The sequence below is a fragment of the Scyliorhinus torazame genome, chromosome 12, assembly GCF_047496885.1.
Source record: "Scyliorhinus torazame isolate Kashiwa2021f chromosome 12, sScyTor2.1, whole genome shotgun sequence".
Taxonomy (NCBI): domain Eukaryota; kingdom Metazoa; phylum Chordata; class Chondrichthyes; order Carcharhiniformes; family Scyliorhinidae; genus Scyliorhinus; species Scyliorhinus torazame.
This window is the reverse complement of record NC_092718.1, coordinates 79,327,802-79,388,749: the sequence shown is the minus strand read 5'-3', so window position 1 is coordinate 79,388,749 and position 60,948 is coordinate 79,327,802. Positions and strand designations below refer to the sequence as shown.

At 49.0% G+C, this 60,948-nt stretch overlaps 1 protein-coding gene across 1 annotated transcript; it reads left to right on the top strand.

Annotated features, from left to right (window-relative positions):
• The first annotated feature begins 10,267 nt into the window (after positions 1–10,267).
• LOC140387060 (myelin-associated glycoprotein-like) lies at positions 10,268–46,100 on the top strand. The gene is given in 10 exon segments (XM_072470072.1): positions 10,268–10,478; positions 12,050–12,343; positions 15,593–15,874; positions 23,791–24,066; positions 26,389–26,682; positions 44,011–44,107; positions 44,535–44,616; positions 45,261–45,335; positions 45,337–45,397; positions 45,400–46,100. Coding segments are annotated over 10 exon segments (1,764 nt in total). The 3' UTR covers positions 45,492–46,100.
• Positions 46,101–60,948: the final 14,848 nt, after the last annotated feature.

Genomic DNA, 60,948 nt, shown 5'->3' with positions numbered 1-60,948 from the left:
ATTTGTAATCGGTAATGGATTGGATTAGATTGGATTTGTTTATTGTCACGTGTACCGAGGTACAGTGAAAAGTATTTTTCTGCGAGCAGCTCAACAGATTATTAAGTACATGGGAAGAAAAGGCAATAAAAGAAAATATATAACAGGACAACACAAGGTATACAGTGTAACTACATAAGCATTGGCATCGGATGAAGCATACAGGGGTGTAGTATTAATGATGTCAGTCCATAAGAGGGTCATTTCGGAGTCTGGTGACAGTAGGGAAGAAGCTGTTTTTGAGTCTGTTCGTGCGTGTTCTCAGACTTCTGTATCTCCTGCCCAATGGAAGAAGTTGGAAGAGTGAGTAAGCCGGGTGGGAGGGGTCTTTGATTATGCTGCCCGCTTTCCCCTGGCAGTGGGAGGTGTAGATGGAGTCAATGGATGGGAGGCAGGTTTGTGTGATGGACTGGGCAGTGTTCATAACTCTCTGAAGTTTCTTGCGGTCCTGGGCTGAGCAGTTGCCATACCAGGCTGTGATGCAGCCAGATAGGATGCTTTCTATGGTGCATCTGTAAAAGTTGGTAAGGGTTAATGTGGACATGCCGAATTTCCTTAGTTTCCTGAGGAAGCATCGGTGCTTTTGTGCTTTCTTGGTGGTAGCGTCGACGTGGGTGGACCAGGACAGATGTTTGGAGATGTGCACCCCTAGGAATTTGAAACTGCTAACCATCTCCACCTCGGTCCCGTTGATGCTGACAGGGGTGTGTACAGTACTTTGCTTCCTGAAGTCAATGACCAGCTCTTTAGTTTTGCTGGCATTGAGGGAGAGATTGTTGTCGCTACACCACTCCACTAGGTTCTCTATCTCCCTCCTGTATTCTGACTCATCGTTATTCAAGATCCGGTCCACTATGGTCGTATCGTCAGCAAATTTATAGATGGAGTTGGAACCAAATTTTGCCACGCAGTCGTGTGTGTACAGGGAGTAGAGTAGGGGGCTAAGTACACAGCCTTGCGGGGCCCCGTTATTGAGCACTATTGTGGAGGAGGTGTTGTTGTTCATTCTTACTGATTGTGGTCTATTGGTCAGAAAATCCAGGATCCAGTTGCAGATGGGGAGCCAAGTCCTAGGTTTTGGAGCACTGATATGAGCTTGGCTGGGATTATGGTGTTGAAGGCAGAGCTGTAGTCAATAAATAGGAGATTGATGTAGGAGCCCTTGCCGAGATGCTCTCGGGATGAGTGTAGGGCCAGGGAAATGGCATCTGCCGTGGACCGGTTGCGACAGTATGCGAACTGCAGTGGACCAAGGCATTCTGAGAGTGTGGAGGTGATGCGCTTCATGATCAACCTCTCGAAGCACTTCATTGTGACTGAAGTCAGGGCCACCGGACGGTAGTCATTGAGGTGGGGGGGGGGGGGGGTTGAATTATGGGTGTGTGGGACCGGGTTGGTGCCAGGGGCACAGTGCTGCCTACTCACCCTGACCACCCTGAGGAGGTCATTCAGTTTTTTCCGGTACTGCTGGCTGGTCCGGACAGTTTTGCTGATGGCGTAGACCATCTCTGCCACCTGCGCCCAGGCACGGCAGACAGTGGCGGCTGGCGCAGATTACAGAGATAATTTAATAATAATCTTTATTGTCACATGTAGGCTTACATTGCAATGAAGTTACTGTGAAAAGCCCCTAGTCACCACATTCCAGCGCCTGTTTGGGTACACGGAGAAAGAATTCAGAATGTCCAAATTACCTAACAGCACGTCTTTCGGGGCTTGTGGGAGGAAACCGGAGCACCTGGAGGATCCCCATGGAGTCAAGGGGAGAACGTGCAGACTCCCACAGACAGCGACCCAGCCGGGAATCGAACCTGGGATCCTGGCGCTGGGAAGCCACAATGCTATCAACTGTGCTACCGTGCTGCCCATCATAGGGATGGTTGTTGCGGCTGGGGACATTGCAGAGATAGGGAGGTTCTGGGAATGGAAGAGGGGACAGGGGTTGAAGAGGTGTTTGAAATGGTGTTCCTAAAATTCCGAAAGAACCAGTGACAGATAGCAGGTTAATTGGACTTTAAACACTTTTAGAACTTGTTAATTAATATCTAAAACTCAATGATCCTGTGGAAAATATGAGTCTCTGACAACTCAGTGATGTGAGTGTGGCTAACTTCTCAATGTGACCGTTACTTTACGTTTACCTCACCTGTACATCGATGAATGTAACAACCTCTTACCGAGATATCAAAGTCAGTAACTTCCTCCTCTCACTTCCCCACCTTCTCGTCTCGCCAGTGAACTCACAGAAGTTCAGCTCCAGCCAAGACTTGGACAACCCGAAGTGAACCCACTGTTTTATATCATCCTGAGTTTGGGTTGCTGATGGTTCCAACGCTCTCTCGACAGTGATGACAGGGTAGGTGACAAACCCACAGTTTATCTTCAGTTGATTGTGCAAAATAGAGTGGATAAGGAGAAAGTGTTTCCCAGCGTCAGGAGGCTCGGTAACCAGAGGGGACACAGATTGAAGAGAAACGGGAAAAGAACAAGAGGGGGAGGAGATGAGGAGAATTTTTATTTCACACACAGCAAGTTGTTGTTATCTGGAAGGTGCTGCCTGAAAGGGCGATGGAAGCAGATTCAACAGGAACTTTCAAAAGGGGCAATTGGAGACTACTGGAAGGGGAAAATATAGCCGGAAAATGCTGGAAAGAGCGGGAGGGGGAGAGTTGAGACTTGCTGAATAGATCTTTCAAAGAGCTGGCACTGGTTGGATGGGCCGAATGGCCTTCTCTGGTGCTGTAAGATTCTATGGTTTTATGAACTGAAGGCCCTTCATATTGCCGATAATCGTTTTACTGTTGTTTTCTCTGTCTCTCAGTCTGTTTCTGTTTCTATCTCTCTCCATCTTTCTCTCATGTCTCTGTCACCATCTCTTCTTTACCGTCTCTTTCTCTTTCTCTCCATGGTTCAATACCAGCTGGAGAACTGTGTCCAACTCTGGGCGTTTCACACGATAGGAAGGATGTTAGGGCCTTGGAGAGGGTACGGAGCAGATTTACTGGAATGGTTCCCAGGGATGAGGGACCTCAGTTAATGTGGAGAGACTGGGAGAAGCTGGGATTGTTTCCCTGACAGCAGAGAATGTTCAGGAGGAGATTGAATTGAGACGTTCAAAATGATGAGGGGTTTGGACAGAGTCAATAATGAGTTTCCAGTGGCAGGAGGCTCAGTAACCAGACAGAAATAGGGAAGGAGGGAGTGAGAGAGGGAAGAACAGGGAAAATGATTGGAAGAGAAGGAGCAGGAGACTGGGAAAGAGGGAGTGAAAGAGATATAGACACATTGAGGAGCAAAAAGAGAGTCAGAAAGAGAAAAGAACCAGAGATGGAGAGAGGGAGAAGGAGTGACAGAGAGAGAAGCAGAGATCAGTATTGAGAAATGTTGAGAAAGAGACAGAAAGAGGGAAGATGGTGGGAGAGAGAAAGCAAGAGAAGGATGTGAAGAGAGAGAAGGTAAGGGGAGCACAAGACAAAGGAAGAAAGACTGAAAGAAAAGGGCAGAAATCGAAGAGAACAGAATGTGCAGGTGAGGTGACCAAGACTGAAACTGTTGTGGCTGTACAATAGTGAAAATAGTTTCCAGTTACTAACCGCACACTGACACAGTGAGTAAGATCATCAGAATAACAGCTGCTGATTTAAATCAGGAGTCAGTTAAGAGAAGTTGAGAAGAAAAGTTTTCTTCACAAGCTGGTCAAATAGAGAAACAAGCTCTGATAATTATCAAATTTCACTCTTCACTGTGCTGATAGCTTTGGATTGTGACTTTGAGAATTTTTCCATGGTTATAGAAAGTTATCTAGAACCTCAGCTAAAACATTCTCCAATGGTGCAGCACTACTTCAGTACTGACCCTCCGACAGTGCAGCACTCCCTTAGTACTGACCCTCTGACAGTGCAGCACTCCCACAGTACTGACCCTCTGACAGTGCAGCACTCCAAAAGTACTGACCCTCCGACAGTGCAGCGCTCCCTCAGTGCTCACCAATCAATAATGCAGCGCTGCATTAAGACTGACCCTCTGACAGTGCAGTGTACCCTCAGTACTGACCTTCCGACAGTGCAGTGCCCCCTCAGTACTGATCCTTCGACAGTGAACCATTCACTCAGCACTGACACTCCGACAGTGCAGCACTCCCTCAATCCTCACCAACCAACAGTGCAACGCTCTAGGTACTGACCCTCCGACAGTGCTTCACCCCCTCAGTACTGACTCTCTGACAGTGAGGCACTCTCTCAGTACTAACCCTCTGACAGTGCAGCACTCCTTCAGTACTGACCCTCCAGAATGCAGCGCTCCCTCAATAATAACCGTCCAACAGTGCAGCGCTCCCTCAGTAATGACCCTCCAACAATGCAGCACTCCCTCAGTACTGAACCTCTGACAGTGCAGCGCTCTCTCAGTAATGACCCTCTGACAGTGCTGTACTCGCTCAGTACTGACCCTACGACAGTGCAGCGCTCCCTCAGTACTGACTCTACGACAGTGCTGCAGTCCCTCTGTATTGACTTTCCGACAGTGTTGTGATCCTTCAGCAAAAACACTGAGTGTTGAACAGTTTAAAATCCCCGGAGTGGTGCCTCAGTCCCATGACCTTCTGCATCAGCGATAAGAATAGATGTAAAACTCTCTGACCAATGGTCCAAGCTCCTTGCCAATATAGGTCCACCTTTGAGCAGAAATATCATCGCAGGGACAGGACACAAACAACTCAAAACACCAGCTGTTTGCTAACTTTGCCCCACCCCCATTTTGACTCACAGTGACAGAACAACATTTTAAAATTAAATACACAGAGCTAGCAACACAGGAAGAGTTCATTCAGCCCAAGAAGAGCGTGCCGGCAGTTAATCCATAGGCGAGCAGTCAGATAGGTGCTAGGTAAGTAACATAATGATTGGAATTCACTTCCATGACCAATATTGTCCTTTGTTTATGTTGTGACTTTATGAATGCAGATTCTAATGATTGATCCCTTGAAAGATTTTTACTTATTATTTAGAACTGGTTGTGAGTTTCAAGTCTTTCGTACAGTACATCTTTCTAGTTCAAGGGCCGAAGGAAATGTTGAGACATGAGATTTAGGACATCCTTTGGTGGTGAAAGGACCTCCCCGAACAGGCGGTGGAATGTGGCGACTGGGGGCTTTTTCACAGGAACTTCATTGAAACCTACTTGTGACAATAAACGATTATTATTATTAAATGCAAGTCCTCCTTCATTGCTCTTCTTCCTGAATGCAGAGCACCTATCATCCCACACACAATCAAATTAGTCTGTGAAGACATCGTCTAAAAGCAGTTCTGATCTCTTGAGAGCTGTCGGACAAGAGGTGAGGTCTCATTAACTCCTTTCTCTTTCAGAGCCTGAGAGTGAGAAGCTGACGAAATATCAGAGAGTGGACAATGATCGGGAAATCTTACTTCCTCCTGTCTCTTCTCCAAGGTAATACCATCGTCAGTTCAGACATATTTATGGATAATAGTCTTTGTAAAGGATCATTCTTATTGAGCTCTGATTGGGAACCAATTCAGCAGTGACCCAGTGAACACATTCACACCAAGTCCCATTAACCCATCACCCCTGTGCTATCTGATGTACACTGACTCCCTGAGTGACAGCAGGATTGACATCGACTCCACCAGAAACAATGGTGGAAGCAGATTCAATCAGCACTTTCAAAAGGGGAATTATTAAATATTTTTTGGGAAAACATTTTCGAGGCTATGGGGTTGGGGGATGTGGGAATAATTAGACAGATCTTTCAAAGAACCAGCACAGACACGATGGATCGAATGGCCTCCCTCTCTGTATGATCCCATCATTTGGTGTTTTTAGTTTTTGATCAGCAACGCTTCAGATTCCTGCGGAAGTCATGGATGTTTGAGAAGAACAGGGAACAAGAGGTTTCTGGTGTCAGCATTTCGTGTGGGGCCCAGTTCAATTGCAAGCAGAACACAGTGAGACCATCTGTGAAGGTCACGAACCCAACACAGAGACACCTTCACCACACGCACAGCTCAGGCTAGAGGCACTTTGCTTGTGTGTCTCAGAGTCTGCTGGAGTGGGGTCAATGCTGAGCTTGGGGAGTCTTCAATGCTGCATCGGAATCAACAATACAACAATGTGGGGTTTGGATCAGAGATAATTCCTTGGACAATGAAGATCCAAAGAGATTCCTGAGACAATGGGCATCTAAAGAAATTCCTTTGACAGCAAGGATCTAACGAGATTGTGAGCTGCATGGTAGCACAGTGGTTAGCACTGTTGCTTCTCAGTGGCAGTGTCCCCAAGTTCCATTCCCGGCTTGGATCCCTGTCTGTGTGGAGTCTGCACGTTGACCCAGTGTCTGCGTGGGTTTGCTCCGGTTTCCTCCCACGGGCTGTTAGGTAATTTGGACATTCTGAATTTTCCCTCAGTGTACCCGAACAGGCGCCAGAGTGTGGCGACTAGGGGATTTTCACAGTAACTTCATTGCAGTGTTAATGTAAGCCGACTTGTGACAATAATAAAGATTATCATTAGTGTTCCTCAGGCAATGAGAATCCAAATAAATTCCTCATGCAAAGAGATTCCATAGGCAATGAGGATCCAATGAAATTCCTCAGATGATGAGGATCCAAAGAAATTCCTCTGACAGCAAGGATCTAATGAGATTCTTTATACAATGGGGATCAAAAGAGATTCCTCAGACAATGAGGATCCAGAGAGATTCCTTAGACAGCAAGGATCCAAAGAGATTCCTTATACAATCGGGATCCAACGAGGTTCCTTAGACAGTGGGGATACAAATATATTCCTTATACAATGAGGATCCAAAGAGATTCCTTCAACAATGAGAATCCAAAGAGATTTCGTAGACAATGAGGATCCAAAGCAATTCCCCAGACAATGAGATGCTGACAGATTCCCCAGACAAAAATGATTCAAAGAGATTCCTCTGACAACAATGATCCGAAGAGTTTCCTTATTCCACAGTCACCTCATTGCAGTGTTAATGTAAGCCTACTTGTGACAATAAAGATTATTATTAAAGATTATTATTGTACAATTGGGATCCAATGAGATTCCTTAGACATTGAGGATCCAAAGATATTCCTTGTACAATGAGAATCCAAAGATATTCCTCATTCAAAGAGGATCCAATGAGATTCCTTTGATAACAAGGATCCAAAGAAATTCCTTATACAATGGTGATCAAAAGAGAATACATTGAAAATGAGGATCTAAAGATATTCCTCAGACAATGAGGATCCAAAGAGGCCCTGAGACAGAAAGGATCAAATTAGATTCCTTGCTAAATGACGATTCAAGAAGATTCTTCAGACAATACTGACCCAAATAGATTCCTCAGACAATGAGGACCAAAGAGACTCCATAAAAATGGGGGGGAAAGAGATTCCTTTGACAATGACAACCCAAATAGATTCATCAGACAATGAGGACCAAGGATGTTGCACAGACAATGGGGACCAAAAAGATTCCTTCGACACTGAGAATCCAACGAGATTCATCGGACATTGAGGATCCAAAGATATTTCTCATTCAAAGATATTCATTAGAAATTGAGGATCCAAAGATATTCTTCAGACAATGAGTATCCAAAGAGATTCCTCATTCAATGAGGATCAAAATAGATTCCTCAGGCAATGATGATCCAAAGAGATTCCTTATATAATGAGGATCCAAAGATATTCCTTCAACAATGAGGATCCAAAAAGATTCCTCATTCAATGAGGATCCAAAGAGATTACTTATACAATGGGGATCCAAAGAGATTCCTTATCCCGTTGGTTTCAAACTGGGGAATCACGTCTTTCCAACTGATCATCGGATGGATGAACCTGCCGGGCAAGAAGGAAACAAATACCGGAGAAACAGGAAAAATGGAATAAATGATAAACCATTCACCTTGTACAAACTAACGGGAGTTAGTGTTAACCACACACCAGGAGCTGACAAAATGTCCCGCCCCCCCAAAAAAACGTTTGCGCTTCTTTGAGGTGGCGGGCCCCTCAGCCATGAGGGTTTGCAGTAGCAGCCTGCCTCAGATTGAATTGTAGTGGGAGGGGATTGGGGGTGGGTGGTTGCTGCTCTGATACTCGGGACATTCAGTTTGGACACATGCAGTGGACTTGTTACACTGTCAGCTCTGCCTGACCTGCTGAGCAGGTCCAACATCTGGTGATGTTAATCTCTCACTGGCGAAATCATTGGAAATGGGTCAGTTTGCAACTTGACAGAGTAAATACTGAGTGAATGTTTCCCTCCGAGAACTATCTCGTACTATGGGGCAAATTTTGAAAATAATGTTTTGAAAGCATTTTAAAATCTCCCACTTAGGCGGGAGATGGGGAGGAAAGTTTTCTCTCAGAGGGTGGTTAGTCTATGGAATCCCTCCCCGAACAGCAGTGGAGGCTGCGGCTCACTGAATATATTCAGCACTGAGTTAGATTTTTGATCTACAGGAGGGTTGTGGGGTTGGGAGGGAGGTGCAGATAGGACAGTGGAGTTGAGATCACAATCATAGAAGCAATGTGCTTATTGAATGGCAGAACACGTTCGATGGACTTAATGGCCTGCTCCTGCTGCTATTTCATATGATCTTGGCTGACTGAAACCTTACCCCATTTCACAATCGTGTAAACCTCTTGCACACTGAGAAATTGGGTGCAGTTCACACAGTGTGGTAGTATGTATTGGGGGTCATGTGGGACTGGAAGCCCTAATGTCATTGGCTGACAGATCCCGGGTCCTGGTTGGCCGTTGACCTCATACTCCGCCCTGAAGGCGAAGTATAAGAATGCGGTGCCTTCCCCCGCAGGCCAGTTTACTATCGGGCTGCTGGGGAACAGACACGCTTAATAAAGCCTCATCGACTTCACTCTAATCGTCTCACGGAGTCTTTGTGCGCCACACACAGGTCCGTCAAATATTCCCCAGATTGTCACATTTGTGTGAGATCTCTTTCATTATCTCAATGAAAAGAGAAACTCGTCTGTTTCAACAAACATACCTCCTTTAAATTAAGATTGAATCCTGCTTTGAGCCTGTTAAACAAATGGGGTGAGATTTCTGTTCTTTCTGATTGGGCCAATAGCTGTTTGCACCGGATGTGAGCTGGGGATCTGATTGGGTGTGTATTCTATCAACAGGATGTGTGGAAAGTGAAACATCAATAAATGCTCGCAACGTATTGTGCACATCACCGTCGTGTTTTGTTTTGTCAATCACTTCATGTCCATGTTTTTGTCTTCAATGATTTTCTGAGCTCTCAGAGGCTGCGGTTTCAACACTCTGCAACACGACTCTGTCGTGGTCTGAGCAAAGTGTCGAGGATGGTCTCATGACCAAAGGCTGTTCACCATTTCGTACCTGTACCGAATCTTGTTGCCAAGATGTTTGACCAATGCCGAACATAATTTTGTGTTTTTATAATGATATAAATGCACCAGTCACTCATAAGGGGTTGTGTAAATATGTTGTGAGTTCAACTATTTAGACTGAGCACATGAGAACAGATGAACATGGATAGAAAGCTTCAAGATACCAGCAGCAGAGCTGTGTGTGCTGTGTTCTGTTCACAGGCCAAAATGATACTGAGACTGGATTACATGACACACTTCCTCTCTATTGATGTCATGCTGCTATCCCTGAAAGGTGTATTAAAATAGGAACTGCTATCTGAGACAGTGAGGATCCGGGAAGATGAGGCTAATCTGTATTTCACGATGGTAATAATGATGTGCGTGCTGAGGGCTCCTAATCCATTTTCCTGCCTTGTAAATCACACTGAATGTATTTCAATTGGTGTGTCTCATGGACATTGTGTTGGGTGAAACTGGCTTCACTAAACAGCATCCTGAGGACCATGAGCTAACGTAGAATGAACTTGTCCAGGTTGTGACCAGGATTCTCTTCCATCTGTTGTGAAACATTGAAGAGTTCCTTATGTATCCTGTAGATGGTCCACACTGCAGCCACTGGGCACCAATGGTGAAGGGAGTGGATATCGAGTCTAGTGAATCTACAATCCATTCAGTGTTAAATATTGATGTTTGTCTCCACAGTTGTGCTGTCACAAGAGTGGAAATGTGACACTCCAGGAGAGGTAACAGCACAGGAAGGTTTGTGTGCACAGATTCCATGTCATTACAGTTATCCATCACATTTGGCAAACCAACCCCGAGTCGGAATCTGGTATAATAACGATGAATGGGGAACAATGTTGAGCATATTTCACTCCAAGGATCATAATCAAGAATTGTCACAGTTCCGCCATCGGACCCGCCTGTCTGGAGATCTTCACAACGGTGATTGTTCCCTGATTATAAACAACATCAGAAGCCAAGATGCAGGACCTTATTATTTCAGAATAGAATTTGACAACAGGAATAGCTACAGCTATTATCCTGTAACCCAGCTTCACATTTCTGGTAAGTGCTATGTTATATAATTCCTCAACAATTCACATTGTGAATTCACCCAATCAATGAACAAAAAGGAACGCATGCACAGTGTCCATTATAAATGTTGACATAGGTGCTTATACTGGGGAAAGATGCCTTGAAATGTGAATACAGATTGAACAGGCTGACATCCAAGAAAAGAGAAAATAATGGTATGAAAACCGCAACATTGTTTTTTTTCTGTATTTGCAGCTAGTAAATGCTTCAATATTGGTTCAATATGTTCCAGGAAGCTTTTCATGCCATCACTGAAGTGGGCTGTTGCAATATGTCTTAAAGGGATAACAGCATGACACATTTCCGTCCGAGTGGTGTCATGCTGCAGTCGTCTTCTAATGTAGTCCATGGGCTGCATGCTCCATTAGCGTGATCCTCCGTTTTGCCGGCAGCGCACTCACGCCCGCGGATTTCCTAACAGCGCAGGGATGCCCACAATGGGGAAACTCCATTGGCCGGCTGACGGGACGGAGGATCCCACTGCCGGTGGGGGCGCGCTGCACAAGAAAACGGGTGCGGCAGAACAGAAAAAATCTCGGCCCACATCTTTTGGTTATTTTTTTGTTCATTTTTTTTTACTCTCTCTCTCTCTGTCGCTTTTGATCCGGCCCACATCCTGGTCACTTACCCTTCCTGACTGAGCTAAAACAATACTGGCCATATCGATGCACAGTCCCACTCACTGAACCGACAGGTGATGCGCTGCAATCTCTCCATGGGGGAATCTGTCTGTTCACTAAGCTCTTTATTTGAGTATATCTATGTCGTCAAAGCTTGATAACGATTCCTCACCAGTGATTGTCAATTCAATGGTCTTGAAGTGAAAGTACATTAAGCTGAGTGACGGACAGTTAGTTAAGTATTCCTGACGATTCTTAGTCTCACCTCAAACCCAGCTCCTAGCCAGTGTTTATAATCTCACTACTTTTGCAATTTCACCAAAATGTTGCATAGCTTTACTAGAAAATAATTCTTAAAGGGAATTTTGAGAGAGATTTCAACATCTCAGAGAGAATCAGAGAAGCTCCTTCCAGCTTCTGAACCCAAAGCGAAACTGAAAACAACCTACAATTACTGGGGTGAGGTAAACATGCCAGAGAAATCAGAACCAATCACCATGAGGTATCGGCAAAGCCCAGCATTCTGAGCCAGCACATTGGCCCACCAGCCAAGTCCATCGCTCTGAATCATCACTGATGTCAGACAAATCGCTCTGGAATCTGCTGGTTGGAATTACAGACAGTTTCATGCACCCAGCTTTGCCTAAGGTTCACAAGTCAATCTTTAGTTTAAACCAACACAGGCTTCTGCATGAATTGAAGGCAAAGTCCACATTAAAGGGACAGCGCATTAATCGTCCATGGGCAAAGACTACAATGGTAAAAATAAAAGAAATAAAAGCAATGGGAAAATAGAGAACAAAACAGTGAAGTTTTGATATCATCCTTGTAAAAGGGCTTTCTCTTGTGGGAATGTGATTTCTATTTGAATTGATGCTTCACATTATATTTATCTAAAAGGATCTGTTCTGTGTGTGTTAGATTTCACAGATAAACCCAGGATATTCCCTGCTGAAGTTATTGCAGGAAAGCCTGTGGACATAAGCTGCACCTTCGACACAACGTGCAATGGAACAGCACCTGTCTTAACCTGGGACACTCCCACTGATGTATCTGGATCAATCTCAAACACAGTAACTCAGCATGGCGTTACTCTGACCTATACTTCTGTTCTGACACTGACCGCATCACTCAAACACCACGGACAAACTCTCACCTGTAGAGTGAGATATCCATCTGTTTCATCGGAGCGGACCCTCATACTAACTGTGCAATGTAAGTAAGGCTATCTTTCAATCTACATCATCCTTAATGGCCTAGATTTTGTACAGCAAGACACCATAAACAATATTCTTTTTTTTTTTTAATTTAGAATACCCAATTCATTTTTTCCAATTAAGGGGCAATTTAGCGTGGCCAATCCACCTACCCTGCACATCTTTGGGTTGTGGGGGCAAAACCCACGCAGACACGGGGAGAATGTGCAAACTCCACACGGACAGTGACCCGGAGCCGGCATTGAACCTGGGATCTCGGCGCCATGACATAAACAATATTCTACTCAGCAAAGGATCATTTATCTTTTACTGACAAAGAATCACCATTGACAATACAGCAATCCCTAAATGCAGCGATCCCTCTGTGCTGACCATCCAATGGTGCAGCATTCCCTCAGTATTTATCCTCCAACGGCGTAGCATTCCCTCAGTACTGAACCACCGATAGTGCAGCATTCCCTCAGGACTGACCCTCTGACAGTGCAGCATCGCTCAGTACTGACCCTCCAACAGTACAGCACTCCCTCAGTATTGACCCTCTGACAGTGTAGCACACCCTCTGAACAGAAGAGTCTGTCTGGATTGCATACTTTATTTTAATTTTATTTTTTTAACCTTAGAGTACCCAATCCATTTTTTCCAATTAAGGGGCAATTTAACATGGCCAATCCACCTAACCTGTACATCTTTGGGTTGTCGGGGTGAAACCCAGTCAAACACGAGGAGAATGTGCAAACTCCACATGGACAATGACCCAGAGCCGGGCTTCGAATCCGGGTCCTCAGCGCCACAGGCCGCAGTGCTAACAACTGGACCACGCACCGCCCTTGGATTGTGTACTTTATGGTGAAGGAACCGACATTTAGAACACACCTTTCACATTCTCAGGGCCTCTGAAAGTGCTTCGTCATCAATGTAAATTAATTTATCTTGATTTGTTTTTAGACGCACCCCTGAATCTCTGTATTACTTCTCTTAATACAAAGGCTTCAATATCACACACACACACAAACAGGCGGCAAACACACACATCCACTCTCAGAAATGCACTCACATACACAGGCAGGCAAACACATACCCAGACTCAGAAATGCACTCACATACACAGGCAGGCAAACACACACCCAGACTCAGAAATGCACTCACATACACGGGCAGGCAAACACACACACCCAGACTCAGAAATGCACTCACATACACAGGCAGGCAAACACACACACCCAGACTCAGAAATGCACTCACATATACAGGCAGGCGAACACACACACCCAGACTCAGAAATGCACTCACATACACAGGCAGGCAAACACACACATCCACTCTCAGAAATGCACTCACATGCACAGGCAGGCAAACACACACACCCAGACTCAGAAATGCACTCACGTATACAGGCAGGCAAACACACATACCCAGACTCAGTAATGCACTAACATGCACAGGCATGCACACATGCACAAGCAGATATGTATAAACAGTATGTGTACTGTTATGGACATGAGATAGAGGCAAACCTGAACTCCTTTATTCTCTCACAATCTGTCAGTAAGCAAGAGCTGCTTTTTTCTTTTTTAAAAAAAATTTAGTGTACCCAATTCATTTTCTTCCAATTAAGGGGCAATCCACCTACCTTGCGCATCTTTGGGTTGTGGGGGCGAAACCCACACAAACACGGGGAGAATGTGCAATCTCCACACAGACAATGACCCAGAGCCGGGATCGAACCTGGGACCTCGGCGCCGTGAGGCAGCAGGGCCAACCCACTGCACCACCGTGCTGCCCTGAGGTGTTTTTATCCTTTTTTTAAAAATTATCTGTTGCCCTTATTACAAACACCCTTTGTTTATATCATCAATCTTTAAAGTGACTCACAGCAAATTCTCTTTTGGTTAAATCGAAAGTTTTGTTTATTCACACATTCAAACCTGGGGTGTGGGTGGGGGTGTAATGATTACAACTTCACACCTACACAGAGGTATACAGTATGGGATGGGAAAGAGGATTGTTCAATTATAAATACATTAACACTAAGAAGAACCACAGAAATGGATAGAAGTTCACATGATTGCTCGAATCTGGAAAGTCAAATACCAAGGGGCTTCTTCATGGAGAATATCAACTGTTAGACCTGTGGTTCCATGGTTTACAATGTGTTCAATGAGGTGTGAAATTCCACAAGGATCAAGTTAGAACTCTTTGTCCCTATAAAGGTTGTTGAAAATTTCCAGAAACTCTGGCCAATCCAGGCATCGATTGTTTCAGCAAAATGCATTCTTAAAAAAGCATAAAGGATGAAGTTTGATTTACACGGTTTATGATCGCTTCCATGACTTAGCGACGTGACCATATACAATCGCACACACACACACACACACATCAGACCACACAACACACATACACACACACACTAAAACAAACACATCATACCACACACGGGCCCACAACACTTACACAGGCACACAGCTCAACACACACACATGCACATGCACAAATGCCCATCACACACACAACCACCACATGCACTCACACACATTCACAGGTATGAGGTCCGTGCTCTCCCTCAGTGCTTCACTGGACTCTCAATATAAGCTCCAATTCTGTGTTGAAAGAATGCAAACACCAAATTAACAAGCGGATCTCTGTGAACGCCGCAACCTGGAAGTTACACTCCAAGTCACGCACCATCCTGACTTGGAAAAATATCGGCCGTTCCTTCACTGTCGCTGGGTCAAAATATTGGCACTCCCTCCCTAACAGCACTGTGGGTGTACCTACACTGCATGGACTGCATCGGTTCCAGAAGGCGGCTCAGCACCACCCTTCTCAAGGTGCAATTAGCACTGGGTAATGAGTGCTGACTTAACCAGTGATTTCCACATTCCATGAATGAACAGGAAAAATATACATCCCACAATTGGATAAACACTCTCCTGCACAGAGAATTATAGATATACCCCCCGTCACTCATACATTTCACTGACTGTCAAGCTCTTGGGCATATCCTGAGGTTGTGGAAGAAAGTTAATTTCCTTCCAGCTGGACAGTGTCGCCACTGGTGGAAGAGTGCAACTACAGTGTGACAGTTTACATATGCAGTGTCAATTATAAATGTGACATAGGAACTTATATTGAGGAAAGTTATTTGAAAATGCATGAAGACATCAGATACAGGGAGATTAGGCATTAAGTCTGACTTTTGATTCATAACAATCAGGTTTCTCCCAATTAAATCCTTATTTGTTTTTAGATGCACCACAGGATCTCTCAATGACTTCTCTTGATATGATTAACGCTTCATTGATCAATATAATTGAGGGTAACTCTACAGTGATAATCTGCTCTGTCAAGAGCTTCCCAGCTTCTAACCTGACGTGGAGACATCTTAATGTCCCAATGAACAGAACAAGTTCCAACAATGAGCTGTGGTTGGTGATTCCTCACGTTACATCCAGGGACACTGGAGACTATGAGTGTGTGGCAGAGAATGAACATGGAGCAGTGGAGGGGTCCATAACCATCACTGTGGAACGTGAGTGTTCGCAGACTTCAGAATCTCTCACACAATTGAGTATACACCATTACGCATGTGTACACAATCCCACATGTGATAAGACATCAACAACATTCAGGTCGGGCTAATTAGTGGCAAATAAAGTTCATGTCACACAAGTGACAGAAATCACCATCTCCAACAAGAGAAAATCTAACCATAACCCATTGGCACTCAAAGGCACTACCATCGCTCAATCCCCACTATCAACATCCTGGGGGTTACCATTGATCAGAAACTGAACAGGATAAGCCACATAAAACTCTGGCTACAAGAGCAGGTCAGAGACTGGGAAATCTGCAGTGATTAACGCACCACCATCTCAAGGGCAATTAGGGATGTGAATGAATAAAAGCAAACACACAGGGGCAGTGTCCATTCTAAATATTATTTTTGAACTAATAATGGGGAAATGTGGCTTTAAATGAACATAGATGTCAGATAGAGAACGAGGGAGATGAAGCATAAAGTCTTGTTGTGTATTGTATTTGCTTACACTGAAATCCTTATTTATTTTTAGACGCACCACGGAATCTCTCAATGACTTCTCTTGATATGATTAATGCTTCATGGATCAATATAATTGAGGTGGATTCTACAGAGATAATCTGTTCTGTCGAGAGCTTCCCAGCTTCTATCCTGACGTGGAGACATCTTAATGTCACAATGAACAGAACAAGTTCCAACAATGAGCTGTGGTTGGTGATTCCTCATGTTACATCCAGGGACACTGGAGACTATCAGTGTGTGGCAGAGAATGAACATGGAGCAGTGGAGGGGTCCATAACCATCACTGTGGAACGTGAGTGTTCGCAGACTTCAACATCAGTCGGACACATACACTCTTGAACACAGATAGAAACACGCAGACACTGACACATACACCACATAGGAACATCCCAGGAACATCTACAGGCCAACACAAAAATACACACACACAAACAAACATGCACCAACGCAGTCCACTTGATTGTCACCTCATCCATCATCAACATTAATTCCCTTAACCACCGATGCATAGTGACAGCAGTGAGTACCATCCACACAATGCACTGCGGCAATTCACCAAGGGTCCTTCAACAGCACCTTTAAAACATGCAACCACTAACATCTAGAACGACAAGAGTAGCAGATGCTGGGGAACACCACTACCTGCAAGTGCAGCCACCAAGACACAATATCCTGACTTTGAACTGTATCGCTGTTCCTTCACTATCACTGGGTCAAAGTCCTGGAACTCCCTCTTTAATAGAATTGTGTGTGTACCCATGCTAGATGGAATGAAGCATATAAAGAAGGCAGTTCAGCTTACCAACTGGCAATTAGGGATGGGCAATAAATGTTATCCTTACCAGAAGTGTGCATATCGTATGAAAGAATAAAAAGAAACACATTGTCAGTGTCCATTGTAAACATGAAATTGGAACTTATAAAGAGGAAAGATGTCCTGGCATGCACATAAACATCAGATACAGAGAAACGATGTATGGAGTCTTGATGTGCACTGTGTTTTCTCACAAGAAAATCTTCCTTTATTTTTAGATGGACCACGGAATCTCTCAATGTCTTCTCTTGGTATGATTAATACTTCATTGATCAATATAATTGAGGGGAATTCTACAGTGATAATCTGCTCTGTTGAGAGCTTCCCAGTTTCTAACCTGACGTGGAGACATCTTAATGTCACGATGAACAGAACACGTTCCAACAATGAGCTGTGGTTGGTGATTCCTCACGTTACATCCAGGGACACTGGAGACTATGAGTGTGTGGCAGAGAATGAACATGGAGCAGTGGAGGGGTCCATAACCATCACTGTGGAACGTGAGTGTACACAGACCTCAACATCAGTCAGGCATATACGCTCACATACACTCTCAAACACACTGTCTCATACTCTCCAATGCACATAGAAACACACAGACACTGACACCCGCAGCATATATGGATACCCCAGGAACATGCACAGAAAGTCACACAAAACACACACACAGATAATGACCAGTGCAGTCAACTTGAATTTCACCTTATCCACCATCATCAACATTCACTCGCTTTACCACCGGTGCACAGTGACAGCAGTGAGTACCATCCACACAATTCACTGCAGCAACTCACCAAGGCTCCTTCAACAGCACCTATCAAACATGCAACCATTACCATCTAGAACGACAAGAGCAGCAGATGCTGGGGAACACCACCACCTGAAGTTCCCCACCTAGGCACAATATCGTTACTTTAAACCGTATCGCTGTTCCTTCACTGTCGCTGGGTCAAAGTCCTGCAACTGCCTCTCTAACAGCACTGTGGGTATACCTTCACCACACGGACTGCAGCGGGTCAAGAATGTAGCTCAGCTTACCAAGGGGTAATTAGTGATGGGCAATGAATGCTAACCTTACCAGAAATGTGCATATCTTGTGAAAGAATAGAAAGAAACACACACCGTCTGTGTCCATTTTAACTATGACATTGGAACCTATAAAGAGGAAAGATATCCTGACATGCACATAGACATCAGATATAGGGAAACAATGTTTGGAGTCTTGCTGTGCACTGTGTTTTCTCACAATAAAATCTTCCTTTATTTTTAGATGTACCACAGAATCTCTCAATAACTTCTCTTGATATGATTAACGCTTCATTGATCAATATAATTGAGGGGAATTCTACAGTGATAATTTGCTGTGTCGAGAGCTTCCCAGCTTCTAATCTGACATGGAGACATCTTAATGTCTCAATGAACAGAACATGTTCCAGCAATGAGCTGTGGTTGGTGATTCCTCACGTTACATCCAGGGACACTGGAGACTATGTGTGTGTGGCAGAGAATGAACATGGAGCAGTGGAGGGGTCCATAACCATCATTGTGGAACGTGAGTGTACACAGACTTCAACATCTCTCACACAAATGAAATAACACAATTAGACAAAAGTTCACAATCCAGGGCAGCACGGTGGCGCTGTGGTTAGCACTGCTGCCTCATGGCGCTGAGATCCCAGGTTCGATCCCGGCTCTGGGTCACTGTCCGTGTGGAGTTTGCCCCTTCTCCCCGTTCTTGCGTTGGTTTCGCCCCCACAACCTAAAAGATGTGCAGGGTAGTGGATTGGCTACGCTAAATTGTCCCTTAATTGGAAAAATTACACAATCCCACGTTTCAGCATGACCTGAACAACACTCAGCTTGAGCTGATAAGTTACAAATAATATTCATGCCAAACAAGTGACAGTCAACGGCCATCTTCAACAAGAGAGTCTCTAACCATCACCCATTGACACTCAAAGGCACTATCATCGTTCAATCCCCACTATCAACATCGTGCGGGGTGTAGGGGGGGGAGGGGGTTACCACTGATCAGTAACTGAACAGAATTAGCCACATACAACTCTAGCTGCAAGAGCAGGTCAGAGAGTTGGAAATCCGCGGTGAATATCTCACCACCATCTCCTCAAGGGCAATTAGGGATGGGTAATAAATGGTGTTCTGGGCGGCGACAATCACATCTTCTGAATGAAGAAAAACAAAGACATAGGGGCAGTGTCCATTCTAAATGTTTATATTTGAACTTATAATGTGAAAGGTGTCTTGAAATGTACACAGACATCAGATAGAGAGATGAAGCATAAACTCTTGTTGTGCATTGTGTTTTCTCACAATGAATGTTTTATTTTTTTTAGACACACCACAGAATCTCTCAATGACTTCTATTGATATGATTAACGCTTCATGGATCAATATAATTGAGGGTAATCCTACAGTGATAATCTGCTCTGTCAAGAGCTTCCCAGTTTCTAACCTGATGTGGCAACATCTTAATGTCCCAATGAACAGAACAAGTTCCAACAATGAGCTGTGGTTGGTGATTCCTCACGTTACATCCAGGGACACTGGAGACTATGAGTGTGTGGCAGAGAATGAACATGGAGCAGTGGAGGGGTCCATAACCATCACTGTGGAACGTGAGTGTACACAGACCTCAACATCAGTCAGACATATACGCTCACATAAACTCTCTAACACAGTCGCATACTCTCAAATGCACATAGAAACACACAGACACTGACACACGCAGCACATATGGATACCCCAGGAACATGCACAGAAAGTCACACAAAACACACACACAAATAATGACTAGTGCAGTCAACTTGAATTTCACCTGATCCACCGTCATCAACATTCACTCCCTTCATCATGGATGCACAGTGATTGCAGTGTGTACAATCCACACAATGTACTGCAGCAACTCACCAAGGCTCCTTCAACAGCACCTTTCAAACATGCAACAATTACCATCCAGAAGGACAAGAGCAGCAGATGCTGGGGAACACCATCACCATAAGACAATAAGACATAGGAGCAGAATTAGGCCACTCGGCCCATCGAGTCTGCTCCGCCATTAAAGACACTCAGTGATTTGGCCTCCACAGCCTTCTGCGGCAAAGAGTTCCACAGATTCCCTCTGGCTGAAGAAATTGCTCCTCATCTCTGTTTTAAAGGATTGTCCCTTTAGTCTGAGATGGTGTCCTTTGGTTCAAGTCTCTCCTACATGTGGAAACATCCTCTCCATGTCCACTCTATCCAGGCCTCGCAATATCCTGCAAGTTTCAATAAGATTCCCCCTCATCCTTCTAAACTCCAACGAGTACAGACCTAGAGTCCTCAACCATTCCTCATACAACAATTTCTTCATTCCAGGGATCATTCTTGTGAAACTCCTCTGGACCCTTTCCAAGGCCAGCACATCCTTCCTGAGATATGGGGCCCAAAACTGCTCACAGTACTCCAAATGGGGTCTGACCAGAGCCTTATACAGCCTCAGAAGTACCTCCCGGTCTTGTATTCTAGCCCTCTTGACATGAATGTTAACATTGCATTTACCTTCTTAACTGCCGACTCAACCTGCACGTTGCCATTAAGAGAATCGTGAACAAGGACTCCCAAGTCCCTTTGTGCTTCTGATTTCCTAAGCATTTCCCCATTTAGAAAATAGTCTATGCCTAAATTCCTCCTTCCAAAGTGCATAGCCTAACACTTTACAACATTGTATTTCATTTGCCACTTCATTGTCCACTCTCCTAGCTTGTCTAAATCCTTCTGCAGCCCCCTTGCTTCCTCAATACTACCTGTCCCTCTTCAGATCTTTGTATCATCTGCAAACTTAGCAACAGTGCCTTCAGTTCCTTCTTCCAGATCATTAATGTATATTGTAAAAGTTGTGGTCCCAGCACAGACCCCTGAGGCACAACACTAGTCACCGGCTGCCATCCTGAAAAAGACCCCTTTATCCCCACTCTCTGCCTTCTGCCAGCCAGCCAATCCTTGATCCATGCCAGGACCTTACCCTTAACACCATGGGCTTTTAACTTATTTAACAGTCTCCTATGTGGCACCTTGTCAAATGCCTTCTGGAAACCTAAATAAATCACGTCCACTGGTTCTCCTTTGCCTAACTTCCTTGTTACCTCCTCAAAGAACTCTAAAAGATTTGTCAGTCACGACCTCCCTTTGACAAAGCCGTGCTGACTCAGTCCTATTTTACGCTGCACTTCCAAGTACTTCGCAATCCCATCTTTAATAACAGACTCTAAAATCTTACCAATGACCGAAGTCAGCCTAACCGGCCGATATTTTCCTGCCTTCGGCCTCCCTCCCTTCTTAAACAGTGGTGTTACATTAGCGACCTCCCAGTCCTCTGGGACCCTTCCTGCCTCCAGTGATTCCTGAAAGATCACCACCAATGCCTCCACAATTTCCTCAGCTATCTCTTTTAGAACCCTGGGGTGTAGTTCATCCGGTCCAGGTGACTTATCCACCTTCAGATCTTTCACTTTCCCCAGAACCTTCTCTTTAGTAATGGTCACTGCACTCACCTCTGCCCTCTGGTTCTCTTGGAGTTCGGTGGGCAGCATGGTAGCGCACGTGGCTAGCACTCTAGCACTGTGGCTTCACAGCGCCAGGGTCCCAGGTTCAATTCCCTGCAGGGTTACTGTCTGTGCAGAGTCTGCACGTTCTCCCCGTGTCTGCGTGGGTTCCCCCCGGGTGCTCCGGTTTCCTCCCACAGTCCAAAGACGTGCAGGTTAGGTGAATTGGCCATGCTAAATTCCCCTTAATGTCCAAAAAGGTTAGGAGGGGTTATTGGATTATGGGGATAGGGTGGAAGTGAGGGCTTAAGTGGGTTGGTGCAGACTCGATGGGGCGAACGGCCTCCTTCCGCACTGTATGTTTTATGTATCCCACTGGTGTCTTCCACCGTGAAGATTGATGCAAAGTAACTATTCGGTTCTTCTGCCATTTCTTTGTTTCCTATTATTACTTGTCCAGCCACATTTTCCAGTGGTCCAATGTCTATTTATGCCTCTCTCATACCTTTTATATATTGAAAAAAACTCTTCCTGTCTTCCTTTATATTATTAGCTAGCTGGCACTCATACTTCATCTTCTTCCCCCTTATTGCTTTTTGAGTTGTCCTCTGCTAGTTTTTAAAAGCTTCCCAATCCTCTGGTTTCCCACTAACCTTCGCCACTTTGTATACTTTTTCTTTAGCTTTTATGCTGTCCTTGACATCCCTCGTCAGCCATGGATGCCTTGTCCTCCCCTTAGCATGTTTCCTCCTCCTTGGGATAAATTTCTGTTGTGCCTCCCTAATAACCCCCAAGAACTCCTGCCATTGCTGTTCCACTGTCTTCCCTGCCAGGCTCCTTTTCCAATCAACTCTGGCCAGCTCCTCCCTCAAGTTCCCCACCTAGGCACAATACCCTGACTTTGAACTGTATCGATGTCCTTTCACTGTTGCTGGGTCAGAATCCTGCAACACCCTCTCTAACAGCAATGTGGGTGTACCTACCCCACACGAACAGCATCGGTTCAAGAAAGCACATCAGCTTACCAAGGGGCAATTAGGGATGGGCAATGAATGCTGGCCTTACCAGAAATGTGCATATCTTGTGAAAGAATAAAAAGAAACACACAGTCCTGAAATGCACATAAAATAAGATACACAAAAACGATGTATGGAGTCTTGTTTTTGTCACAATAAAATCTGCTTATATTTTTAGATGCACCACGGAATCTCTCAATGACTTTTCTTGATATGATTAACTCTTCATCAGTCAATATAATTGAGGGTAATTCTGCAGTGATAATCTGCTCTGTCGCGAGCTTCCCAGCTTCTAACCTGACATGGCGACATCTAAATGTCACAATGAACAGAACAAGTTCCAACAATGAGCTGTGGTTGGTGATTCCTCACGTTACATCCAGCGACACTGGAGACTATGAGTGTGCAGCAGAGAATGACCATGGAGCAGTGGAGTGGTCCATAACCATCACTGTGGAATGTGAGTGTGGAGATATATTTGTTCATTCATTATCACATTCATTCATTCATTATCATGACAGTCTTAGTGAAGCCATTGGCATCATCCTGATTCTTCACTGGCCTTCTTCAATCCCCCCTCAGTCCACATCTCAATGTTATCCATCCATCCAATTTTTCTTCTTCCTCTTTTATTTTTATTCTCAGTTTTTCCTTCAATTGTTGTCAGGACAAGGCTAGCGGGCTTTCGTTTCCAATCTCTGTACTTGACCATCCACAGACTGGATGAGAAATTTCAGCCCACAATCTCCAAACCTCCCACAACCTTGCTCCTTAAAACCTGCCTCTTTGACCAGGCAATTTTCCACCAGTCCCTAATATCTCCTGGTGTGTCTCGGAATCAGATTCCGTTCTGAGGAGATGAGAAATGAGAGAGGGGATTCCAGAGCTTCGGTTCCAGGCAGCTGAAAGCATGGCCGCCAATGGTGGAATGATGAGAATTGGAGGAGTACAGAGATCTCGGAGTGTTGTGGGGCTTGGGGATTAACTGCTGATTCTCCTCTGTTCCTGTTCCAGATCCCCCACAGGAAACAATGGTGTCCATCAGCAGATCCTCTGATTGGATAAGAGAAGGAAGCAATATCACATTAACCTGCTCCAGTGAAAGTGTCCCACCGATATCTCATCACACCTGGTTCAGGATCGAGGGGAACACCAGCATCCAGTTAAACACAAGTAGCCGCACTCTCTCCTTCAATCCTGTAACACGGGAGAATGATGCAAGTTTCTACTGCACAGTGAGGAACCCACTGGGTAACAGCACCTCCAACATTACCCACCTGGATGTGCAATGTAAGTATTTAACTCTATCTGGCTCTTCTTAAAACAGCAGCACCTTCTGTCTGAGGCCAGCCCACTTGCTGCATTTTAGCATTACTAGCAGAACCGCTATGGGTTTTTCACCGTTTGTCTCTCCGAGATACATAAGGAGATATTAGATATGGGTGCCCAAAATCTCAGAGAAAGGGATAGGTTACTGTGGAGTGACATAAGGACAGAAACAGACAGGGAGACACAGCAATGGAATGCCAGAGCTTAGGGCACTGCAGACAGCAAATGGCATGGCCATTTGAGTGATGGAAATTGGAGGATGTTGAAGAGGCCGGAATAGGAGGAGAGCAGAGATCTTATAGGTTTTTCAAGTAGGGAGGAGAATAAAGAGATATTGAAGTTTGCAGGGACTGGAGGAGGTTAAGAGATCAGGAGGGATGTAAGGATTGGAGGAGGTTACAGAGATAGAGAGAGATTTAGGGATAGGGAGGAGGTTACAATGATAGGGAAGTTTGTAGGAATTGGGAGGAATTTACAGTGTTAGGAAGAGATGTAGGGGTTGGAAGGAGGTTGCAGAGATAGGGAGAGTTGTGGGGTGTGAGGAGGTTACAGAGACAGGGGGCGAGATTCTCCGATCCCCCGCCGGGTCTGAAAATCGCCGGGGGCTGGCGTGAATCCCGCCCCCGCCGGTTGCCGAATTCTCCGGCACCGGAGATTCGGCGGGGGCAGGAATCGCACCGCGCCGGTTGGCGGGCCCCCACCGGCGATTCTCCAGCCCGGATGGGCCGAAGTCCTGCTGCTAGAATGCCTGTCCCGCCGGCGTGGATTAAACTCCCTCTCTTCCCGGCGGGACAAGGCGGCCCGGGTGGGCTCCGGGGTCCTGGGGGGGGGGGGGGTGCGGGGCGATCTGGCCCCGGGGGGTGCCCCCACGGTGGCCTGGCCCACGATCGGGGCTCACCGATCCGCGGACGGGCCTATGCCGGTGGGGGCACTCTTTTCCTTCCGCCTTCACTACGGTCTCCACCATGGTGGAGGCGGAAGAGACCTCCTCCACTGCGCATGCGCGGGGATGCCGTGAGCGGCCGCTGACGCTCCCGCGCATGCGCCGCCCGGCAATGTCATTTCCGCGCCAACTGGCGGGGCACCAAAGGCCTTTCCCGCCAGCTGGCGGGGCGGAAATCAATATGGCGCGGGCCTAGCCCCTCAAGGTTAGGGCTCGGCCGCTCAAGATGCGGAGGATTCCGCACCTTTGGGGCGGCGCGATGCCGGACTGATTTGCGCCGTTTTTTGCGCCGGTCGGCTGACATCGCGCCGATTACGGAGAATTTCGCCCAGAGGGTGTGATAGGTATTGGAGAAGGTTACAGAGACAGTTGTTAGGAAAGAGTTAATGTTTCCTAGTACTTAATTTGGAATTGGGGTTTTAATTGTTATTGTTCAATAGAATGTGTCATATCTGAAGGGGCACTGTGGTGTAGTTCGAAAAGTGGGGCGTGATTCTCCGACCCCCCACCGGGTTGGAGAATCGCCGGGGGCTGGCGTGAAACCCGACCCTGCCGTGTCGCGAATTCTCTGCCACCGGATATTCGGCGGGGGCAGGAATCGCGCCGCGCTGGTCGGCGGGAATCCCCCGGCGATTCTCCGGTCCGCGATGGGCCGAAGTCCCGCCGCTGTCAACCCACGCCAGCCGGCGTGGATTGAACCACCTTTGGGATGGTGGGACACGGCAGTGCGGGCAGGCTCCGGGGTCCTGGGGGGGGGCGTGGGGCGATCTGGCCCTGGGGGGTGCCCCCACGGTGGCCTGGCCTGCGATCGGGGCCCACCGATCCGTGGGCAGGCCTGTGCCGTAGGGGCACTCTTTTATTTCCACCTTCACCATGTTCTCCACTATGGCGGAGGCAGAAGAGACCCCCTCCACTGCGCATGCGCGGGGATACCGTGAGCGGCGCCTGACGCTCCCGCGCATGCGCTGCCCGGCAATGTCACTTCCGCGCCGGCTGGGGGGCACCAAAGGCCTTTCCCGCCAGCTGGCAGGGCGGAAATCAGTCCGACGCGGGCCTAGCCCCTCAAGGTAAGGTTACCATTGGAGCTTAACAATAGGGAGGCTTGTGGGAGCTGGAGGAGCTTTTAGAGAGAGAGAGGGTTGGAGGAGTTGGAGGACGTTGCAGAGATCACCAAGTCACTCAGCGAGCAAAAGTGAGTGATGCATAACCGGGACTCAGTGCGAGTTGGAAACGAGGACCACAGAGTTTAGGATGAGCCGAAGTTTATGAAGGTTAGAAGATGGAAGTCGACATTCTAACTTTGCTACGATGTTGCCTCAGTGGTGTCCTTCCCTCCTCAGATAAGCCGATGATTTCCCGGGAGTCGGATTGCACCATGAGGTCAGGGGAGGTCACCTGCGTCTGTGTGGCCAACTCCAATCCACCCGGAGACCTCACCTGGCACCTGCCCCTTGCCAACATCAGTGGTAACCAAACACACGGACGATTAGTGTCAAGGCATGTGAGAGATGGGCACCTGGTGATTGGCTCCCTAACCCTGACAGGGCCCCAGGATGAGGAGGAAGTGACGGCATCCTGCTCGGTTCAAAACCCACACGGCGAATCCACGTTTAAGATGTCTCTGGGGGTCAAAGGTGAGAGAATGGTTCAGGATCGACCACCACTCAGCTGGTTTGACCTCTAAACTTTAGAATTCCCTCCCTCCCTTACTCTCTCCATCTCTCTCTCCAGCTATTTTAAGATGCTCTTTGCAACTAACCTTTTTGACTCAGCTTTTAATCACCTGACCTCATGTGGCAATGTCAACAGTCGGTCAAATTGGAGCCAGGCCGTTCAGGGGTGATGTCAAGAAGCATTTTTTCACCCAAAGACCAGTGGAAATCTGGAACTCGCTCCCCACAAACAAAGCTTCTTCATTGGAAATGTATATAGATTACACAAACCAGTGTTCCATCCGGGGAGGACATGTGTCAGCACCCTACTCAGTTTTTGATTGATCATAGAAGGATTTTTTTGTAAATTATCGGGATGAAGGGATTAATTAAATATCTGTGCTGAACCATTTGTGCTGAGTGCAAACAAACCAGACTGACAGGATTTCTCATGTTTAAACACAAAGGGGTTAGTTTTTACTGAGTAAAAAATCCACCCAGCAAAAGATATATGGAGCAGTTTTATGGCCCTGTCACGCTCAAGTGAGAGACACAACACAGCCGTTAGATTGTGGGAGATGCCAAAATTGAGAACCAAGGTTTGCGATCTAACGGCCCACTCCCATTGGTGAAATCAGGATCCAGCCATAGCGTGGCGAGAAACCAATAATGACCACTTAAGGCCAATCTCCACACATATAATGGGAATGGGAGCGACCCCCTATCTAACGGCCTCTCGTGATCCAACCATCTCCTCTCCCTACCAAGTGGTCACACGGACACAGATTAGTACACCTTTCAAAACATTAAGCTGTTGGCGGCATAGCTGCTGTGGAACATGAGGAGGTGAGTAGCCACCTTGGAGACATCAAAAATTTCTCCAGCACTTAAACCTATGCTCCATTTAAAATAAATGTGGTTGATAGGACAAATGGCTGCTACCATTTGAAGTGAATGGTGCAGCGGTCCAATTGAAGTTAGACACTGGTGCCAACGCCAATTTAATCTGCATGACTGATTTTAAAAATGTAAAAATTCAACCGATTAGAAGAAATCACAAACACAAACTATCTTCGAGAGATTATAATAGTTCATGCATTAAATGTTATGGTGCTTGTGACCCGAATGTGGTGGTGAAGAACACAGTTTATTCCATCCCATTTTGTATTGTATCCGAGGGCTTGGATTCATTATTGGTGATCAGTCCTGTGAAGAATTAGGTCTAGTGCAGTAGGTGCATAGCATCCACAATGGATTGGATCAATACTCCAATGATTCTGAGAATATTATCAGCAAATTCAGTGACGTGTTCACTACCATTCACCTACAAAATACAACTCAAAGAGGATGCAAAGCCTGTGATACAGGCACCAAGAAGAGGACCTGCAACGCTTAGGGATCGCCTCAAGAAGCAGCTAGACAGAATGACAAAATTAAAAGTAATTGGAAGATAAAAGAACTTAGCGATTGGGTAAATTCCATGGCTTGTGTAAAGAAAAAGAATGGCAATATTTGTATATGTATGGATCCCAAAGATCTTGACGAGAATATCAAATGAGAACACTATCAAATACCAAAGCATGAGGAAATCACATCTGAAATGGCTGGTGCACAATTCTTTACGGAACTTGACGCATCGCAAGGTTTCTGGCAGATAAAACTGAAGAACAAGGTACAAAATATCGCACTTTTAATATGCCATTTGGATGGTAATGCTATCTAAGAATCCGGTTTTGCATAATTTCGGCATCAGAAATGTTTCAGCGTGCAATGGAGCACAAAATCAAAGGCGTACGTATGTACGTGGATTAGATCATCATTTGGGGCTCAACCATAGAGCACAATACAAGGTTGCTCAAAGTTCTAACAAACCTCAGGAGTAATGGGCTGAAGCTCAACAAGCAAAAGTGCCAATTTGGAGGTCACATTCCGAGGTGACAAGCTCTCATCGCATGGCAATGAACCTGACGAGGACAAAATCCAAGCAATTCTCAACATGCCAAAACCACACAACAAGAAAGCCTCTAAAGAGTGACAGGTATGATCAATTTTATTGGGAAATTCATTCCAAACCTGTCAGCAAAAACAACACACCTACGTGATTTCCTGCACAAGACAACGGATTTCACTTGGACTGAGCAAAACTTCACTCACCACCACGCCAGTTCTCTCATTTTTTTGACCCACCTAAGCAGATTAAAGTGTCAAGGGACACATGCAAAGATGGTCTAGGAGCAGTTCTTTTGCAACTCTTCATGGCAATTAGAAACCAGTTGCATTTGCCTCACGATCAATGACAACAACAGAGCAGAGGTACGCTCAAATAGAAAAAGAATGCCTGGGTTTAGTAGGCTTGGAGAAATTCCACGGCCAAGTCTATGGGCTTCCAACTTTCACAGTTGACACAGATCATCATCATTTGGTTAACATCACAAAGAATCTCAACCAAATGTCTCCGCGCATTCTGAGATTGATGATGAAGTTACAATGCCATGCCTTTCGCGCGCGGGTTGGGAGAATCGCCTGGGCCACCAAAATTTCCCGCGACGCCAGTTCTACGCCCTCCCGCGATTCACCCAAGCGGCGAGAACGGCCCCGTCGAGTTCCGCGTGGCGCAGGCCGGAGAATCGCCCGAGACACCCAAAATGGCAATTCTCCGGCACCCCCGATATTCTCAGGTCCGGATGGGCCGAAGTCCCGACGGCGTGACCCCAGTTCACGCCGTCGCCGTTCATACCTGCTATTTAAAGTCGTCAGCCAGTCGTGCTGGCTGATGCTGAGCAGGGAGGAGGTGAGTGGACTGTTCCGCAGCTCCTGGAGACCGGGTCGGCTTCCCCGAGAAGGCTGCAGCCAACGGGGGGATGAGGGAGAGTGTGCAGGTGGGAGGGGGGGTGAGGGAGAGTGTGCAGGTGGGAGGGGGGGGGGGGTGAGGGAGAGTGTGCAGGTGGGAGGGGGGATGAGGGAGAGTGTGCAGGTGGGAGGGAGGGTGAGGGAGTGTGTGCAGGTGGGAGGGGGGATGAGGGAGAGTGTGCAGGTGGGAGGGGGATGAGAGAGAGTGTGCAGGTGGGAGGGGGGGTGAGGGAGAGTGTGCAGGTGGGAGGGGGGATGAGGGAGAGTGTGCAGGTGGGAGGGGGGGTGAGGGAGTGTGTGCAGGTGGGAGGGGGGATGAGGGAGAGTGTGCAGGTGGGAGGGGGGTGAGGGAGAGTGTGCAGGTGGGAGGGGGGATGAGGGAGAGTGTGCAGGTGGGAGGGGGGTGAGGGAGAGTGTGCAGGTGGGAGGGGGGATGAGGGAGAGTGTGCAGGTGGGATGAGGGAGAGTGTGCAGGTGGGATGAGGGAGAGTGTGCAGGTCGGAGGGGGTGAGGGAGAGTGTGCAGGTGGGAGGATGGGATGAGGGAGAGTGTGCAGGTGGGAGGGGGAATGTGGGAGAGTGTGCTGGTGGGATGGGGGATGAGGGAGAGTGTGCAGGTGGGAGGGGGGATGAAGGAGAGTGTGCAGGTGGGAGGGGGGATGAGGGAGAGTGTGCAGGTGGGAAGGGGGGTGAGGGAGAGTGTGCAGGTGGGATGAGGGAGAGTGTGCAGGTGGGATGAGGGAGAGTGTGCAGGTGGGATGAGGGAGAGTGTACAGGTGGGAGGGGTGATGAGGGAGAGTGTGCTGGTGGGAGGGGGGATGAGGGAGAGTGTGCAGGTGGGAGGGGGGTGAGGGAGAGTGTGCAGGTGGGAAGGGGGGTGAGGGAGAGTGTGCAGGTGGGAGGGGGGATGTTGGAGAGTGTGCTGGTGGGAGGGGGGATGAGGGAGTGTGTGCAGGTGGGAGAGGGGTAAGGGAGAGTGTGGATGGTATCGTCCATCCGTGGATGCAACATGTCAGCCACCCTGATATGGCAGGACGGTGACGAGGACACGGCCGCAGGGTGCGTGTGGCTGATGGGCACAAGCGACTGGCACACTGGTGAGCAGTACGGTGTGAACTGACCGTTGGGCGCAGACAGTGACCAGGTGTTAGGCTGGCTGCGTGTCTGCAGCGCGACCAGGCCACCGGGGCACACAGGTATCCCATGCAACCCGGCTGGCGAGGTGTGGAAGAACCTCCGTGTAACATGTCGTTTCTCTGCCCCCCACCACCCTCCTGCAGGTCACCATGTATGCCAACCAGACCGCGATGTTCACTGCCATGATTGGAGCCGCAGCTCTGGAGTTTGCCATCCAGCAGCATAGAGTCGGACGGCCCACAGTGGCTGCAGATGCAGCGGTTGCCGGTGCAGCAGAGGGGATGGCCGCGGAGTGGCCCGTCGTCACCGCGCAGGCCGCAGGCGCTCAGGACCCGAATGGTCAGGGGGATGCCGAGGGGAATATTGACCACCAGACGGCGAGGAATGCAGAGGAAGTGCTTGGGGGGGAGCAGGAGGAGGAGCAGGTGGAGCAGGAGGATCCACTGATGGTGGTGCCAGGGCGCCACAGGCGTCCAGCAAGGCCGAGGGTGTACCGTGACAGAATGTCGTTCGAGGCCCTAACGGACATCACATGCAGGAGGAGACTATGGTTCAGCAGGGAACGAATGCACATATATGCCACCTCCTGGCGCACCTCGCACCACGTGGAATGGGAGGAGGACACGCGATACCAGTCTCCGTCGTGGTGACGGTGGCCCTAAACTTTTATGCGACCGGTTCCTTCCAGGCGCCGAGCGGGGATCTCTCCGGGATATCACAGGCATCGGTCCACAGGTGCATCAGGGCCGTCACCGACGTCTTGTACGCCATCGCGGACAGGTACATAAAATTCCCCGAGGACCGAGCACAGCAGGAAGCACGGGCACGTGGATTCGCCAAGGTGGCCGGGATACCGATGGTCCAGGGTGTCATCGATGGTGTGCACGTCCCCATGCGCCCGCCTGCAGACAGCAGGGATGTGTTCATGAACAGGAAGGGCGCGTACTCCATGAACATTCAGGTGGTGTGCGACCCCCACATGAAGATCATGCACGTGTGTGCAAGGTACCCCGGGAGTGTGCATGACGCCTACATTCTGGCAGTCGTTCATCCCTGCAATGTTCGATGGATCCCCGCCCGGCTGAGGGGCTGGTTGCTGGGCAACAAGGGCTATCCATTGAGGTCATGGCTGATGACGCCAATACGGAGGCCTCACACCAACGCGGAGAGCCGTTACAACTAGGCCCATGCAGCAACCAGGGGTGTGGTGGAGCGGTGCTTCGGCCTGCTGAAGATGCGATTCAGATGCCTGGACCGCTCCGGAGGTGCCCTGCAGTACCGGCCCGACAGGGTCGGTCGCATAGTTGTGGTCTGCTGTGTGCTGCACAACATTGCCATGCAGAGGGGAGATGCCCTGGTGGAGGAGCCGGAGGGAGGACCCGACGGCAATGGAGCCAATGCAAACGAGGGGGATGGGGAAGAGGAGGATGCGGAGGATGAGGATGATGGGGCGCATCAGGATGGGGGGAGGGGCGCAGGACGCAGACACTGCCCGGCAGCTCGTTGCGCCCAGGAGGCTGCGCGACGGCACCGCCGCGGACAGCGGGCACGCAACGCGTTGGTGGCTGCACGGTTCACGCACTGTGGGGGTGGGATTCGCTGAACACTGCCACTTGCACCGTCACTCCTGCACACGGGCACCACACAGCACCCCCCCCCCCCCGCACCGCGTTCACGGCACCAATTCCACATCACCTTACCATTGCGGCACTACGGGATTGCACAACAGCGATGATTGGGTAAGCGGGTGTGATCAGTGCCATGTTGAATGATGACAGCCCGCTCTGCGATGATCTGTGTGCTCAGATTCACCAGCCAAGGTCTGACTCATGGCTATAGCTGAACCATGCACTCCGGTGGTCACAGCCTTCGTGACGGATATTTCACCACATGCCTGTGTGGGGTGGCTGGCGTCGATGTGCCGAGGACAATGGTGTCCGATTATGGGGGGGCGTGAGGGGGAAACGGTCAGCACACCCGTAACAGACCTTGAACGGCTCGTATACCACTGCGCCACTCGGTCACCCTCACGAGCCCCCTGGCACCGGACACAGCACACAGTCTTACAAGTCAAATTCAACAGTGAGTTTATTTGTGTGATTAACATAGGTGCCCTACCCCCTACAACTAAACTGTGCCCTGCACCTGTGCCAACTTCTTACGTGCCTAACTTCTTTGCCTGACGGGCCCTACCACTACGTCTCGGTGTGTTCCCAGATGGTATAGCAGGAGTGGGGGCGGACTGCTGAGAATCACGCCCTTCGACATGGCTCCCCGTCGGCATGCGTTTCCTGGGGTGGCCCGGCTTCGATGGGCCAGGCTGCTCGGCAGGCGTGCTGGATGGCGTTGTGCCACCCTGACCTGCCCGCTGCCCACCAGATGCGCCTGGGACAGAACGGGGGGAGGCCGAGTGTACCGGGAGGTCCCTTGATAGAGCTACCGGGACGGGCCCCAGAACCTCCTCCTCCCTCGGGGAGCCCGGTGGCCCCCGGGCCTCACTGTGGGACGAAGATGCGATCGGAGACATGCCCCGTCGTACCACCGACACCTGGCGCTGCCAGTCCTGGAGGCCTGCAGCGGTATCGACCACGGTCCAAATGTTCGCCGAGACGGAGCCCAGGGAGTGCCACATTCCTGCCAAGGACTGTGCGATCTCGACCTGTGAGTGCGCGACGCCATCCATCACGTGCGCCAGGCGGTCAATGCTCTCTGCGACCGACTGCTGGGACTGAGCCATCGCTTGCTGGGACCGGGCCATGGCATGGTGAGACTCAGCCAGGGCCCGGTGAGCGGCGGCAGTGTCGTGTTGGCTCGGTGAGATGACTGCCTGTGATAGGGCAGCCCTCTCCTGGGCCATGGATGACGCGTGCACAGTAAGCCCAACGCCTTGCAGAACCTGACCCATGGCCGAAACCGTTTCACCTATTACGTCCACCGTGGACGCCACCCGTGCGGTGTCGGCCTGGGTGGCTGCGATGAGCGGCACCACTCCCTGCTCCTGAACGGGGATGGACTCCTCCAACTGCGTGTGCAGGTCCTGGAAGATGGCCCCCATCCCGTTACTCAGTCCCTGGGTGTCCACATGCATCGGTTGTCCGGGTGGGTCAAGTACATCCAGGAACTCGGGAGCCGTCTGGGTGGCAGCTGGTTGCTGGGCCTGGACTGCCCTCCGACCGTCCAGCCCCTCAGCTGCTCCAAACTCCACCTGCTGTACCGGCTCGGCTGTGGGGTGCGCACCAGACCGTGACCCGGGAGCCGCATCACTTATATGCCCAACCGAGGTGAGTGTCTCTGCGATGGTGTATGGTGTGGGAGACAGCAGTGCCGCAAGCTTGGGGTCATCGTCCGTTAGGAATTATGGTCTGTTCTCCTCCCACTCATGGCCCGGCGCAAGCTCCATGCCGGCCATGTCGTGCTGACCTCCAGGTGATTCCACCGAGTGTGTGGCCGTGATGTGCGATTCATCTTCAATGTCTGCCCTGTGCCCCTCACTATTGTCTCTCTCGCTGGTGTGAGAGTCCCGGTCCTGCGTCCCATACTGAGAGGTTTGCCCTCCTGTCCGACCGACTGCCAACCTCTGCCGTGCGTCCCTGGGTGCACTTGTGGTTGGCGATGTTCCGCTGTCTCTTGGCCGAGACGTCCCTGGACGTTCGGCGGCTGGCCCTGGGGAACATAAAGAGTCGGGGTTCGTTAGACACGGTGGCCCGGGTGTATGGTGGTGGTGGGTGCACAGTGCGAGGGGGGGGAGGGGAGCGAGGGTGCAGTGGCATGAGTGTGAGTGGGGAGGGGATCGAGGCTGCAGTGGGCAATGTGTGAGGGAGACGATGACGGGTTGGGGGGGGGGGGGGGGGTGTGAGGACATGCAGGGTTGTCTCACTTGCTTCTGCGCCTCCGAGCTGGCATGTCGCGACCTCCCGGGTGGCGGATCCCCCAGTGAGGTCCAGGGCCCTCTGCTCGTGAATGTTTAGGGGGTGCAGCACAGGAGAACCCCCTCCGGTTCTCATACGCTCACGCTGGTTGTGAGCTGTCTTGTCCTGGGGGGGGGGGGGGGAGCTGGTTGTGAGCTGTCTTGTCCTGGGGGGGGGGCGGGCGGGCAGATATAAACTACATTTTTGCTGGTTCAGGAGACAGCACGCCATGGCATCGCTCCGGGGGGGGGGGGGGGGGGGGGGGGGGGGGGGGGGGGGGGGTCCCGGGGCTCATGTGGGTCGAGTAAATCGTTGGGCACCCTGACCCCCCCAAACCCCCCCCCTGATGCCCCAACCCCCCCTGACCCCCCCTGATGCCCCAACCCCCCTCCTGACCCGCCCAAACCCCCCCTGATGCCCAACCCTCCCTGATGCCCCAATCAACCCCTGATGCCCCAACGCTCCCCTGACACCCCCATCCCCACCCCCTGACCCCCCCACTTCCCCCCCTCGTGCCGGGGGGGCGTGCACTTACCCTCGCAGCCCGAGTGAGGTTGTGCAGCTTCTTCCGACACTGCTCCCCCGTCCGGGGGGTCTGCCCCACAGCACTTACAGCAGTGCCAACCGCGCCCCACCGCGCTGGATGGCTGGCGATGCCCACGTCTTGGGCAGGGGGTGTCCCTTCTCTGCTCGACCTCATCCGGGCAGGTTGTCCAGATCCGTGTCCCGGAACCTCGGTGCGGCTCGTTGGGGGTCAGCCATCTCTTCCTCTCTCTTCTCCTCCGGGTCCTCTGTGCGCGTCATTTGGGCGTCGCGCGTTGACGACGCGGCTTTCGTGACATGCCCCCCCGAGCTTCTCGCGGCCCCGATCTTAGCCCGTTTTCGGGCCCTGAATCGGTCGGGATCGGGGCTGTTTTGCGCCGTCGTGAACCTCGACGGCGTTCACGACGGCGTGGGCACTTCGTCGCGGGAGCGGAGAATCGCGCCCCATGACTTCAATCTCATCTACACGCCAGACAAATATTTGTTCTTAGATGCATTATCGAGAGCGCCGGTACGAAATATTGGTAGTGAAATTGCTGAAGATGTAGATCTGCATGTCAATCTTATTCCCACACTACTACCAATATCAATTACAAAACTACGTGAGATGCAAGAAGAGTCCAGCAGGAAGGATCAAGCTCTTCAAGAGGTGATGAGGAACATCGACTCACACTGGCGCAATAGTCAATGTTTGGAGTTCAAGATCTGAACTTCGTATCATTAATGCTGTGGTACTTAATTTAAACATTAAAGTTATACCTCAATCTCTTCAAGGATGTACAAAAGAGGATACATGAAGGATATCCCGGGACTGAAAAATGTAAATGGAAAGCCCGTGACTCAGTTTACTGGCCAGGTAGAAACCAGGATACTGACAGGGTGGTCAGTTGTTGTGGCACATGCCAGGCGCATTGGTGCAAGCAAACAAGAGAACCTATGCAAATATCTGATTTACCTCCGGCACCGTGGCAGAAAGTAGCTATGGATCTCTTTCTCCTAATTATCATGGACTATTTTTCAACTGATCCCGAAATGGCTCGACTGTCAAGCAGAATGGCAAGCAGTGTAATACTGCATACCAAGTCAATTTTTGCTCGACATGGAATCCCTCAAGTCGCCGTGAGTGACGATGGTCTTTATTTTAGCTGTAAAGAGTGGCAAAACTTCGCTGTCACGTATGATTTCAATCAAATAAAGTCCGTTGTACCCATAAGACAATAGAAAAGCCGAAAAAGGTGACCATATTGTCAAGCAAATCTGATCCATATCTCGCACTATTGAGTTAAAGAGCGTTACCATTGTCACATGGTCCATCGCCAGCAGAGTTATTCATGAATGGACGGTTGCGTACCGCACTTCCATACTTGGACAAGGAGGAGAATGCAGTGGTACTGCAGGAAATGCAAAACATTAATGAGAAAAAAGCAGTTATATGATAGTGACCAGAACTTTGCCACCTCTTGAATAGTGATGACATTGTGAGAATAGAAGATTGAGGCAATTGGTCGAGAAAAGCCATTGAACTTAAAGAAGTAGCACCTCGTTCCTACAATGTTGGTTTCAAGAAGAAATCGTTGCGCGTTCTTGAAATTCAGAGAAGACTTTCACAACAATGTTATGGATGACGAGTCTACGTCAGAATTAACGTCCGCTGCAGTGTCAGATAGTTCAGCAGTTCCTGAGCATGAGAATGTCATGGAGAAAATTGAATCTACAAGTTCTGAGCAGCAAGGTCAAACTTTGAGAAGATCAACCAGAGTCAGAAAAAAACCTAGCGACTTAATTTGTAGATTTGGACTAATTATACACACTATGCTTGCTGTTCTTGTATGTGTATTGTTATGGGCCAGGGTTTAGAAAACTCCAAAGTATATCATGGAGTTCACCTGACCTTCAACTGTTTATTGAATTGGGCTAGGATGAGCACAAGAGCCTGCCTTTCAACAGAGTTTTTAGGCGCTTTTAATCAAAAAACAAGCTTTATTCTACGAATTTAGTGAACATTTGTATAAACACAAACAGTAAGAATTTTTATCAACTACAAACCACACAGCTACAATAATCTATGTATAACTCTTAATGAATTCCCCCTTAACTGTTCCAATTCAATAACAAAATCCCAGTAAAACCAGACACTCCTTTTCAAAGGTGTGGCCCAGCACACGGCGTTCTCACTGGTATAAGACTTGTTCGTGATACTCTGAACCCTTTTCAAACAGCAGGTTTGAATTCCTTCCAGAAAGCAAGCATCTCTTAAGTTATGAAGCAGTCTGGAAACAACTTTTAAATTTAAGATAGCGAGATACTTCTTTCCACCTATGCAGTTCAAAACCAGTCCAAACTCAAAGCGAAAGTAAAACTCACAGACCCACAGCCCAGTTCCACTCACACAATGACATCACTGAAGTCATGTGATAAGACAAAAACATTTCTTAAAGGGACACTCCCATGGCAGTCTATGTATAATTTAAGAAAATGTTAGAGTCAGATGACCCATGACTGACTAGGGAGCTGTGACGGAGGTTGATTGTGCATGTTCACTCTGTTGTTTATCTGTTGTTTTGTATATATTTGACCCAAATGTTAATAAATCATTTGGAGCTTTAGTTACACGTGTTCTTGTGATATAATGTAAATAAGGCCATCCAACAAGAACGGTGGCACGGTAGCACAGTGGTTAGCACTGTTGCGTCACAACGCCAGGAATCCGGGTTCGATTCCCGGCTTGGGTCACTGTCTGTGTGGCGTTTGCACGTTCTCCTTGTGTCTGCATGGGTTTCCTTCGGGTGCTCCGGTTTCCTCCCACAAGTCCTGAAAGACGTGCGGGTTAGGTGGTTTGGACATTCTGAATTCTCTCTCTTGTGTACCCAATAGTGTGGCGACTAGGGGCTTTTCACATTAACTTCATTGCAGTGTTAATGGAAGCCTACTTGTGACGCTAATAAAGATTATTATTATTATTACATTAAATCGGGGACATTTCCGTGGCCAGAGGGTGGGCGGGAACACTGCTAAGTGGACTAGGGTCCTGTCCAGGTAACGTTGTGTGCACATGTCTGGGATAGAGTCTGGGGTTCAGTGGCCAGGGGCCCCCGTTGCTTCTGGGGGTGCATGGGCTGGGCATGTCGGATGGCAGGGGAGCAATGGAAGAATGGAGGATCCCAGGGTGGAAGACACCACTGGTTGCCAGTCTCTGATCCTCTCCAATTCCTTACAGACATTAAATGAGATGGATGATTTTGTGGACCCCAGCAGTCCTACTGGCAGTCCAGGTTGCCAGATGCCAGAGGAGACAGTCGCAGTGGCGACGACAAGAGCTTCAAGGAAGCGGGCGACCCATGTGCAGATCCCACCCCACACCCTGAGGACTCAGCCACCTACCATGACAGGAAAGGACACAGAGCGGGAGGCCAGTGACAGCCTAAGATGTACAGGCATTGCTGGTCGTTCGAACAGATGACAATGTGTGCCATAGGAGACTATGCCTCAACAAGAGATGGTACAGGGCCTGTGCCAGCACCACGTGGAGGAGGAGGAGAATACCTTCTCCCAGTGGCCGTCAAGGTCACCGTGGCCCTGCACATCTATGCCTCAGGATCATTCCAGGGCTCAAGCGGTGTGGCATCTCACAAACGACAGGCTACAGGTGCATCTGTGAGGCCATGGATGCCCTGTTTGCTCAGGCAACAAACTTTCTAAACTTTGACTTGTACCCAACCAGATGCCCGGACAGCAGCATTCTCCACCATCAACAGGATGTCCCATGTGCAGGGGGTAATAGATGGCATGCATATGCCTTCAGTGGCCCGGGCCATCAGGGAGGCCATACATCAACATGAAAATGTTCCACTCCATGAACGCCCAGCTCTAGTGCGATCACCACCTCAATATCATGAACGTATGTGTCACTTCCCAGGGGGTGTGCACATCTGCTTCATCCTCGGGCAGTCAGACTTCGCCAGCCTCTTCGAGGAACACCCCAGGATGGCCAGTTGGTCTTGGTGGAAAAGGGATACCCACCGAGGACCTGGTTAATGACATCAAAATGATAGCCGGTGACCGATGTGGAAACCCGATACAAGGCCCATGCAGCCTCCGGGCTGTCATTGAGCGGTGCATGGGATTGGTCAAAATGAGTTCCGATGCCCCGATTGCTGCAGGACACCCCCCCCCCCCCCCCCCAACTAGAGGGTCACCTGCTTCATAGTTGTCTGCTGTGCCCTTCACAACCTTTCACAGCAACGGGGTTGGAGTGGGAGAAACATGCAACCACCTCCAAGGAGGAGCAGGACCAGGAATGGCTAAAGGATAAGCCCGGGGGACTTGCAGGACCAACTGGAGGATGGAGGGCAGGTGGCAGCGGCGAGGGTCCAGCAAGCCCAGAGGGCCAGCAAGGCCTCATCCTCACCCGCTTCAGATAGGACATGACTTTGTCTGTCATCCCACCTCCTTCCCCCTTACCACCCTGTTCCTCCCTCCCAGGGTCAGTGTAACATTACTCCAGGGTGATGGGGCTGTGTCGGCACTGTGAATGGGTCACAGTTGATGGCAGGTGGGTGATGATAACCCCGCTGTGAGCTGAGAGCTGGTGCTCCTCAATCCATGCCATAGTCTGACTCCTGCCTGTCTGCTGAGTGCTCGCTCACACCCATCACCTGCGGAAGAAAGTGGCAGAGGCATCATATGTATCGGGTGAAATGTTTGTAAATGCTGTACATATGTGTCCACCCCCCCCCCCCCCCCACCCCCCAGTGCCCTCTCAGTGATCTACGACCTGCTTCTGTGCTCTGCCGTTGCGTCTGGGTTTGTCCCCAGGACGCCCATTAGAGTTGGAGGCAACCAGCTCTTCCGCGTCCTGTGGCATTCGATGCCCCTGGTGGGTGTCCGCTGAGGGCCCTGGGACAGAGGGCCCCGGTCCACTTGCCAGTGACACATGCCTCACCATGCTAATTCCATCAGAACACGCCATTGTCAGGGAGGTGGAACTCTGGGGAGCTGGTGTCCGCCATCACCTCTCCGTAAGTTAGCACCCAGTGTCCCTTCCTCCCTGTCAGTGCCAATGGGACCTTGGGGGTCACCAGAAATGGAGAGACTGCTGGATTGAGACCAGGCTTCCCCAGAGTCACCTGGCTCTGCCAGCCCTGACAGCTCCCCAATGGTGTTGACGCCCTCGGCGATGCTCCTCAGTGACTAGGACATGCTCTGCAGCTTCTCAGAGAGATCCACCTGTCTGGTACATGTTTTTCCACCCCCCTGCACCAGCGAGTCAGGCATCCTATCGAAGCGCTCAGCCATGGCCTTGGACACTGCTGGTGACGTCATGAACCAGGCTTTTACTGCGGTCACCACCCTAGCAGGCAGTGTTGGCTTCGGTGCCACTCATTGCCGGCACAATCTCCTGCGGCAGGAGCCTCTGGGGCTCCTCCAATCAGCTATGGACCTGCTGGAATGTCACTGACATCCCCTTCTGAATATCACGGCTGCCGCACCCTATCGACTACATCAGCCCAGATAAACCTGGTCGAGTGGCTCAGCATCTGGCTGGGACCCAGCTGGGTGCTGGGATCCTGCAGACCTCCGACTGTTGTCTCTCCTGGGCGTTTCTGCCTCTACCTGATGTGCAACTCTGTGGTGCTCACCAGAATGTGCCCCAGAAGCCTGTCCACTACTGTCGCCCACCGAGGTGTGTGTCTCTGTGCTGGTGGAGGGTGGGGGTGACTGCTGTGCCACGAATACAGTGGTCTCCTCAGAGCTCCCCTCTGAGGTGTTTTCATGGGAGGCAGGGGGGGTACCATCCAGGATGGGCCGGCACTGTAGGATGAGGATCCTGCGGGAGAATGGACATGCGGTCAGTGGGAGGGATGGGTCATTCTGTATGGCATTAACAACTCACGTGTGTTAGGTGGCAACCAGTGGATCCTCACCTCTGTGCTGTACGCAAACCTCCTACATCAGTGACCAATCTGTCCTCGGCCACCCCCGCGACCTCCAAGACCTGTTCCTCACAGGGGATGAGGACTCTGATGTCTGGAATCCTGCCGCCTGTCTGAGCCCTCTCCAGCCTGTTGTGGGCTAACTTCCCCTGCGGGGACACAGAGGGGGCAATGTGAGCCATGTGCTTAGCTCATTGTGGAGGGAAATGGGGGGGAAGTGGACAGTATTGGTGGGGGGAATGGGAGGGGCAGGGGGAGGGATGGGCAGTAGGATGGCACTGCTGGACATGGCCTGGGGCATGCTATGGTGCTGGGCGGGGGTGGTGCCAGGGGTCCGGTGGCAACACACCGTGCGGCCTGGTGGAGGTCATTGATCATCACTGAATGGTCCTCCTGGTGACTCTCCGTGAGCTGACGGCTGCTGCCACGTAATCCCAGGTGACACTGGCTGCCCTGTGGCTGATACTTCGAGCCTCTCAGGGGAACAGGGCATCCTAGTCTTGCTGTGACTGCGTCCGACAATCTGGCTAGGTCAGCATCCTCGAATCATGGGGCAGGTCTCCGCAGTGGAATGGGTACAAGCTGTGTGGGGTTGGATCTGCAGCATCCATTTAAGGACTTCTTCCCCTTGTTGGCTGTGCGCTGATGGGTGCGGTCCTGGTGAATCAGCTGCCGGGACCATCATTTGTGGCATGAAGCCCATGGGGCCTCGTTAAGTGGACTAATTAGCGTTTGATACAAGTGACAGCCTCATTGAGTCGAGCGTCAGGAAGCTCTCGGCAGTTCCTGCTCGCTCCCACACTTAGAAACTTTGTGCTGATAAATTTAAAGGTGAACCCATACCCCGACATTGATACACACGCACATACATTAACACACACATGCGGACAAAAATACGCACACACAGACACACAAATACTCTCACACATACATACATAAACACAGACGTACACGTGGACACATATACAAAGATAAACACACATGTCATAATATCCACGCATGTATATAATGAAGTGCAGACAGGCAGTGATTGACACACAGGATGACCAGTAAGCACACAACACAGTGCAGCCAATCACCAGACAGGACACGACCATTATAAAGCCAGAGGGCACTAGGTTTCCCGCTCTCTCGGGACCCAGCCACTGAGACAGTCAGAGTCCACGAGCTAGCAAGTGCAAACACCATGCGGTAGCTAGTAAGTCTGATCAGGCTACTACAAAGTCTCCAGTCAATTCAGTATAGTGTCGACCCACAGCTGAATATGTATATCAGTTCTATCATTGAATAAAACAGTGTTGGATCTTCTCCAGTATTAGACGTCTGTTTCTAGCTTCCCTGCATCGAGTGCAGTCCACATCGAACCTACCTGCCTAACACATCAACAGACACATGCAATACATAAGTAGACACAAGCACATTCATCATGCAAAATAACAAGTTATATGGTATGAGGTTACATTTTGGCCAAGTCTAAAAGAGAAAAAAAGAGTTCGATGTCCGTTACTCCTTCGCTGGCATACATGGCTCAATGCAAATCTTTCCATGGTCCTGAAACTCCAATGGAGTGAGGCCGATGTAAATTTGAATTTGACGGGACAATCTATTTTCGAAACGCAATCGATCAGTTCCAAAATTCAGTGTCATTGTACCTGAGGTCCCTTTCAATGGAATGCTTCTATCCCTGTGGGGTTTCCAAAATGCTTCTATCAGTGCGGTGGTTTCCAAAATGTATCAGAGACAGGGCCTTGAACTTGAAAAAGGAGGGGGGGGGGGGGGGGGGGGGAGAGATGCCGTTGCTGCTGCATTGGAAGACTTTTCCCCGACTCTGTTATTAACATGATGGGTGTTCTAAAGAAAACAATACAAAATAGTTATCCTGGTCACATGACCTCTCTTCCTATAATAATTTCAGAAGGTAATTGATGAGTTCATCTCTGGATGAACTTATCCAATGACAATTACTTTGTGGCCTTGGTGAGTACTTTCTTTGTCTCTTCTGCATGGGCCCTTCTTCCCTGTGATGAGCTGGTAAAAATACCATCTATATTGCCATTTTCCTGGTAGACTGGTAGTGAGGGCCAGTAACATTTCAGTACATCTTGGCAGCAATTCTGGACATCATAAAATTCCATGGAAACCTGTCTTCCTATCTCCTAATTGTAATTCCCATTGCAGATTTTCAAAAACTGGCGAATTGGTAATACAAAACATCAGGTGTCCTGTGGCAGCTATCTTAAGTCTTTTTAAAGAAGTTTAATTGTCTTTTTAAAGTAGTTTAATGAATACTAGGGCAGCCGATGAAATAAAATATTAGGACCATAATTGACTGGTCATTGGGATTCTCTTTTCCCGCTGGCAGCACATTCCTGCCGACAGGTTACCCGGCGGTGTGGGGTGGCTTAAATGGAAAATCCCATTTACAAGCGGAGGGAAAAGAGAATCGAGCCACCAGGAAACGGCAGGCTGCCGAGAAACACAAGGCTGGAGGACTGCAGAATCCAGCCCAAGAATGATATAATCCCTACAGTGAAGAAGGTGGCGATTCGGCCCATCAAGTCTGTCCATCAGGCCCATTAGGCTCAAATTGCTCGAACTTTATAAGACTAATAAGTTATTGAACTCAAGATATTAATGAAAACAGATCGGGGTCCATAGAGGGAAACTACCTCCTTGTGTTGGAGGGAGTCTCAGACTTGGGGGCAGTGTCTAAAACCAAAAGGCAGACCTTCCAGGAGTGAAATGAGGAAACACATTTAAACAGTGGGTGGGATTGTCCATCTCGCCAGCCAGCCATTGGGATTTCCCATTGTGGGCAGCCCTACGCCGTCGGGAAATCCCCAGGCTGCCCTCGAAACAAGAGAATCCCAACAGCAGAGAATCCAGCCCGGGGTGTTTATTCTAAAAGAGTAACTCAGTAATTAACGGCTGTTATTACAGGTAGAGACTCCAGTGAATGGACAGTAGGATTGCTCACAGCTGGGATCATGTTGAATCTTTTCGTGGCTGGAATTTTAACCTTCGTGTATGTGAGAAAGTAAGTGTGAAGGTTTAAATTGATTTTATTTCAAAATATTTACTTGAATGTATTTTCCCTCAGTCGGTAATTGTTACCTTTAAGCAAAGTGTCATATTCCTCTCCCATAAGTGGTTCCTGTGTCCACTATGATCCCCTATGAGGCATTTTTCATTGTCCTGCTTCCAGCTCATTACAAATGAGTTCTTCTGATCTGGAAGGTGCTGCCTGAAAGGGCAGTGGAAACAGATTCAATAGGAACTTTCAAAAGAGGAATTGGATACATTTTTGAAGGGGAAAATATTCAGGGCAATGGCAGAAAGAGCAGGGGGGAGCGTTGGGTTAAGAGGCAGTCCAGCGTTAGGAGAAGGTTACAGTGAGCTCTGTGTGTGTGCTGCACTGACCCTTTGATACATGATAACCACAGTGCGATATTGTGTTATTGCAGGAGCAAGACAGCGACCGAGGAGAGAGTTGCAGAGATCAGTGATATTGAATTGAGCCCCAGTCCACTCACTGTGAAGCACCAGGTACAGGAGCTGTTTACACTTACCCCACATAGTCAGTACTGAGAGAGCGCTGCAGCGTCAGAGGGTCAGGAATAAGGTAGCGCTGCAGTATCAGAGGTTCAGTGCTGAGGGAGTGCTGAGCTGCCAGAGATTCAATACTGAGGGAGTGCTACATTGTTGGAGGGTCAGTAATGATGAAGTGCTGCAATGTAGGAGGGTCAGGACTGAGGAAGTGCTGCACTGTCGGAGGCTCAGTCCCGAGAGAGTGCTGAAGGTCAGTACTGAGGGAGTGCTGAGGGTCAGTACTGAGGGAGTGCAGCACTGTCAGAGGGTCAATACTGAGGCATTGGGGCACTGTCGGAGGGTCAGTACTGAGCGAGTTCTGCACTGTCAGAGGGTCAGTACTGAGGGAGTGCTGCATTGTCAGTGGGTCAGTACTGAAGGAGTGCAGCACTGTCAGAGGGTCAATACTGAGGGAGCACTGCATTGTCGGAGGTCAGTACTGAGGGAGTGCTGCACTGTCAGTGTTGGTTTCTTTCACATGACATGAGTGAAGGTTTTAAACCCACTGAGTCACGACTGACACTAACGAGGCTACACAATAATTGAACCCTATCAGTGCTAGTAAATGATGTGAGAATGTCTTCTGTTTCATTTCTCTGCAGGGTAAACAGAACATGCTGCTCACTGACCCCCGGAACACAACCAGAGAGGGGGAGACATCAGCTCCCCAGGGATCCCTCTGATGGTCCAGTGGGAGGAGCTGCGGGACATGGGAACCTTGACACACCAGGCCACTCTCTCGCGTCAACCCCAAAGCCTTGCGGGTGCCCAGTGGTGATTGGAATGTACACTTGGAAGAGAAGACGGAATACACACAGATACAATTCCATTGAAACTGAGTGTGAAACAGGGAGATGGGATGAGGAGAGGAGGGGCTGGGGTGAGGGACTGAGATTCCTGGGACCACAAGACACCCCACTGCGGGACAGATGGACTGAATAGGTTTGCGATTGACATGATTTGGATGAAATGCTGAGCCACTGCGGACAGAGATTCAATTGTCTCAGTCTCTCTCTCTCTCTGGGCGCAATTCAACTAAATGGGAACAAAGTCCTATAGCGAGAGGGTTTAGCCGCTAGTTTCATGGCCCTTGCAGTGCCGAGAAACACATAGCTATACAACACTCGTGTTAAATAAGGGGCTTGAGCGAGAAACGTGCGGCCAAGGCTGCACGTGGCCCGTTTTCTACACCGAGGAGCTCCGTTCGCTGGAACTCCTCAGTATAGCGAGAGATCGGGACGCCATTTCAAAATGTGATTCCGATCTCCGAGGCTCCTGATGTGACTACCAACCCCCCTTCTAGCCCCAATGTGCTGTGGGACAGTCCCCCCCGGCCTCGGCGGCACCCAACACCGCACAGGGCACCCCTGGCCCGATTGCCAGTACACAAAAAGCCAGGTTGGCACCCTGGCAGTGTCACCTGGACACCATGGCAGTGCCAGGCTGGTACAGGGTGCCAGGCTGGCACTGCCAGGGTGCCCAGGTGGCACCAACAGTGCCAGGGTACCATCCCAATCAAAGGGCATGCACCTGGCGGCCTCCGATTCCCTCAGAGATCCCTACAAATGCCGTTCTGTCTCATCCTCATTTGTGGAGATTAGCGCTGACCAGCACTCACCCAAGACCTCTGAGGCAAAGGGGATAGATCCCATCACCTCGGGTACCTCGGGAAACTGTATATTACAGTGAGGCTAGCTGTCATACTCTAATATGTAGATTTCCTACAAAGTGATCCCGGCCAAAATGGGTGGGATTCACATTGCAACACTTCGCAAGATCGCATTAGATCCCACGAGGCATTGCGAACCGTGTAGATTTCACGAGTGGGATCTCCTGGCTTTTATCGGCCATGCTGCTTTTCGGACGCAACTTAGCTGTTGGATCGCACTCTCTGTCTCCCCCTCTCTGTCTCTCACTCTATGTCTCACTGTAGGAATCTCTCTGACTCTCCATCTTTGTCGCTCACTCTCTATCTGTCCGTATTTCTCTCTGTCTCTCTTTCTATCTATTTCTGAATCTTTGTCAGAATTCTGCAGCACAGGTGGAGACAGATAGTCCCATCATGCCTGTCTGTCATATCCCCTTAATCCAAACCTTTCCTCCATTTGGCCCATCTCCCTGATAAAACTGCCCATGAGTCCCAAACTCCTCTCGCAATAATTCTAAAAACGTTTCCTAATTCAGAGATCTCTCCGTTTCCCCATTAAAACTGATTCCCTGATTCTCCATCTCTCAGTGTTCCTGACCCCACATTCCAGATCCCAACGACCTTCTGTGCAAAGGCTGTCTCTCCGTGCATCCTGTTAGTCTGCATTTCACAAAGGGAAGGCCAATTAGGAGAGGCTATTTGGTCCATCTTGCTAATCCTACCCCATAAACACTGGGATCCTCTATTACACCATCTGTCAGCCTCCTGAATGACTCCAATGTTTCTGACACTCCCCTCCCCAATCAGGATCCATCGTTCTCTGTGATTTGATTCAGTCCTGAACTCCTCTGAACTCCTCCAACGCCCATCTTTCCACCATTGATGGCCGTGCCTTCAGCTGCCTTTGGCCCAAACTCTGGAATTCCATTCCTAAACCTCTCTATTTCTCTCTCTCTCTCTCTCTCTCTCTGTCTCTCTGGCTCCACCATTGACAGCCATGCCTTCAGCTGCCTGTGGCCCAAACTCTGGACTTCCATTCCTAAACCTCTCCACTTCTCTCTCTCCCTCTCTGTTTCTCCATCTCTGTTTTTCTGTCTGTGTGTGTGTGTCTCTCTCTCTCTCTCTCTCTTTCCTCCTTTAAGACGCTCCTTACAAACCAACCTCTTTGACTGAGCTTTTGATGACCTGTCCTGGATGTCTCTCTGTGTCTCAGAGTCAGATTTCTATATGCTTAACAATCCTGTGAAGGCCCTTGGGACATTCAACAAAATTAAAGGTATGTAGTAAATGCATCGCATGAGAACAAATAATCATGTTCTTTGAAGCTGGTTTAATAGAATGTGGAGTCCGCACTGAGAAAGAATAAAGAACTTTGGTTTATTCACCATTACATCATATACAACTCCTAGTAGATCCCTACCAGATCTCTCCTGGTCGTGCCTTACTGGCCGACGTTTTGTACATAGCTAAATGGAGTTCCCCCATCCATCAGTGGGGGAGCTCGTACTCAGTGAGAACCATGGGGAAGATAATCATTCCCACCCCATAAGTCCCCTGCAGGACATGACACCTGGTACACCTCACTCCTGCTATGTGGACACATCATAACCCAGGGACTGTCTCACTGAGTGCAGCCAACATGGTCAAATATGGGCAGAAATTTGGCACCTCTGAGCTTTGTTATCAGATCTGAATGAGCTTTCTGAATGCTGCACCTTTTTCATCCTGTGATGGATTGCAAGGAGCTTTTGCATTTTGTATCATATTACATTTATGAACACAGGGAATTAAAATGCTCAGGCTGTTCTGTACAGATATATTTGTATTTAACATATTGCTCTGGGGCAAATGTCCAGCTCCAATCCGTTAATTCATGTTATTGAGTTCCCCCACCAAATTCTATAAATGACTGTGGTCGGAGCTTTTTCAGGGACTGAGTGTTGAGCTGGCTTTTACATGGGGTCCTCCCTCTTAGTTACAGCTCAGCTAAACGCAAGATCTGCGGACACATGAACTCTGGTTAAGATGGCTTTATTTTGCAAGGTTGGTCAACGTACGAGGGAGAGTGATAAATGTCAAAACCGTTCTACTTTACATTGTTTCAGATGCAACAGTAATACAATTTCCAAAAATCAGTTGGACTCGATCCAATCCTTGTAGCTGTCGATTTTACCTTGACCAATGAATTTTACTTTAGGTAGCATGGTGACTGCATGATCAGCTCATGATTTACCGCCATCCTGTTCCCTGGCCATCTGTTTTTTTCCAGGATTCTTGTATCCGCTACCTCTTGTTCTCTCCGACCCCCATTTTCTCTTATCTCAGTGGTTCTTGCCTGTTTCATTGTTTGTCTGGGTGCAGGATGTTGAAGCTGGTTCCTCTATGGATTGTTTGAGCACAGGATGTTGGGGCTACTGATAAGAACTGCTTATTGAGCTGGCTATATTATTGCTGACCACATTATTTCTGTCATGGAAAGTTAGCTAGCTTAAATCCCATCATGCACTGCGGTCACTGCTTTTAGCAAAAGTTTAAATGGTTGTTCTGCTATGTTCTAAGAATACATATTTAATGGTTAATAATGATTACTGGATATACTTTCTATGATTAGTTTCAATCCTCAATAAACTAACTTATGCAGAACTATTCTAATACGCTCCTGCCAATGGTGGTACTGTAACTTCATTATTGTCCTTCTCAGAGGTTGCAAGATTTCTCTCAGTTGTGTTTATGATATTATTAAGATGCAGGGTATGGGAGGACAATCTTCATACTGCAGTTACAATGTTGATAAGACAGAGGAAGGTGAAACCTCCCCCGCACCCTCTGACGCTCCGACAGTGCAGCACTCCCTCAGTACTGACACTCCGACAGTGCAGCGCTCCCTCAAGACTGATGCTCCGACAGTGCAGCACTCCCTCAATACTGGCACTCCGACAGTGCAGCACTCCCTCAATACTGACCCTCTGGCAGTGCAGCACTCCCTCAATACTGACACTCCGACAGTGCAGCACTCCCTCAGTACTGACACTCCGACAGTGCAGTGCTCCCTCAAGACTGATGCTCCGACAGTGCAGCACTCCCTCAGTACTGACCCTCTGACAGTGCAGCACTCCCTCAATACTGACCCTCTGACAGTGCAGTACTTCCTCAGTACCAACACCCCGAAAGTGCACCACTCCCTTAGGACTGATCTTCTGACAGTGCAGTGCTCCCTCAGTACTGACCCTCCGACAGTGCAGCGCTCCCTCAAGACTGATGCTCCGACAGTGCAGCACTCCCTCAATACTGACCCTCTGACAGTGCAGTACTTCCTCAATACTGACCCTCTGACAGTGCAGCACTCCCTCAGAACTGACCCTCTGACAGTGCAGTGCTCCCTCAGTACTGACACTCCGACAGTGCAGCACTCCCTCAGCACGAACACTCCGACAGTGCGGCACTCCCTCAATGCTGACCCTCTGGCACCGCAGCACCCCCTTGGTGCTGACACTCCGACAGTGCAGCACTCTCTCCGTACGCCAATGAAGCATCAACATTGATTCACCTTGCTTCATCCTATTACTTTGAAGCATCTTTTGTAGTTTTATGAGTAATAAAGATAATAGGTAACTGTGAGTTGCTGTTCTGTTGTTGTCTGCATATTTGAATCAATTTTCATTCTGTCATCTAACGCGAATATTTACAGAACGGTCATTACAAAGTGCAGAGCTCAGTGAATACAGGCTTAGGACATAATTAGTCCACATCAATGTAATTTTCTCACTATTTTACTGTTCTGTGCCCTGTTTTTTCACATATGATAAAAGCAAATTACAGCAGATGCTGGAATCTGAAACCAAATTTTCCAGCATTTTGTCTTTGGTTTCACATATTCCTTTCGATTCCGAATTATCAGCCTTGTTTAGTGTTATTATTATGCACCTTCTTATTTAAATCCATTGCTGATGTCATCAGTAAGTGCTGTGATGTCATTCGTTGTTGTAACCTGTGTATATTTGTATTTAACTGCCATTACTTCTGATTCACTTAGTTGCTGTTATTCAGGTGTTTAACTAGCTGCTCCCGTTTTTGACACCGTGCTGTATTTTAAACGTTGTTATTTTTATACAATAAAGAAGCTTAACTTTCACAATGAGTTTCGACTACCATTTTGTGGTAACATTACCACATTGTTTGGCGACAAGAATAAAAAATATCGAGTTCGAGCATATTCAACAGGAAGTTTAGCTAAGCTTACTGATGGAAGATAAGTTCACAACATCATGGGCTGGATTCGCCGTTCCTGAGGCTAAGTGCCGATGTCAACGGAGGATCCGTTGTGTTTCTTGATGGGAAAATCGACACGAAACCCTCACCGATTCCGGTACCGGTGAGCAGCTAGCACCGGCGCCACATGAAATGGGATGCACGGAAAACGCTTGGAGAATCGCCGGGTCCGTGCTGCACATGCACAGGGTTGACATGTTGCAGCCGCACGTAGGCCTACACCCCTCACACATGCACCGGTCACGCCGGAAAAGATCACGCTGGCCGTGCTGGTCCACATAGCCGCCCACCCTGCCTCCCAGCCAGCGGCATGGATCTCGGCCGAATGTGGCAGCGCTGGACACTGTCCACATACTGTCTCTCCCCGTAGGCGGCATACCAGGCTCCCAACCGCTGAGACCACACATGGTCCATGCCGTCGGGAACCCGACCCATCGGAGGCGGAGCATCGTGGGTGGGCCGGCCAAGGACATTCCAACTGGATTGCAACTGCGCGCGGCATGCATCCCGATGACCCTGATTTTGAGGGGGTGGAGCATCGTGACCTGTCGTCAAACCGGCACCTGCCCCGATTTCGGCGACGGGAGCCATTCTCCGCCAAATTGCCGTTCCCGATTTTGAAGTCAGACTACGGAGAATCCCGCCCCAAGACTATGTTTAAGTCTCTTCGTGAGTTTGTGGAAGAGATCGAGAAATGGACTGAAAGTGTGGAAAGGGTGGCACACTTTCTTGGCAAATGGGATCACAGGCGAGGCTAGAATGTGCTCACTTCTCCTGAGTGTGTGCGGCTCGAAGACTTAGAAATGAGCGAGAAATTAAGCTACACCACGGGGGACATTTCATTTGTGGATTTTATTACATTCATTCGAAATCACCACAATCCTAAACCCTCAGTAATTGTACAACATCTCAAATTCTATAGTAATTTTCGGAAGCCAAGACAGCCTACAGCTAACTTTGTTGCTGAATTGCGCCAGCTTTCTGAATATTGCGAATTTAGGTCAGTTTTATTTTAAGGAATCCCTACAGTGCAAAAAGAGGCATTTGGCCCATCAAGTCAGCCCCATCCCATTGAAAGAGCACCCTATCTAGACCCATACCCCTTATCCCCTTAACCCCACCTAACCTTTGGGACACTAAGGGGCAATTTAGAATGGCCAATCCACCTAACCTACACATCTTTAAACTGTAGGAGGAAACCGGAGCACCCGGAGGAAATCCATGCAGACACAGGGAGAAAGTGCAACTCCACATAGACAGTCACCCAAGGCCAGAATTGAACCCAGGTCCCTGGTGCTGTGTGGCAGCAGTGCTAACCATGGTGCCACTGTATCACCCCCAAATGAATTTATAAAATATCACAGGGAGTTAACATGCAACTTTGGGGGTAAATCTCTTTGGTATTTGAATGTAAAGTTTCATCCTCAACCATAGGGCAGACTTATGTTATTGCAGCTCTATAATAAAGAAGTATGGCATTTGGAAGACAAGCTTTGGGACAGACTAGTTTGTGGCATTAAGGAGGATAGCATTTAGCGGTGTTTGCTCAGAGGGTCACAATTACTTTTAAGAAGGCTCTGGAAATTTCTGCGGGCATGGAAATGGCTGCCAATAATGCAAAAGATATTCAGAAGGCCAATGGTGAACATGGCCGGTGCACTACATCAACAATACTTGCCAGAAGAAGATTCTTCACAGGGCAGTGTATTAGGCCCAACCATCTTCAGCTTCTTCATCAATTACCTACCTTCCTTCCAACATAAGGTCAGATGTGGGGGTTTTCACTAATGATTGCACCATGTTCAGCAACATTCGCAACTCCCCAGGCAGCATGCAGTCCAGGTGCAAATGCAGCAAGACCAGGCCCATATTCAGGCTTGGTCTGACAAGTATAAGTAACGCCGCACAAGTGCCAGGCAATGACCATCCCCAACAATGGAGGATCTAAACATCGCCCCTTGACATTCAATGGCATTACCATCGCTGAATCCCCCACAATAAACATCCTGGAGGTTACCAATGACCAAGAACTGAACTGGACTAGCCATGTGAGGCACGAAGACGAGTTAGGTGTGCAGGGTGGTTGCAGACTGTGGGGGTCAAGAGTGGTTGTTTGCAAGTAATGATGAATACATGGGGCTCATCAAGCTACCTCTTGAATGAAAAGTCTAACCAGGTTGTATGTTTGGTGTTCATTTGGAGTGAAATCCTGTTCTGCATGTCACTCTAACCAGACGATAGCACCACTAGCACCATTATGTCCTTGGAGTGCCCTGATCGTCCTTGGTCGAGGCTTTGTGTGGATTTCGCAGGTCCTTTCATGGGTCACATGCCTTGTCATTGAGGACGCACATTGTAAGTGGTTAGAAGTATACATCAAGAGCAGTATTACAGCTCCCAGTACCGTACAGAAGCTACGCCAAGTCTTCGCAACTCATGGATGACCGGATTCTCTTTTTTCTGAAAATGGTATAACATTTATGAGCGAGTTGTTCCAAGAGTTTCTACAAAGAAATGGAATGCGCCATGTGCATATCACAACTTTTCATCTAACTTCAAATGGTTTGGCAGCGTGAGCTGTTCAGACATCAAAGGAAGGATTGAAGAGGATGGCATGTGATACATTAGGGACCAAGCTCTCGAGGTTATTATGTGAATGTCGTATCACACCACAAACAACTTGAGTACTCAACTCAGCTGAATTATTGATGAAGTAGAAGATCGAAATCTCACCTGGATCTGCTACATCCAGCTGTCAAAGCAAAGGTTGGAAGAAGACAAGAAAACCAGAAGGAAATATATGATGATCATGCTAAGGAGAGGCATTTTAACACAAATTACTGTATTTATATCAGGGATTTTGGCAGTATCCAGTGTTGGCGACCTAGAATGGTTCCACTTGTACCAGTACTTCTACTGGACTTTACTTCAGGAGAGGGACACTTATGCACAGGTACTCAAACTACTTCTGTGCCCACAAGTTCAGTTCAACTAAGTCAAGCATCACTCGAGTTGACGGAGTCACCAGTGGTACTGCAAAGATCACAGAAAAGTTGCAAAGCTCCTGAAAGACTGACGTATAATTGAGGCATTAGTTTCATTGTATTTCTGTCTTTAAGGGCATTACAATTTAAGGGGGGGAGAAGTGTTATAGGGTGCTATTATTATACATCTTCTTATTCAAATCCATTGCTGATATTATCAGTAAGTGCTGTGATATCATTAGTTGTTGTTGTTGCTGTAATGATATATAGACCGACATGTAACGAAAGAGCTAATCACAACACCTAGCTGTAATACTACCACTAGAGGGCATTGCAAAACCCACTATATAACTGAGCTCCCAGATGCTCTAGCTCTCGTTTCCATGTATGAGTTATCAGATAGCAGCAGTGTAGCAGAAAAAGATCACAGCCTAGACACCATGTGTAGCTTAGATACAGTTTGTCCAGTTATTTATCCTTACTTCATTGCTAGAGTTAGTTCAGTAGAATGTCAAATTCATTTATTAGTTTTATCGTTACTTCATAAATTATTTCAGGGAACATCCGGGTGCGGCGATGACCAGCTAAGTCGCACGTTTCGGCAGTCCCGTTGGAACGGACTTTTGGGCTCTTAATAGGAGCCCCAATGGCAATTTAAATGGCCAAAAACACTGTGCGGTAAACGAGAAGGGAATCCCCCCCCGGACACGCATGGATAAGGGAGAGGATAGCGGCCGGATTGCGGAGGATCCTCTGGAGCAGCGGCAAGGAAGGCAAACTCAAAGCAAGATGGCGTCGGAAGGCGGCCGCTTGTTATGGGGCCCGGACCAACAAGAGTTCATGCGGCGCTGTGTGGAAGAGCTGAAAAAGGAGTTGAAGAAGGAGCTGTTGGCCCCGATATTACAGGCGAGTGAAGGGCTAAAGGGGGAGCAGAGGACCCAAGAGCTGGAGCTTCGGGTCGTGAAGGCAAAGACTGCTGAAAATGAAGACGAAAGACAGGGCCTGGTGGTGAAGGCAGAGACGCACGAGGCACAGCACAAAAAGTGTGTGGAAAGGTTGGAAGTACTGGAGAATAACTCGAGGAGGAAGAATCTAAGGGTTCTGGGTCTTCCCGAAGGCGCAGAAGGGGCGGACGTCGGGACATATGTGAGCACGATGCTTCACTCGCTAATGGGATCGGAGGCCCCGACGGGCCCTTTGGAGGTGGAGGGAGCTTATCGAGTTCTGGCACGAAGACCGAAGGCTGGAGAAATACCCCGAGCTATAGTGGTGAGGTTTCTCCGCTATAATGACAGAGAGACGGTCCTCAGATGGGCGAAGAAGACTCGGAGCTGTAGGTGGGAGAACGCGGTGATCCGCGTATACCAGGATTGGAGTGCGGAGGTGGCGAGAAGGAGGGCAATTTTTAATCGGGCTAAGGCGGTGCTTCACAAAAAGGTCCAGTTTGGAATGTTGCAACCGGCGAGATTGTGGGTCACACACCAAGGGAAGCATCACTACTTTGAGACGGCAGAAGAGGCGTGGACCTTCATTGTGGACGAGAAGCTGGAATAGTCTGGCGAGAGAAAGAACTTTTGGAACAAAGTGGTGGGGTGATTATGTGGGGCGAGGGGAAAAAAAAAGGGGGGGGATGGTTTTTTCAATTTGTTAGTTTTGCGATCCTGTAACTTTTCTCTCTTCCCCATGTTGGGGGGGGGGGGCGGGGAGTATGAGGAACTGTGGGCGCTGGCCATTAGGGGCGGGGCCGAGTGGGAAACGCGGGCTTTGTTCCCGCGTTAGGGTAATTATGGCGGGAACAGGGACACAGGAAGGAGGGGGCCTCGCACAGTGGGGGCCGAGGACAAGGGGGAAGCCGAGGTCAGCCAGAGTTCGCTGACTTCTGGGAGCAACATGGGGCTGCAACTACGCTAGAGGGGGATCTAGTGGGGGGGGGGGGAGGGGGGGTTAACTGGGTTGCTGTTGCTAAGGAGAAGGGGGAGCTGTTATGGGATGGGGTGGTCGAGGCGGGAGTGCGCCGTCGGGGGGATATACGGGTACATGGGAACCGGGTGAGGAGCAGGGTTAAAAAATGGGATGGCTAGTCGACAAGGGGGGGGGGGGGGGGGGGTAAAGAGCCCCCCAACCCGGCTGATCACGTGGAACGTGAGAGGGCTGAACGGGCCGATTAAAAGGGCACGGGTACTCGCACACCTAAAGAAATTAAAGGCAGATGTAGTTATGTTGCAGGAGACGCATCTGAAACTGATAGACCAGGTCAGACTACGTAAAGGATGGGTGGGGCAGGTGTTTCATTCGGGTTTAGATGCGAAGGACAGGGGGGTGGCTATTTTAGTGGGGAAACGGGTACTGTTTTTGGCAAAGACCATAGTGGCGGATAGTGGGGGTAGATATGTGATGGTGAGTGGCAGATTGCAAGGGGAGGCGGTGGTTCTGGTGAACGTATATGCCCCGAACTGGGATGATGCAAATTCTATGAGGCGTATGTTGGGACGTATCCCGGACCTGGAGGCGGGAAAGTTGGTAATGGGGGGAGACTTCAATACGGTGCTTGATCCAGGGCTGTACCGGTCGAGGTCCAGGACCGGGAGGAGGCCGGCAGCGGCCAGGGTACTCAAGGACTTCATGGAGCAGATGGGAGGTGTAGACCCCTGGAGATTTATTAGGCCTAGGTGTAAGGAGTTCTAATTTTTCTCCCATGTTCACAAAGTATACTCACGGATAGACCTTTTTTCTTGGGAAGGGCACTGATTCCGAAGGTGACAGGGACGGAATATACGGCCATAGCCATTTCGGACCACGCCCCACATTGGTTAGACTTGGAGTTAGGAGAGGAAAAAGAACAGCACCCAATCTGGAGAATGGATATGGGCTTATTGGCGGATGAGGGGGTATGTTTAAGGGTGAGGGGGTGCATCGAAAGGTACCTGGAGCTGAATGACAATGGAGAGGTTCAGGTGGGAGTGGTCTGGGAGGCGTTGAAGGCAGTGGTTAGAGGGGAACTGATATCCATAAGGGCACATAAAGGGAAGCAAGAGGGTAAAGAAAGGGAGCGATTGCTGAAAGAACTTTTGAGGGTGGACAGGCAATATGCGGAGGCACCGGAGGAGGGACTGTACAGGGATAGACAAAGGCTACATGTGGAATTTGACCTGGTGACCACGGGTAAGGCAGAGGCACAGTAGAGGAGGGCACAGGGTGTACAGTATGAGTATGGAGAGAAGGCGAGTCGGCTACTGGCCCACCAATTGAGGAAGAGGGGAGCAGCGAGGGAGATAGGTGGGGTGAGAGATGAGGAGGGAGAGATGGAACGGGGAGCGGAGAGAGTGAACGGGGTGTTCAAGGCATTTTATGAGAGGTTATATAAGGCTCAGCCCCCGGAAGGGAAGGAGGGAATGATGCACTTCCTGGATCAGCTGGAATTCCCTAAGGTGGAGGAGCAGGAGAGGGCGGGACTGGGAGCACAGATTGAGATGGAGGAGGTGGTAAAAGGGATTGGGAGCATGCAGGCGGGGAAGGCCCCGGGACCGGACGGATTCCCGGTGGAATTTTATAGGAAGTATATGGACCTACTGGCCCCGCTTTTGACGAGGACCTTTAATGAGGCCAGGGAAAGGGGGCAGCTGCCCCCGACTATGTCGGAGGCAACGATATCGCTCCTTTTGAAGAAGGAAAAAGACCCGCTGCAGTGTGGGTCCTACAGGCCCATTTCCCTTTTAAATGTAGATGCTAAGCTCCTGGCTACGGTGATGGCGACGAGGATAGAGGACTGTGTCCCGGGGGTGGTCCACGAGGATCAAACTGGGTTCGTTAAGGGGAGACAGCTGAACACGAACATACGGAGGTTGCTAGGGGTAATGATGATGCCCCCACCAGAGGGGGAGGCGGAGATAGTGGTGGCGATGGACACCGAGAAAGCATTCAACAGAGTGGAGTGGGATTATCTGTGGGAGGTGCTGAGGAGATTTGGTTTTGGAGAAGGGTATATCGGATGGGTACAGCTGCTGTATAGGGCCCCGGTGGCGAGCGTGGTCACGAACAGACAGAGGTCTGACTACTTCTGTCTTCATAGAGGGACGAGGCAGGGGTGTCCCCTGTCTCCGTTACTGTTTGCATTGGCGATTGAGCCCCTGGCTATAGCACTGAGGGGCTCCAGGAAGTGGAGGGGAGTACTCAGGGGAGGAGAAGAGCACCGGGTACCCTTGTATGCAGATGATTTATTGCTGTATGTTGCGGACCCAGTGGAGGGGATGCCTGAGATAATACAGGCACTCAGGGAGTTTGGGGAATTTTCGGGGTACAAATTGAATATGGGGAAGAGTGAGTTGTTTGTGGTGCATCCGGGGGAGCAGAGCAGGGGAATAGATGACTTACCGCTGAGGAAGGTAACAAGAGATTTCCGGTACTTAGGGATTCAGATAGCCAGGAGTTGGGGAACCTTACATAGGCTTAATTTAACAAGATTTGTGGAACAGATGGAGGAGGATTTCAAGAGATGGGACATGGTGCCCCTGTCACTGGTGGGTAGGGTGCAGGTGGTCAAAATGGTAATCCTCCCGAGATTCCTTTTTGTGTTTCAGTGCCTTCCGGTGATGGTCACGAAGGCTTTTTTCAAGAGAATTGAGAAAAGTGTCATGAGTTTAATCTGGGCCGGGAAGACCCCGAGAGTAAGGAGGGGGTTCTTGCAGCGTAGCAGGGATGGGGGGGGGGGCTGGCACTACCGAGCCTAAGTGAATACTACTGGGCCGCCAATATCTCAATGGTGTGTAAGTGGATGGGAGAAGGGGAGGGAGCGGCGTGGAAGAGATTGGAGATGGCGTCCTGCAAAGGAACCAGCCTACAAGCAATGGTGACGGCGCCGTTGCCGTTCTCCCCGAAGAAATACACTATAAGTCCAGTGGTGGTGGCAACACTAAAAATTTGGGGGCAGTGGAGACGACATAGGGGAAGGACGGGAGCCTCGGTGCGGTCCCCGATAAGAAATAACCATAGGTTTGTCCCGGGGAGAATGGATGGGGGATTTGGAGCATGGCAGAGAGCTGGGGTTGTGCAACTGAGAGATCTGTTCGTAGACGGGACGTTTGCGAGTCTGGGAGCGCTGACGGAAAAATATGGGTTGCCCCAAGGGAATGAATTTCGATACATGCAACTGAGGGCTTTTGCGAGGCAGCAGGTGAGGGAATTCCCGCAGCTCCCGATGCAGGAGATTCAAGATAGAGTGATCTCAGGGACATGGGTGGGGGATGGTAGGGTGTCGGGTATATACAGGGAAATGAGGGACGAGGGGGAGATCATGGTGGATGAGCTGAAGGGGAAATGGGAAGAAGAGCTGGGGGAAGAGATTGAGGAGGGGCTGGGCTGATGCCCTACGTAGGGTAAACTCGTCGTCCTCGTGCGCCAGGCTAAGCCTGATACAATTCAAGGTTTTGCACAGGGCGCATATGACCGGAGCAAGGCTCAGTAAATTTTTCGGGGTAGAGGATAGGTGTGGGAGATGCTCAAGAAGCCCAGCATACCACACCCACATGTTTTGGTCATGTCCGGCACTACAGGGGTTCTGAGTGGGGGTGGCAAAGGTGCTTTCGAAGGTGGTGGGGGTCCGGGTCGAGCCAGGCTGGGGGTTGGCTATATTCGGGGTTGCAGAAGAGCCGGGAGTGCAGGAGGCGAAAGAGGCTGATGTCTTGGCCTTTGCGTCCCTAATAGCCCGGCGAAGGATATTGCTTATGTGGAAGGAAGCCAAACCCCCGGGCGTGGAGACCTGGATAAATGACATGGCAGGGTTTATAAAACTAGAACGGATAAAGTTCGCACTAAGGGGTTCGGCTCAAAAGGTTCACCAGGCGGTGGCAACCGTTCATTGACTACCTCACAGAACGATAAAGGAAATGGGAAGGTAACAGCAGCAACCCAGGGGGGAGAGAGGGGGGGGGGGGGCCCGGGCGGGTCCTCAGGGGTGTTTTTGTACAGATATTTGTATTAGGCTATGTATATTGGATTGTTTGATTTTATTTTTGGAGTTATTATTTTTGATATGGCAGTTGCCATTTAGTTTATATATATATTATTTATTTACTTGTTAAAAACGGCCACTGTTATTTATACTGTTTTATTGTTGTAAAAAGGAAAACCTTTGTATTGTTTTGTTTGGCCAAAAAATTTGAATAAAATATATATTTTTAAAAAATATTTCAGTTTACTTCGAAGACTCACGTGTTCTTCAACATCATCTACAGTTAGTAATCACATATATTGCTTAAACCCAGTAAAATAACAGTTACCTGGGTATATTCAGATTTAAATGCCGTGCCTTCCGGTTCTTTTCAGTTAATTTTATTTTGATGTTTATCTAGCTGCTCCTGTTTTTACGTCTAGACTGGGGTTTAAACTTCCTTATTTTGATATATTAATGAAGGTTCACTTTCACAACGCGTTTCGACTATCTTTTTGTGGTCAAGTTCCGACATTTATGGAACAAAACAAACAGTAATTTAGGAAACAAGGTAATGGAATTGTTTGTGGAATTTGTAGATATGATGCAGTGCAGACTGCGGAACTGGGAGTCACAAAACAGCGGTGCTACAGCATCACGACTAGTGGGAAGCGGTCATTACAATGTTACGTGTGAACATTGATGTTGCCAATGATGTCAGCAGTGCAAATTGTGCTGGGAATACTCGTTTGCAGACTGTGTGTGCATTGCAGTAGAATGAAAAAGCTTTGATGACAGAGTGAGTTACAGTGAGAATAAACAACCTTTCATTCCTTGGACATAACGATTCCCATTTGCCCTGATGGCTGACGGGTTGGGTGGAACCATGCAGTGTGCTGCACCACACACGGATACTGGATCTTGGTCTGTGCTGGGTTAAAAGATTTCACCAAACTCTTGGGTTATGAATTGGGAAAGTAAATTACTGCCCTGCTCTTCAACTCTTACTGTTTCCTCCCTCTGTGAAGCAAGGGCTGCATCAGAACTGAATTAGATTGGAGTGTGCTGCTCCCATACTTGTCCATAGGCATGTGGGGAATGGGATAGGCCGAGTGTAATACTGCACCTGCTGAACTGGACCCCAGTATCAATCACTGTCTGAAGGGATGGAGAATACTAACATAATACAATTGACACAGAAACAGGATGGCAGAGACCTGGAATAGTTACGCATCTAACCACACTGATAATAAAGTGCAGGGGAGAACATTCTCCAGTTACAATATGGTCATGACATTGTAAAGAGAGCACTCCTCAGAGTGCTCCGGACGTGCTGCGGGAGAATGACCACCCACAAGGTTACCATGGCTCCTGAATCCAGACACCACTTCACCAGCTCGTCTACATTACCAATCCTCTGAATTTATCCCTTCTGACCCGTTATGGGATTGTAATGTCAAATC